General features: G+C 39.7%; 3 protein-coding genes across 3 annotated transcripts in view; 1 reads left to right on the forward strand and 2 right to left on the reverse strand.

Moving 5' to 3' along the window:
- Positions 1-28,471: 28,471 nt before the first annotated feature.
- LOC135476577 (tRNA-queuosine alpha-mannosyltransferase-like) lies at positions 28,472-42,160 on the reverse strand. Its single transcript, XM_064756648.1, has 8 exons — positions 41,930-42,160; positions 41,512-41,679; positions 40,374-40,901; positions 37,775-37,884; positions 36,948-37,092; positions 36,056-36,126; positions 34,728-34,819; positions 28,472-28,969 (listed from the first exon to the last, which is right to left on the reverse strand). The coding sequence occupies exons 1-8, from the start codon at positions 42,115-42,117 to the stop codon at positions 28,877-28,879; spliced, it is 1,395 nt and encodes a 464-aa protein (XP_064612718.1). The 5' UTR covers positions 42,118-42,160; the 3' UTR covers positions 28,472-28,876.
- Positions 42,161-44,297: 2,137 nt separating this feature from the next.
- Positions 44,298-54,974, forward strand: LOC135476648 (repetin-like). The gene is made up of 8 exons (XM_064756747.1): positions 44,298-44,304; positions 45,096-45,167; positions 46,694-46,796; positions 48,546-48,613; positions 48,791-48,860; positions 49,437-49,655; positions 51,185-51,400; positions 53,012-54,974. Coding segments are annotated over exons 2-8 (2,133 nt in total). The 5' UTR covers positions 44,298-44,304; positions 45,096-45,165; the 3' UTR covers positions 54,467-54,974.
- An 11,795-nt stretch (positions 54,975-66,769) lies between these two features.
- The window catches only part of LOC135476482 (carbonic anhydrase 2-like), a 19,961-nt gene continuing 14,641 nt past the window's right edge, over positions 66,770-72,089 (reverse strand). Inside the window, exons 6-8 of the mRNA XM_064756514.1 lie at positions 70,863-70,929; positions 69,887-70,047; positions 66,770-68,453 (exon numbers count right to left, since the gene is read on the reverse strand). Of these exons, the coding sequence (XP_064612584.1) occupies positions 68,256-68,453; positions 69,887-70,047; positions 70,863-70,929 (426 nt within the window). The 3' untranslated portion in view covers positions 66,770-68,255. The remainder of the gene's footprint in view (positions 68,454-69,886; positions 70,048-70,862; positions 70,930-72,089) is intronic.

Here is a 72,089-nt window from a genome sequence, read left to right on the forward strand (position 1 = left end):
TTCCCGGTTTACATACTTCATCATTTTCAAAAACATTCAACCAGATCAAATGAATAAAATGTCAGAAATGCAATCTGCTGTTATTATTGGTTATCAAAACAAATGGATGGTTATAGCTATGTACAAAAAGAAAAAAAAACAACCAAAAAGCGCAAATTTGCAATAGATTGCTCCGATATATGGCAAACATTTTGTGCCACATTGTAGTTAGGTTTTTTTCTTAAATGGATGACCCACGTCAAAGGAGAGAATGAAAAGCAAATTCAGTGACCGACAGACTGCCAGGCACCGTGGCCAAAAGATCTCCAAGGCGCAGTAGGAATAAAATAAGTTGTGGTGTTAAAGCTTTCCTGATCAGTTAATGTTTTCTGAACGCACATGAATGCCTATATGGCGTGTGAAAAACATCCTACAATATGGTTATCATTTCAAGATTCGCAATCATGTGGAGAGAAAAACAACTCCGACCTTACATTGGGGAATATATCACTCCTAAGGTCTGGGTTCAGCCATCGGCCAGTTCGGGATCCGATCACATTGTTTCCGGCGATGTAGATGTCCGCATCCAGTCCGTTGTGACTGTTCCATCGGTCCGTCTCAAACTGGGTGCGGCCACCCTGAGCCAAAATCTGGGGGTAGATCGTTACCGTAGAATGATAGGTTCCATGTGTAACTAATACCGAAAACAAGACGGTGAAAATTGTTGGAATTGCAAACATCTCTGCGACGTGTCTTCACCTCTGACCAAGACTTCCGATGATCGAGTTCATATATCGCCACAAAAACAGGTGAACTCACGTGACAGCGAGTATATAGGTCTCTAAATGTAGATCAAGTGGGGCCTGTATTTAGATCGAGTCCTGGATTATACAAGTCGTCTGGACTCCGCTTAAAGATCTTACCAGAGATAAGATCACTGAAATAATGTACGTTTAAAGTGAAGGATCGCATAAAATACGTATATGGTAATATAATTCGAAACTATATCCAAAATTACATATAAAGAGTCGAAACATCAACTTTTTAGCTACAAATCGTTCAGCTCAAATTCAATTTAAGTCTTGTTATTTTCTGGGAATACGGTAGATAACTCTTCACCGTATTCTTCGTTGATGACTTCGAAATAAACGGGTATCCGACCTCCAGTGTAATTATTAACAGCGTCTACGAGCAACATGAATCATTTCAGCCCCGGCATCCAGGTTGTTGGGAAACACACCACCATGTTGTGAGGTGCCCATCCACTTTGGCCAGAACTGCCCTGCAACGGGATCATCACGTGAAAATGGTGTTGGATATTAGATCAAAGTCATAGTTCCGTGCAACAACACACCGCATGCTACATCTTTAATTTGTTATATTGCACTATTTTCAACATTCCGGATGAATGAATGAATGATTATAACTTAATGCAAATGATAATTCGGAACTATATCCAAAATTACATATAAAGAGTCGAAACATCAGCGTTTCAGCTATAAATCGTTCAGCTCAAATTCAGTTTGTCTTGTTATTTTCTGGGAATATGGTACATAATCTTTTAAAAAATACCTTTCTGTGCACGTGTTACCGTTCAAAATCAATATCAACGTTCGTAAAAGTTCGCTTGAAAGATAAACTTTTGAACTTTAGAATCATTTTAACAGTATAAATGGTGCAGGTACGTGTAGGAGCGTGGTCAACTCCCAGGTTTTATCAACAATGACCTTGTTTACAAACTTAACAACACGTTCGAGAGAACGTGAAAATGTCACAGCTAGACCGTCGTGTACCATTCACAGACATGTTTCAATTTGCGCTCTTTCTCCTGATTGTGTCTGGTTTGCTAGCACAATCCCCAGTGCCGGCTACACAAGTCACCTGTGCAGGTAACGATCTACACACAGATTTTCTCCCAGGGTGGCCGGACCCGGTTTGAGACGGACCGATGGAACAGCCACAACGGACTGGACAAAGAACTTTACCTGACTGGTAATAAAGTTGTTGGATCGAGGTCTGGTCGGTGGATTTTTCCCGATTTTTACAATGGTATATTTGCCAATGTAAGCTTTAAATTAACTTAATGTCTTTATGAAATTTCAAATAATGTACAACGTAATTCAAAGAAAAAGCATCAGCAGGATCCTGCATGTCACAATAATCATACATACTTGATCGTAACTACGATTATAACTATTTATGCCTACAACGCGTGTTGCTGCGGTAGTTACATTCAACTTAGCATACGATAGTTTGTGAAAGAGAAATATAACTTGTCTTTCAGCATAACCGAGCGTTGCCTATACGCATGAGTAATCTCAAGCAGCCGGGAGACTGATGAAATACATATGGTGAAATGGTCGAATATAGTCAAAGATTTTAAAAACTGCAGAAAAATTAAGACTTACGGTGTATCCGATACAGCTAAACAGTTAGTTTTAGAGTAATACTTACCTAAAATGGGTCGGACAAAAAGTGACAAGTATGATCTTGCCAAAAAGATTAAAATTCAACACACTCTTATTTATATTGAAGATATTGTAATTGTTTTAAATTAAATTTATTCATGGGTGTATCTCTCCATGGCGAAAATCATTGTGACTTTGTTCCTGAATCATAACTGCACGGTATACAAACAGGGTTCCTATTTATAAATGTCCAGTGTATAGCGTCACAAGTTTAGAGCTGAGCGCGGAGGAGACCCACGACAATGCGCAAGTTGGTGCCAGTCTTTTTTATTGAAGAATTCATGTCACTAACTAATGAAGACAGTGTTTTGATGTGTGCAACATTATTTCTATCCTTTATCGACGTGTGGCGATTTAATCGGTCACTCCGTTTTCTTCCATCTGTAACGCCCATCCCCACACCTGTCACACCACAACGATCCACGGCCAGTGTTACAGTAATCTTGAGTCGTTCTGACTGATGAGAGTAACTATGGTTGAATTGTACGATTTAGCTGGGACGGTGGGCAATAAAACTACAAGCTCAGTTATGAGGTACCTCTTTTGCGCGCCATGAAGTCTTCGGTCAGAGTGGGACTTATTATTGTTCTCGTCTGATACAGGGTTACAGGTTACCAGTTTGCTTACAAATTGTCATCGCAACGGCACGGTAGAACAATGCGCTACACTGCGTTTTCCCATCATCATTGAAAACTGTTGGCTGTTTCTCTTTGCATGTTTCCGTTTTAACTTTGCACTTTATATACTTTTTTTTAGATCTTTGGTGGATTGGGTTAAACGTCGTTTTGTAAACTGGTGATTATTTCCCAAAAACGTCTACGGTGGTTGAGGGCTGATATATGAATGTCGTTTTAGACGCATAGATAGAAATATATACAACTAATGGCCGAGTTACCTTTCACCAGAAAGGTTTCCCATTTTACTACTAGACATGTAATGGGCCTTTATCAACCAAACATAGGTATAACACATCCACAAAGAATGCAAATTTAGTTTACATTGGCGTTTACATTAACTGCCGGCCAGGTAAAGTTCTTTGTCCAGTCCGTTTTGACTGTTCCATCGGTCCGTCTCAAACCGGGTCCGGCCACCCTGGGCCAAAATCTGTGTGCAGATTGCAAGAAGCGCATACGAAGCTACGAAAAAGAGTAAAACCTGGAACATATCTGAGAATGGGCTCGAATTCGTCTGTGAACTTTCACATACGTCTTGTTTTTTTTAGTACATAAGACTACAGTTGATAAAGACGTATTATGTTAGGGTACCATGTTTAAAATCTTCAGTGCTTGGTGAAGCTGCTAAGTTGGTAAGCGCACACCGCAGCGTAATGACCCAAGAGCCTCTCACCAATGCGGTCGGTGTGAGTTCACGTCCAGGTCCACGACCATCCGCAGGTTGCTAGAAGACTTTCCCACTTGCGATCAGAAAGGAAGCAATGATGAGCTGGACTTGAAATCACCGCGACTGCATTGGTGGGAGCTTCCTAGGTCATTACTCTGCGTTGGCGTGCTAACGAACGTAAATATTATACAACATGCATATAATACACAGTCATTAACCCTTAGTCGTACAAATTAGACTTAGTGGTATTTGGTGAGGTTTGTGACGTCATGGCAAGCGTCTTTTACTCCCAAGCCCGACCGGCTGCGGTGGCGGAGTGAGTAGAACATCTTACTTGTAAACGGTAGATCCGGGGTTCAATCCCGAATTGAATCATATGTGTCAGTATAAAGTGATTCCGTGTGGCGTCGTGTCTGGTGTCCTTTGCAAGGCCTTGCAGTGAGGCAGAACTATAAATATGTAGAAATTGAGTCCAAGGAGACACCGGAAATAATGGTGAAAGCTACTTTAAACCCCAATCAAACAATCAAACTAAGATAAGGAGTTTTATTGTTTGACTGGCATATTGCCATCACATTGTCGGTTTGTCTGTGCGTCAATCTGAGTGGCCGTCTGTTCTCATCGTTGCGATCACCATATCTTTGGAGTTATTAAAAGAAAATATCCGCACCTACCTTTGCTGAGATGATGATTGTATCTCATATATGCGTCTTCCTCTCCGGCCGTAAGTTGAAAGGTCTGCCTGCAACATGCAGATGGTCGTGGGTTTTCCCGGGCTCTACCCGGTTTCCTCCCACCATAATGCTGGCCGCCATCGTATAAGTGAAATATTCTTGAGTACGGCGTAAAATACCAATCAAATTAAGTAAATAAACATATATGTGCCTTTAGACCACTGCAGGTCTATAGATCCTTCCAATAATTTATAAAATAATATAATCCGTTTTATTTTGTATATATAAGCTAGTAATGGAAAGTTGGTTGAGCTTCACAGAAACAATATTCATGAATCTTTGCTTAGATTGTCATCTAAAGCTGCTCATATAATAGGCTTTAAAAGTCGTATTCATCTGTTCTTTTTTGTGATGTGAACACAGCCGTGACATTTCTTATTTCTGTTAAAAGTAATATGTCAATGATATTCCGTCAAACGCCATTGCCCCTTCATGATTAGTTCTATGTTTATTATGTTTATACAATGATTTTGTTTGTGTAAATATGGAGAAAGTATCCAGAATCTCTGCTTCTTTACTGTGTCTAATTTCGTTCAAGCTGGAACTAGGGATCGTATCTTCATTTAGTTAAACAAGGCGACATGTTTGAAATATGAACAGCTGGTGAAACTGAGACAAAGAATTGGATTAGCAACTTACGAACTAACACAGAATATGTATAACCGATTTGAATACTGGTCATTGTGACCGGTCCCGACAGCACAGTTGGTAGAGCGTCCGGGGTAGATCCAGGGCCAATCAGTACCTAAGAGATTCAGGCATTCAGCATTAAGGGGATAACGCAACAACTGGTTGACCTGTGCCAGTATAGCGACTTGGCGGGCAGCTTACTTTACTTCGGTAAGTGGTCTCAGTGAAGCAGCACTATATAAAAGGGCGGTGGAAATCCGTCGTGCAACAAGGAGGCACATTACATACACTCTATGGATTTGTTCATCGTCATATGACTGAAAAATTATTAAGTACGACGTTAAACCCCAAGTACTTACTGACTCACTCTGATCCTTGTGTCCTTCCGTCATCATTGAAAACTGGTGACAGCTTCTCTTTACATGAATAAATCGTAATATCTTACTTCATATGTCTTCTTACTTCTTTAGTGGTTACTGTTGAGCATTGTTTTGAGAACTGGGCTTGTAGTTATTGACCTGGAACGCCCAATTTCGTTGACGGCTAGCTTACCAATGTCTGTTTTGACGCATAGATTTAAGCCGCTTTCCATATTATTTCGGTCATATCACGACATTATCCCACTGACTAGGTTGACGGGCCTTGAACAGGGAATTTGTAGATTTGCCCGCTCTCACTGTTGATAGGGACCTTACTGACAACAACTCGATCGATGTCGCCCGTGTGGCGAACTCCCGTTGACAACCGCTTGTTTCCAACACTGTGTTGTGCATGTATAAATTTATCTGTAGGTAGGGAAGTTTGTCAGTGACTTGCCAAAAGTTCGGTGGATTACCCACGAAACTAGGTTTTCTTCTACCCATGCAAATTAAAATAAAACACCACAATCCCGAAAAGATAAGACTTTATTATGACTCGGTGTGTCGGGATTGTATTTTGCCGTCATCACCTTCCTGATTGTGTACTACGTATGGGCCCAAGGCTTTTCAGTAGTAATTCAGGAGTGTTTGCACCATCGTATGAGAGGAAAATTCGCCAGTATAGCGTTAACAATATGCAGTCAATCAGTCAATCGTAAATATTGCAGAAGTGGCGTTAAACCATAACCATTCATCAATCAGTCAGTCAAATATGTTGTTACCCATGCGGGCGATCAATAATACAACGTTGTCGTATGAATCGCAAGTTGTACTCACAAAAACATTAAACTAAGAAGAAGTTAGTATGTACTTATTTATTTGATAATTTGATTGCTCCTTAATGTCATAGGCTTATTCAAACAATTTTCACTCAATAGATTACGGTCAGTTTGATGGGAGGAGAAAACCAGAGTGCCCGACGTAAATCAACCACCTTGGACAAGTTACTGAAGTGATGAACAAATATGCAGACCATACTGATGGAAGACAAGTGGTCTACAGAACATGACTGCGCAAACGCACGCGAGCATTGTGTCTTTTGGTACAAACGTTTATTGTCACCGAGGCCCCTACGAACAGTGAATGTAAAGGAATCTAGAAATTCCCTGGATGTTTCACTGCGATCGAGATGCAAGCACCATGAACCATTTGACGACGACACGTTTTAAAATCGTTATCTTAACCCAAACCATGTGGTTGGTTCCAGCTGCACTAATCTCCAATCGTTCTACATATATTAAGTAGATTATCTGTAAGCTCTCGGCACTCACATATAGAAATGTTCCAAGAGATGAATGCCGTTCTGTTGCTTGTTACAGCCTTGTCGGCGTTTATCCCTCACAGTACCTCTACCTACACGGTGACGATCTACCCGCAGATTCTGTCCCAGGGTGGTCGGACCCAGTTTGAGACGGACCGATGGAACGGCCACAACGGCCTGGACCCAGAGAACTTCATCTCCAATAACCTCGATGTGGGATCGCGGACTGGCCGATGGCTGAATCCTGACCTGCGCTATGACATTTTTGTCAATGTAAGTTATTTCTGTTTGAGAGGTTCCCGATGTCTGTTTTACATTGTTCAGTTCAAACTGAAAACGTTTTTATTTTTATTTTTTTGACTGGCACTCCAGAAACTTTCACCATATTCTCATTCTTTCAAGTTGTTGCCTAGGTTCAGAAATATATATGAATTGACCGGCCCCGATAACATAGTTGGTAGAGCTCCCGTTTCGGGAGCGGTAGATCCAGGATCAATCCTGGGTCGAGTCACACCTAAGACATTAAAAGAGGAAGTTGTAACTTGGCTTTCAGCATGAATGCGATAGTGCAACGACAGGTTGACCCATACCAGTATAATGGCTCGGTCGGGGCTGCTTACTTGCCTTCGGTAAGGCGTCTCAGTGAAACAGCACTAGATAAAAGAGGGGTGGAAATCCGTCCTGCAACAAGGAGGCACATTGCATGCACTCTAAGAATTCTTTCGTCGTCATATGACTGAAAAATTGTACGACTTCAAACCCCAGGCACTCACTCACTTACTCTATGTATTGTTTTTGGACAATATTGTCGTCAACCAATGCACTCAAGTCTTGGTCTATACAACAGTGTTCAGCACTATCAATTAGAAAAAAGTATTCCAACCACATTTTCTTGGAATCAATGTAGACCTACATAAACATCGTAACTATATATTGCTTAAACCAAGGACTTATTATGGTATAACACGTGTGGCAGGTAACCAAAACCCACAAAGACCATGGGATAGCTGAAGCTATTATCCATGATAACGAACGTCTTTCCGTGGAAAACTCGCTGAAAGTGGCACATTTTAATTATCACAAAATGTCGTTTTACATATTTGTTGGCTACTCAAGTCAACAGAGGACCCAAGCAAAACGAGTTATCCTGATCCGAACAACTTTTATGTCATTATACCATTTAATTGGCTACTTGAGCTAACAGACGACCCACGCAAGACGTGTTATCTTGATCCAAGATACTGCAAAGTGAGCATACATTCAGCCACTAAAGCTGAATTAATCGATAAAGTAGTGTTCAAGAAATGTTAAAAATTATTTTAAAACGTTTACACGCTAATCGACAAAGTAAATAGCAAACAATCAAGGTATGGCTATGGGAAAATACAAGCAAAAATTTCTGATACCTAACCAAAGTGTGTCAGCTGTTTTCCGTGTTCAAAGGGCGATTGTTTCTTTTAGTTTGACGATTAGTCAATTCGATGTTCGTGGACACAAACGTCGCGTTTCAACTGCCCTGCTCGTCTTCGTCTTGCACGTGCGTAAGCATTTAGCCCAGCTGGCTGTACCGATTTAAGGAATTTCCGAACGTAATAAATCTGACTTTGCTAAGGAAAAGTGTTGCAAATTCACAATATTTTTCTTCAAGCAATGACTCTCCCGAGGTGGTTTTCTTGCCTACTCCCCCTGATATCCTGCCCAACATGTACACGTTATGACACGGGCAGCCGTTCTCAGTTCCCTGCTCATAAATGTGTGATTCAAAATGCATTAGTTTCACACTTAAACTAACCGCAATATGCAATTTATTGCATCGATATCTGTCTCTCCACTAGAAGAAACCACACTGACCAACCAGAGTTCATATTTGTTTTGACATGACAGCGCTGGTGATTGGCCAAGCTCATGAGGGCCTTTTCAACATGGCTACTCGCAGTGAATTGTCCGTTGGTGCCATGTCCCCAATGCTGAACATGTTTTTTAAAACTTTACAGAATTTATTTAAGTTGTTTTCTTTGATAACTGTGTTCTATATTATTTTTTCTTTGTATATATAGTGGCAGACTTATGTCGTTTTACCATTTCATTGGTTACTCAAGTCAACAGACGATTAAAGCAAAATGGATTATCCTGACTCGAGGTACATTAATGTCGTTTTATATTTTCATTTGTTACTCAAGTCAACAGAGGATCCAAGCAAAAGGGGTTATCCTGATCCGAGCTACTTTAGCGACCCATCCTTACAAGAGAGGCTTTGCTCAACCTACCTCAACAATCTAGCTGGATATGGAAACAATCGGAACATTGTCATGGAAATAAAAGGTAATAAAAAGTTTTCAAAATTAACATTTTTAAAGACCTTAAAATATTTTACCAAAATTCTGCGAACATCTGAAGGGCCGAAACGTTAGACCCTTGAAATCAAAGAACATGAGTGAAGTTTTAACGCCACTAGGCAATATTGCAGCGATATCGTTGTGAGTGGTATTGTACAGATTCTGGAAATCATATGTTAGTGTGTTGTTCGGATTTTTCCGGGAAGGGGAAGGGGCGGGTTACAGCAGAGCAGCATAAAGCAATGACCCCGGAAATCTGCCAATGGCCATGGATTTTCACCGTGCTCTGCCCGGTTTTTCTCCCACCATAATGCTGGTCGCCACTGTATAAGTGAAATATTCTTGAGTACGGCGTAAACACCAATCAAATAAATAAATAACGGCCTAGGAGCCCCCCACCTAGGCTTATCAGGTGCATGGTTATCTGGATTTTTGTAAGAAATATATCTAATGTATGAGCCAAAACATCATCCAATAAAACTGAACTAATAAGTTACGATAACTTATGATGCACCATTATCTATTTTTCTTTTTAGGTCAGTTCTGGCCCAAATGGATGAACACCTCTTTACATGGCGGCGTGTTTCCCAATAACCTAAATGCTGGAGCTGAAATGATCGCGTTACTCGTAGACGCCGTGTACAACTACACAAAAGGACAAATCCCGGCGTTTTTCGAGGTCATTAACGAGCCAGACACGCTTTACCAATACGTCACGTGGGACACTGTTATCGCGTTCCACAAAATCGTCGCCGAAAAACTTCACACAAAGCACCCGCTTCTCAAAGTCGGTGGACCGACGAAGACAGGGGAAGTTTCCAATTTGGATCAGAAGGATTTCTTTCTCTGGCGACAGATGCGCGATTTCATGAACATGTCGCTGGAACATCTGGATTTCCTGTCCTTCCATCCTTACAATTCGCTAAACTCTACTGGGAAATCACATGAGTTTCATGGCATCAACGAAGCTCGCTTGGTCGCTGTGATAGACATGGTAGAAAGCTACGCCAGTCTTTTGCAAGATGGGAAATCTGTTCCTATCATCACTAGCGAGTACGGTATAGATCGCAGGTTCGTCGATTCGCAAACTCCGACCTCCCTCGTGAGGTGGGCATATGCCTTCATGCACAATTCCTACATGTTCACTTTCCTGAACCATCGAGGAGTGATGGAACAAGCGGTAGCGTTCCTGCTCGCAGACGTGCCTGTCAACGCCACCATTTTTTATCACAACGGTAGCGACACGATCGTAGCAAAGTCTTATCGATTCTGGAAAAATTTCGACGCCAACAACCAATTTCTGAGAGTGGATAGTCAGTACAACGGCGAAGAAAGAACGGTTTCTCCGTTAACTCTGTTCAACTCCCAAACTGGTTCCGTTTATGTTCTGTTGAACAATTACATGCAGAAATGGCAAAACGTCGAATTAAACTTTTACAAGAACTGGGTCATTCCGTCAACTGCGCAGTCTACTTGTTTGTATCTAGGTCCAAACAGAATTCCAATTTACCACGCAAACCAAACCGTTAAACTTTTTGGCAATATCGTGGAAGTACCACCGGAAAGCACGTGCTTCTTTGCCTTATCGACCACCTTTGCATCACGTGACATTGCAATTATTCACGAATCTAGGGTATACTCCAAAGATATGGTTATTTCCTTTGAAAATCATATCGCTCAAGCTAACATCAACTTACGGGTTATCAACGACCTGGTTTACGCTCATCTGCGCTTTGCAGTCAGTACCAGCGACATGTCCGCACCGACTCAACCCACGTCAGTGACCATCAACGGTCATCCGACCCACGACTTGTACGCCATGTATGATCCGGACAGGGTCACAGGTGTTACCCAGTGGGAGGTGTACAACTACCAAGTCTCCACTGCAGTACTAAAGACAGGCAATAACACCATCAGATTTGTGTTTCCCCAGACTGATGGTAGAGTGTCAACCGTAGCTCTTATTTTTGGAAAAATGAACCCTTAGCTCTTAGAGAAAATTGTTTTTGGGTGGGTGATGACATTCAACTACATCCTGTTTGCCTCCTATTATCTCTTTAATGATAAAAATTAAAATAAACTTCTACAAGTACATCACCGATACTTTATGTTTTGTAACCTTGTGTTTATTACAACTGCTTGTTGTAAAAAGGATGAAAAAATTGAGGTAAGAGGCTTCTGAGTCAATGCGCCGTGCTGGCGTGCTAACCACCTCGGCCACGGAGGCCCCAGAGTCCAATACAAAAGACTGCAGCATGGAGGGTAAATCCAGAGCAGCTAAGACAGTGTGGCAGTTGGGAAATAGTCCCACATGATTAGTGAAATACAGCCTCTCGTCAGTATTCACCTTACTTAGGGTTTTACTGTAACTGTTCATGCAAATGCCTAAATAGTAGCAAATTACACGCCACTAATATCACAGCAAAGTAGAATTACGTAAAAAAACATGCATTAATGGTAATTTCAAGTTACTATTTATACATCAGTGAATTCCCAGTGTTTTCTTCACTGATAAAAAATGATATCTCCACTGGTTCGATATCACTTTTGTTATTACATTTTGCAATTCCGCGCAATATATAGTTCACAAAAAAGCAGAAATTCTTTATGTGCTTAATTTAGGTAAATACCTATATTGCGTTAGCATTAAGCACCTTTGTAGAATGTATAAGTACTTACAGACAGTGTTTGTAACTGTAAAAGTTTTATGAGCGTGGACGTGAAGGAAATTGCAGCGCGTATGAATAGAATCAGAAATACGACGAAGATGGCACATTGCTTATTTTTTCACAGACACCAGTTGCTCATGTAGAGGAAATGTCAGGATAGAAATAATGAATAGAATATTACACAGTGAAGGTTGAATACTATATATATTGTTCTCGTGAAAGGTAGAAATGATAACCCCCTTAAAGCTTTGAGTCGAGTGGGTTATCATTTCCACCTCTCACTCCAACAACATTTATGGTATTCAACCTTCGCTGTGCAATAGCCTCTATTTGTTAGACAGTCACTGGTCTAGAATTACTAAAAATGTTGTGTTGCCATTACATTTAACACACAATAACGTTGGGACAATGCAAAGGGAACAGGCGTCGGGAATGCTTTGTTCACTGGGTGTAACCCCGTTTATGTTGGAACGTAATATAAAACACTACAACATACAGAGCAAAACGAGTGGAGCGACGACAGCGTGCTAGTTGATAAATGGTCACATGTATCACTGGTGAAGTCCGGCCAAATGTCAGTTTACTTCAGTTAAGGTACCTAAACTGTGTCAAAAAAGAAACTCAAACCCGCATTTTAGAAATTTTAATATTTAGTTTTAGGACGGCACAACTTTTTTCTTATTGAAGACAGAAGTCAGAAATTTGTCAGAATAATAATCAAGATGGTCATGTTAAAAACTGTAATTTCAAAAGTCATCTCACAGACACCAGTTGCTCACCAGGGGGCGTCTTCCTCAGTATCTCGTATGACCACCACGAGCTGCAATCACTGCACGGCATCTCTTTGGACAAGAACGGATAAGACGCCGGATTCTCTCCTCGGGAATGGCCCTCCACTCCTCCTGTAACGCAACGGCAAGTTGTTGAAGCGTCTGTGGCGGTGGCTGACGTTGACGCACGTGTCGATCCAGAGTATCCCACAGGTGTTCAATAGGGTTGAGGTCTGGTGATTTAGAGGGCCACGGCAAGACATTGACGTTGGAATCCTGCAGAAAGTTCATTGTTGCACGTGCAGTATGAGGCCTGGCGTTGTCCTGTTGAAAAAGCTGTGTCTGTCGGTCAATAATCGGGAGAAGGTGAGGCTGTAACACGTGGCTGATGTAACGTTGGGCTGTCAGGTTCCCTGGAACGATCACCAAGTCTGATTTCTGGTTGTACGAGATGGCTCCCCAAACCATAACACTGCCTCCGCCAAATCTGTCCACCTGCCGGACGCAGATGGGCGCAAAGCGTTCATGACGTCTCCTATACACACACTGTCTTCCGTCGTGACGTGTCAAAAGGAAACGGGATTCATCAGAAAACCAGATGCGCCTCCAGTTTTGTAAAGTCCATATCCTTACGTTGTTGTACCACCTCGTAGTCGTAGGCGTCGATGTAAGGAGCGTAGTACAGGTCCAACAACTGGTCTACAGGCACGCAAACCCGCTTCTTTCAGACGGTTCCTAATCGTTTGAGCCGACACTCTCCTCAAACCTGGTATTTGTGTGGCAGTCACGGTTGGTAGGGCATGCCGATTACGCAGGTGAAGGACCCGGATGTACCGATCTTGAAGTGGGGTCGTGATTCTTGGCCTTCCACTTCTCGGGCGATCGTTGGTCGAATTAAAGTTGTTGTAACGGCCCCAAAGTCGGGATATCGTTGTTTTGTGAACATTTAGGTGTCGTGCAATAGTACCAAAACTTTCTCCTGCTTGAAGACGACCAATGGCGATATTTCGGTCGGCAGCACTCAGTCGCGGCATTTTACCGACTGCCTTTCGTCGACAAATAAATGAATAAAATACGAAAGCACATGGGCTTTTATACACCCCCACATTATAACCATGCGTCCATGCGTTGTGACGTCATAAGCAATAAAATACACTTAGGAGAGAAAAGGCAGTTGTTTGGATGGTAATCTTCACTAAAAACGTGTATAATTTCAATACATTTGGCTAAAATTTAGTTTGGAAGCAATAACTTTATTCGAAAGAATTTTTGATATCCGAGGACAGGGGATGCGTTTCTTTTTTGACAGAGTTTATATTACTGGTGAAATTCGGCCACATGTCACTCTACCTGTTAAGACAACTAAATATTCATGTAAGTCATTTCTGCACCTGTATTTCAGCTGATTTCTTGATTTCCTCGATTTGCGATTCATAGTTGAAAATACAGCAATTTTTATCCTAAAAGAATCTAATGTAAAACTTCGATTTTTCATAAACAACAATTTGCCTTCTCATGGATTGGGTACCTCATTTCAAAATTAAGATAAAAGATGACGATAATCAGTATATGTCGTGTTTTTCCTACTTGCAAAAGAAAGAGGTTTACAGTGGGCACTTTACCACCTGTCTCGGACAACTGGCAAATCTTTAATTATCAGCTTTATTTGGTTATCTTTTTTATTTTGATTGCTGTTAAACGTTGTACTTCAAGATTTTCCAACGAACTTTCCCAAATGTGGTATGCAAACAATCACGTATTCTTGGTGAACGCCAAGAACCTTTCACCGATAACAGTGTGCAAATACGTTTAATCTCAAGAGCGGTGTAGATTTCTTGTCACCGAGTCTTCACAAATAGTGAGGGGAAATCTACAAATTTCCTGTCCAAACCCGGGATTGAACTCGCGCTGTGCATTGCTGAACCCGCACATATTAACACACACACACGCACGTTTTTATCCAAATTAGTCTCGTACTTTGTTCCACATCTCGATTTAAACCTAAATCTTAAAATTACAACAAATTATTAAAGAAGGAAACTTTGAAGACTTTTATTTATGTACAAGCACTGGAAAGGCTTTCAAATGGACTAGATATGGCATCCACTAATGTGTTATTTTATTATCTCTCATATTTCCAACCACAAGAGCCACGGTAGAAACGCGACCTTCAGTCTGATCAAACACAAACCCGATCGTGTTATTACCAGGCTTAAGTACCGTTATAGGAACTTGGTAGTTATACACCTCCCACTTGGTTACACCGGTGACTCTGTCTGGATCGTACAAGGTGTAAAAATCTTGGATCGAATGGTCATTAATGGTCACTGATGTGGGTTGACTTTGGGTGGACATGTCGCTGGTGCTGACAGCGAAACGCAATCGAGCGTAAATAAGGCTGGTAATGCTACTGGGTAAGTTAATGCTGGTTTGGGCCACATTGCTTTCCAACGATATGACGATGTCTCTAGAGTACAGGGTTGATTCGTTAACGAATGTAACGTTATCTAAGGGAAAGTTTGCAAAAAATGTCAGAAAGCAAGTGCTTTGTGGAGGTAAATATAATAGATAGTTTCGGAATGTAACAGTTTGATTGACAAGGATGGGAATTTTGTTCTGATCAAGATACAAACATTTGGCTTCTGCTGTTTTGGTTTTAATCCAATCCTGGTAAAAGTTTAACTCCACACCTGTTGATGTTTGAGCGTAGTTATGCAAAAGAACCGTAACTGTTTTGAATGTGGAGTCTGCAATGGCTAAGGAAGGAACCAGTCTCTCTTGACCATCGTACTGACTTTCCACTCTCAGAAATTGGTCAGTCGTCGTGAAAGTCTTCCACAGCCTATAAGCCTTCGTTACGTATTTTTCCGTCCCGTTATGGTAGAATAGGCTGCTGTTTTTGGAACTATAGGTGTTGTGACTGAGTATGAAAGCCACGGCTTGCTCCATCACCTCACGGTGGTTCAGGTACGTAAACATGTGAGAATTGTGCAAGAAAATGTACGCCCATTCAACCACAGACGCCGGGGTCGCCGGATCGACGTCTACGCCACTTAAACCGTACTCACTGGTGATCAGTGGGACAACCTTCCCTCTCGTTAGAAGAGCGTAGCTTTCAACCATATCGATTACAGCCACAAGGCGAGCTTCGTTGATACCGTTAATCCGATGTTCGTTCTGGCGAGCGTAGAAGCTATTGTAAGGATGGAAGGAAAAGAAGTCCATGTGCTCCAACGACATGTTCATGAAATCTCGTATGGCTTTCCAGATGAGGAAATCTTCCTGATCCAAATCCGCAACGGCCCCAGTGTACGTTGGTCCGCCAACCTTGAGAAGTGGGTATTTGGCGTGAAGCTTCTGGGCCACGATCTTGTGATATTCGATCACCGTATCCCACGTAACATGTTGCCACAAAGTGTCCGGTTCGTTGATGACTTCGAAATAAACGGGTATCCGACCTCCAGTGTAATTATTGACAGCGTCTACGAGTAACAGAACCATTTCAGCTCCGGCATCCAGGTTGTTGGGAAACACACCACCATGTTGTGAGGTGTCCATCCACTTTGGCCAGAACTGCCCTGCAACGGGATCATCAGGTGAAAATGGTGTTGGATATTAGATCAAAGTCATAGTTCCGTGCAACAACACACCGCATGCTACATCTTTAATTTGTTATATTGAACTATTTTCAACATTCCCAATGAATTAATGAATGATTATAGCTTAACGCAACACCGATAAAATTGTAGCCAAATCGCATCATTCCTGAGGATTACGTGGAACGAAACACTGAATGTTGCCTCTTTAATTCGATTTATTGAGCCATTTTCATCATTCCTGAAGAAATGGATTAATGATTGATTACAATTTATAACGCAACGCCAATATTTCGGTCATAGCTCATCATTTCTAAAGATAGTTTAATAAAGCCAAATATATTTGCAGCATGGAGTCTCTGTCGCTTCTCGGAGTTCTTCGTGTAGGATGTATTTGAGCATCAAAATTGAATTGGAAAGATGAATAGAAATTGTTTTTGGTGGTAATGGGTAAAAATGGTTACATCATGTGATATTATCACATGTTTGGATATCGAAAGTTAAGACAAATTCTAAAACTAAGTTCTATCGTTGGAAATGGCTATTGAGTCTAAATAAATCTCACAAGAGAGTAAAGATGTAATCATGATATACAATGACGTAAAATGATGAAAGAGTCCGAATATGGTTTTAGCAAGTAGTTCAAACATTATATCGAAAATTCGTGACAGTGTTAACCAATACTTGTGTGGTAAAATCGATAAAAAATGTTATTGGAAAGTTATACAAACGAATAAACTATTCAGTAAGAACCTTTAACAAATTCAACTATCAATCTTGATTCATTCTTTAACAACTTAAAATACATGTACATTGCTGAATAAAACCATCTGGGCCTCATGAAAACCATTCTATATTAACAAAGTTCATATCACATGTAAAGTGATTTATTTGTTTCTTTGCTTCAGTACCGCCTAAAATAATTAGATTAGTGTTTATACCTTATTAACTTTAATAAATTTTTTATAGTAAAATTGTTTTCAGTACTTTAGTAACGTATGCGACATACCTTTGGTTTCCATGACAATTTTGCGAATGCCTCCATAGCCATCCAGGTCCTGGACATACATGGAACAAAGCGTCTGCTGAATGTCGGGGTTGTTGAAATAGACTGGGTCTGGATATCCTCTCCTGGCTGGATCCTCTGTACACTGGCAAAACAAAAATAGAAAACATTACCGATATGGTGTCATAAGCTGCAACGCATGCGCATTTCCAGAAACAGACACAAAGATGCTCAGGGCAGTTAATAAGAAAGATATATACGAGCATTTTGATGGACGTCATGCATGCCAACAGTATTTTTTAGTGAATTTATGGTGAAATCAATAACAATCTATCAAACTAGGTGGGAGGAAATTTAAACCCGTTTTATGGACATAATGCATTGTGTTAAACAAGGTCCACTTTGAAGATGTATAGGTTGCCTCTGCTCAATTAACTTTTCAAAGATTTCCGCTACTGTGAAAGCGGGAATAATTTTGATCAGGATGCTTTTCCCGGTTTACATACTTCATCATTTTCAAAAACATTTCAACCAGATCAAATGAATAAAATGTCAGAAATGCAATCTGCTGTTATTATTGGTTATAAATGCAAAAAAATGGATGGTTATAGCTATGTACAAAAAGAAAAAAAAACAACCAAAAAGGCGCAAATTTGCAATAGATAGCTGCGACATATGGCAAACATTTTTTGCCACATTGTAGTTAGGTTTTTTTTTTTTAAATGAATGACCCACGTCAAAGGAGAGAATGAAAACAAATTCAGTGACCGACAGACTGCCAGGCACCGTGGCCAAAAGATCTCCACGTCGCAGCAGGAATAAAATAAGTTGAGGAGTTTAAGCTTTCTCGATCAGTTAATGTTTTCTGAACGAACATGAATGCCTATATGGCATGTGAAAAACATCCTAAAATATGGTTATCATTTCAAGATTCGCAATCATGTGGAGAGAAAAACAACTCCGACCTTACATTGGGGAATAGATCATTCCTGACGTCTGGGTTCAGCCATCGGCCAGTTCGGGATCCGATCACATTGTTTCCGGCGATGTAGATGTCTGCATCCAGTCCGTTGTGACTGTTCCATCGGTCCGTCTCAAACTGGGTGCGGCCACCCTGAGCCAAAATCTGGGGGTAGATCGTTACCGTAGACTGACAGGTTCCATGTGTATTTAATACCGAAAACAAGACGGTGAAAATTGTTGGAATTGCAAACATCTCTGTGACGTGTCTTCACCTGTGACCAAGACTTCCGATGATCGAGTTCATATATCGCCACAAAAACAGGTGAACTCACGTGACTGCGAGTATATAGGTCTCTAAATGTAGATCAAGTGGGCCTGTATTTAGATCGAGTCCTGGATTATACAAGTCGTCTGGACTCCGCTTAAAGATCTTATCAGAGATAAGATCACTGAAATAATGTACGTTTAAAGTGAAGGAGTACGCATAAAATACGTATATGGTAAGATAATTCAAAACTATATCCAAAATTGCTTATAAAGAGTCGATAGATCAACGTTTTAGCTACAAATCGTTCAGCCCAAATTCAATTAAAGTTTTGGTATTTTCTGGGAATATAGTACATAATTACCCTGCACAAAATACCCTTCTGTGCACGTGTTACCGTTCAAAATAAATATTAATGTTTGTCAAATTTTGCTTGAAAAAATAACGTTTTCAAACTTTAGAATCATTTTAACAGAATAAATGGTGCAGGTCCGTGTAGGAGCGTGGTGATTACTGAAAGGCCGTAATTTTATTTATTCTTGAGAAAATTCGATTTGATTTTTTTTAGCTAAACTATTCATAAGATGAAGTGTAAGTATAATAGACTTCGATGTAATCGACTTTATATTTGAACAAAATAGTAAAAAAAATGAGCTGTAAATGTTTTCTCACATTCACAAGATAATAAAACAACCGCTTAACCTCGTATATACGCAGGTTGGTGCCAAGTGATTGTCAAAGGGAGGCCATTTCTGTGCATGGCAAACAGTCCAAACCCAGTAGCCTTAAACCCGTGCAAAGTTAAGGCATTCTGCCCATGCATGCTTTGAAGAAGAAAAAAAGATGGTCATTTGAGTTTTACATATGGCCATTGCTGGAATTACTTCGTATTACATGAAAATATCATAACTGACTTTATTTAGTACTCTTGCCCTATAAACGTGGATGGGCGAAACCGATATTACCCACAGTCCTGACTAGAAGCCGCAGCCGAATTAGAAAGAGTGCTGTCTAATTAATCAGAAGTTAAGATATCTGTAAGTCGTTTTCAAGCGCCATTTTCCTTGTTTTCTACTCTTGATCACTGGTCTTTAAGTTGAAAATGCAGGTGAAAAAATTTATTTATTTATATGATTAGAGTTTTACGCTGCACTGAAGAACATTTCACTTATACGATGGCGGCAAGCATTATGGCGGTAAAGGCTTTATAGCTTAAAGTATCAAATGTTGAACACTCTTTATCAGATTTTTCCTCTCCACGGCCATGCGCAAAAGGCATGGTGCAAAGTGTCAAATCTAAGGTGGCCTGTTAGTGCCATTCGAACATTTTTAGCATTTTCTTCTAACTTAACATGATTCAAACAATTTTCTACGTAAATTTATCATTTAAAAAAACCCAAGAATTTAAAGTGTATGTGCAACTGCGAATTAGCACAAACACAAAACACGTTTTAGACAATATTAAATTTATTCATGAACCTCGATAAACACCGAGAAACTTTTCTCCTGGATATTAACCGTTTTCTCCGCGGTGTGAAATTTTTATTACATCGCCGAAAAAAAACGTTTTTCATTGGTTTTTTTTTGGAAGTTTACAACTGAATTTAGCAACTTTTCCCAAATATTTTTGTGTTTGTGTTAATTCCCTTTTTCCACATGCTTTAAATTCTTTGTCCTTAATAATAAGCTTTCAATAGAAAAAACCTTACACAACTGTAAATCCTTAGAAACGTTAAAAGTTTCGAATGGCACTAACAGGCTATCACACGAGCCCGATGATAAGTAAAGATTTTCATCTATCTGCACCCACCTGCCAGGTTTTATCAACAATGACCTCGTTTACAACTTAACAAAAATGTCACAGCTAGACCGTCGTGTACCATTCACAGACATGTTTCAATTTGGGCTCTTTCTCCCGATTGTGTCTTGTTTCCTAGCTCAATCCCAGTGCCGGCTACACAAGTCAGCTGTGCAGGTAACAATCTACCCACAGATTCTGTCCCAGGGTGGCCGGACCCGGTTTGAGACGGACCGATGGAACAGCCACAACGGACTGGACAAAGAACTTTACCTGACTGGTAATAAAGTTGTTGGATCGAGGACTGGTCGGTGGATTTTTCCCGATTTTTACAATGGTATATTTGCAAATGTAAGTTTTAAATTAACATAATGTCTTTATGAAATTTCAAATAATGTACAACGTATTTCAAAGAAAAGCATCAGCAGGATCCTGCATGTCACAATAATCATACATACTTGATCGTAACTACGATTATAACTATTTATGCCTACAACGCGTGTTGCTGCGGTAGTTACATTCAACTTAGCATACGATAGTTTGTAAAACAGAAATATAACTTATCTTTCAGCATGACCCAGCGTTGTCTATATGTATGAGTAATCTTAAGCGGCCGGGAGTAATCTTAAGCAGTCGGGTGAAATACACATGGTGAAATGGTCGAATATAGTCAAAGATGTTAAAAACTGCAAAAGAATTAGCACTTGCGGTGTATCCGTTAGAGGTAAACAGTTAGTTTCAGAGTAATACTTACCTAAAATGGGTCGGACAAAAAGTGACAAGTATGATCTTGCAAAAAAAAAAAATAAATAAAAAAATGAGAAAGAAAGGTTAAAAGTCAACACACTCTTATTTATAGTCAAGATATTGTAATTGTTTTAAATTAAATTCTTTCATGGGTATATCTCTCAATGGCGAAAATCATTGTGGAATTGTTCCCGAATCATAACGGGACGGTATCTAAACAGATTTTCTGTTTATAAATGTCCAATGTATAGCGGAGGAGACCCACGACCATCCGGAAGTTGGTGCCAGTCCTACCCGTGTACGGCCGAAGAGGTAGCAAGGCATGAGCTGGACTTGAACCCACAGCGACCGCATTGGTGGGAAGGCGCTAGATCATTGCGCCAAACTGGCGTGCTAACTCCCTCAGCAACGGAGACCCAACCCCCCTCTCCCGCTCCCCTTCTTGTCATAGTAGTTCCTCTGTTAGAAATCTGGTCGCAGTTCCGACGCATATATTCTGTGCTGCCTCACTGAATGACAAAACAGGAATCTGTCCTATACATCATAGGCGTTTTACTCACCAAGCCTAAAGTTAAAATGAATTATCTAACCGATGACGTATATCTATTATACAGGCTACCGAAGATCCATACAGACCTGGCTATCCTAACCCCAGCTATTTTCACAGTCCAGCAGTTCAACAGAAACTCTCTTCAGAATACGTTATGGATATAAACTTCTATGGGTTTAATCATAGTATAGTCATGGAACCAGGTGGTAAGGAAAATGTCTTTATTATTTTTGGCCAAACCGGAGAAATGCAGCATCTTTCTCAATTTGGCTTTGTTGTGGAGCAAGACAGTTGCAACAGATACGGTGTAAAACAACCTCAAATGTGTCGGAAGCACGTTAAGGAACATTTACTGCTGGTCACACGCGCGTTATAAAACTTCGCTAGCATATAGCGATGTCAGCCGAATGTTCTAACCAAATTAACCAACCTGTTGTGAAACTCGCTGAACCAACAGCTGTCCATGGCAATCCCGTCGGTTCATTAAAACTAATCACATTTACTGAGCGTATACCAAACCAGTTATAGTGTGCCCACCTCCATCGGGCTGCCTTACTAAGACCCCCTTATGTTATGACCTTTGTCAACCTAAATGCGGACAGATGCATGTGTGGCCGAGTCCGTGGATTATCTCCTTGTTGCAGGACGGATTTCCACCGTTCTTTTATCTAGTGCTGCTTCCCTGAGACGCTTTACCGAAGCCAAGTAAGCCGCTCCGCCCGAGCCATTATACTCATACGGATGATTTAGTAGTTGCACTATCCCCTTCGTGCTGAACGCCAAGCCAGGAAGCTGCAACTTTCTCTTTCAAAGTCTTAGGTGTGACTCGACCCAGGACTAACCCTGGATCTCACGCTCCCGAAGCGGACGTTCTAACAAATATGTTAGCAGGGGCCGGTCACGTGAATACGAAAAAGAGATTCAAATGACGCGACCGCAAAAGGTTAGGCCATGAAAATGTCCTTTTTTGTCAGTTTGTGCTATCATTTATAAATATCATGGACCATTTTTTGGTTAGGCTAATCTAAGAACGGGTTGGTTAATGTGGAGGGACATGCTGGTGATCTCGATTTATGCCTGGGTAAATGTTCCTTACCTTAAATCCGACACATTTGAGGCTGTTTTACACCGTAAATCTCGCAACTGCGTTGCTCGATGAGAGTTACCTCTCTCCGCAACTAAATTTAACTCAGAATTTTATTCTAGCTGTTCATGTAAATGTTTAAATAGTAACACTCCTTTCACCATAACCCAAAACAAATTATGAATGGGAGGCGAAAATATTTTTTTAATCTCGTGAGGTGATTCAAAGTGCAGGACTTTGAATCACTATTACGTCTAGAATGGATTGCAAAGTAACGTCTACACCGCTACAGTGTATCAGTTTCTGTCGTAATGTCGCACTGTCTTTGATGTGACGTCATCATGATGAACTGGGAAAGAAACATTTGACGTCAGTAAAATGACGTCAAGGTCCTGCAACTAAGCGTTTGACAGTTCATCTCTCAGTTTCCCAGTATGACATTTAATAACGGTAACGTTCACAGCTCATATACCATGTACACTTCATGTCAGTTACCAAATGGAATGGTTAAAATGCCAACCTTTCTCTGTACAAATATGGTAGATTTTCTCCCTCAAATGTAGCCTAAACTTTCACTCTACCAGATTCAAACTTATATATCTCTTCAGATATCTCTTCACCAAACTGGACACTTTCATTCAACAAATGTGGCGATCACTTTAGTCAAATAAAACAAATGACAGCCCAACCGTAACAAATTTTCTTACAATCAAAAAAGTCATCATTGACTCTGCCGTCAATGGTATCTGGCATTCTAGTGTATAGCCCTCGAAATTACTAAGTTAACACTGCCTGCTTCTTCCAGGGAGCTAACTACTGTTCTGCTCATTTGCGTTTATAACAAATCATAATACCAAAATATTCCAACAATGAAAGCGAACATAAAACACATGTGTTGTATGAACACAAACTTGTGCTCTTTGCAACAAAAGTCTTGTGTAATATTTGAACAGTTACTATGTTGTGTTGGAATTAAAAGAAGGCCTTGTTTGTGTTTTATTATTTTGTAGCACAAACATGTGTACTTCATATTTACACATGTATGTGTTCTTTGTGTTGGGGTAACACATTTTTGTGTTGGGGTAACACATTTTTACGTTGAACGAAACAACATAAATTTCAACACAGGAGTGTTTTTGTGTGAGAAATATACTTCAGCCACTGTCTTCCTGAGACTGACTCTCCGGAATGGGATTTCTTTGTTTCGCGGTATGTTATAATTTATGTAATGATATAATTAAAGGCTTAGAGCACAGACAGAAAAACCCGAGCAGCGACGACAGTTACCAAGTTAGAGGTTTATCGGTATTCCAACTGTACACATAAGTTCTCATATCTGAGCCAATTATAGGCCCACTACCACTGTGGCTATGACATTTTTTGCAGGAAAGTTTTGGCCCAAGTGGATGAACACCTCACAACATGGCGGCGTGTTTCCCAACAACCTGGATGCTGGTGCCGACATGATGGTTCTAATGGTAGACGCTGCTTATAACTACACTGGAGGACAGATCCCGGAGTTGTTCGAAGTCATGAACGAGCCCGATAGCCTGTGGCCGTACATTGTTTGGGATACCGTGATTCAATTCCACCAGATGGTCGCCCAAAAGCTTCATGCCAAATATCCTCGACTAAAAGTCGGTGGTCCGACGAAGACGGGGGCCATTGAAAATCTGGATCAAACAAATTTCAAACTCTGGTACCAGATGCGGGATTTTATGAACATGTCCTTGACCCACATGGACTTTTTGTCCTTTCATCCTTACAATTCATTGTACTCTGAAGTAAACACCCACCATTTTACTGGGATAAACGAAGCCCGGCTCGTTGCAGTGATTGATATGTTAGAAAGTTATTCGCACCTCTTAAAAGGCAAGTCCGTTCCGCTTGTCATCAGCGAGTATGGTTTAGGTCCTATTTATTTGGATGACGATACCCCCTCGTCTCTGATACAATGGGCGTATATCTATCTTCACAACGCTCATAGATTCACATATCTCCACCATCGAGGAGTCATTGAAGACGGTATAGCGTTCCTACTGAGCCGCGACAATGGTCGCTTCAAAAACGCCAGTATTTTCAACCTGAACGGCACACAGTCTCATGTTGCCAAGGCATATTTATTCTGGAAAAACTTCAACAGCGCTGACCAATTCCTTAGAGTAGACAGTCAGTACAATGCTCAAACGAGAATGGTGTCCCCGTCTGCGGTTGTTGATTTTGGTTCCAGCACACTTAAGGTTCTTTTGCATAATTACGAAGTGGTGTCAGTCCCTGTTAAGATAAACTTTGACCAGAACATGGTCATTTCATCAACAGCCAAATCAACCTGTATCTATTTAGATTCAAATAAATCTCCAGTCCTTTCAGTGAATCAAACGGTCCAGTTCATCGGAAATACTGTAATTTTACCACCAGAAAGTTCCTGTTTCTTTGCATTCCGCACGACTTTTCCTCAAAGAAGTATCGTAGTTGTCGAAGAAAAGACGATTTATTCACGGGATCTGGTTATCCCTGTTACAAATAATATCGCCCAAACTCGCATAAACTTGCCCAATGTTAAGAATTTGGTTTACGCCAAGCTGCGCTTCGCGGTGAGCTTGACTGATAAAACTGCCCAGACGAAACCGAGTGCGGTGAGTGTTAATGGCTATATCACTAACAGTCTATACTCTCTGTACGATGCTAACAGGAACGTAAGTACTACATTATGGGACGTATACATCTACCCAATCCCTGTAACTGCTCTAAAATCTGGCTTCAATGCAATTAACTTGAATTTTCCGCAAAATGGTGGTCACGTGACTACAGTGGCATTGCTTGTCGGGAGTTGAAAGTGTCAACATTATTTGGTGAATAAAAGCATTTCACAACCCGTTTTCTCTGTACGACATTCGTTTTTCACTGTCAACTGACAACGATGGGAACTAAAAATTTGTACCTGATTGGCAACCTTTCTATGATTGTAATAAAACTTCATTTTCAAACTTTTTTATAGTTCTTTTTTTTTAAAATTTAAATTATTGTTTCAAGAGAAGTATACAGCACTTATCTTGAAAAAAACTTGGAGATAGAGGTATATCGTGTGCTTCATACTGGGCTTTTGAATTCTATATTATACTTTAAATAACCGAATTATTGAAAAGCAGCATGCCGGACGACAGATTGTGCAAATCGCTTCAGACCGGCCCGGATAGCACAGTTGAACGTCCGCTTCTGGAGGGGTAGATCCAAGCTCAATCCTAGGTGGAGTCACACCTAATACTTTAAAAGTTATATCTTCCTCGCTTAGTGTTCAGCATGAAGGGGATAGTGCAACGACAGGATGGGTAGGGCGGGGCCCCTTACTTGCCTTCAGTAAGTCGTCTCAGTGAAGCAGCACTAGATAAAAGAGCGGTGGAAATCCGTCCTGCAACAAGGAGGTACATTACATACATCCTAAGGATTCCATCGTAGTCATACGGCTGAAAAGTTGTTGAGTACGACATTAAACCCCAAGCACTCGCACTAACAAATCGCTTCAGTCACATCCAAGGTACGCAGGATACGTCAGGGAATCAGACTGCCCGGATCTTTCATTCCATGCGTCAACTAAACTGGCACCTAGTCAAAACCCGTGATGCTTATGAGGTGAAAATCCTTCTGTTGCATGTAGTTGTTCAATGTAACATTTGACCAACTTAACGTGACAGGTCCCATTGGGCAGCAGCAGTTTGCTATCTTTACACTGACACCCTAGTGCAGGGCACTTTTATATTAATAGTCACAGTGGCACTCCCAAGTCTTTAAGGTTTCAGTGGTACTGTGCCACTTACAAGGCACCAGACGTAGAGTTTAACGCTGCGTTCGTAGCTTAAGTCTCAAATTTAAAATTTGCGCAAAAAACTGGCGTGGCATATTGTCTATAAATGAATCTATACTACAGCAACATTGCTGCCAAGCTCATTGCATGGTGCATTTAGGTCACCGTTTTATTTATTGGCCTAAAAGCTACGGAATCACGGAAGGGACATACATGTAGTTTCTTTAAATCTTTTTTTATTGACCATTACAGAAAAAGAGAATAAAAAATAAAATGATGACATTTGAAATACTATCTTTTCATTAGCCAGTCGGGGGAAATTAACAGGATTTACATTAATCATTCTTTTTTGTCTCCTGTATTAGAAGAATAGTTTTATTCTTTATTATAATGACAAATAAATATCAATAAAGAAAAATTAGGCAACTATGTCCCTTCCGCGGTTGCGCAATTCACTGGTACCATGTCTACGAATGCGATGATGATCACAAATATAATGTTTGTCATTTATTCACATGTAGTCTATTTAACAAGGCGATCTATTGGTTTCAGCGTCCGCCTCGAAGTCGGGAGACCCCTCAATCAAACCAGAGACTTCATAAATGGTACATGCTGCTGCCTCACTTGGTGCGCACCGCTAAGAGTTTAGATTAAGGAAACGACTGGCTGGCTCGGTGTCAATATTTGACTGAGGTGGGTGTCATGTCTGGTGTCAGTGGCGGCAGCTGTGACTGCCACAGTACATGCACGGCTAAGTAAGACGTTAAACCCCAGGCATACGTACATATATGTTTTATTTAACAGTGACCAATATCGGCGAGGGAACCAAGCACGTGGCATTTATAATGTATGGGTTTACATATTTAGGTTAGTGGTACTTGTGTCCTAGCGAGCACTGAATTGGTTCGACCCGATTCTGTGGGATATTTCTTTTGAACTTTGTAAACCAGCGTGCCATATCTGACTCGTGCAAAAGCTACTTCAATAAAAGGACAATTTATTGACTGACTGATGCTTAAGGGCAGGTCTTCCAGCAACCTGCGGATGGCCGTGTATTTTCCCCGGGCTTTGCCCGTTTTCCCCCCACCATAACGCTGGGCGCTTTCGTATAAGTGAAATATTCTTGAGTACGGCGTAAAACACCAATGAAAAAAATCAATTAAATAAGTAAGACTGGTGCTTAACGGCGTACTCAACAATTTTTCGCTCATATGACGGAGGTCAGGTTTATGAGTGGGGTGGAGGAAACCGGTGTGCCTAGAGAAGATCTACACCAGGTATACCTTTACCTGACAACACTCCTCAAACTCCTTAAAGCAAAAGCCAAAACAGAAACAGCTGGAATACTGAATAAAAAAAAGAAAGAAAACTTCATTTGTACGCTTTTATGGCAGAGGTACATCTCCTTGACATGTTAAAATGTAATAACAAGTGGGTGTGGATCGAAATAGGGTGTTTCCACAGTCAACCATGGAAAAAAAAGAACAAGGAAAAAATACATTGAATAAAAAAAAAACCAAAAAAAAACATAAGAAGAATCTAGTTTATTTGACACTTCAGATGATTATTTCATCAAACTACGAGTCGATTCGATTTGATTACAAAGACCGCAGAAAATGAAATGAGCATCAAAAGAGGGCCATCATCTCGAAAACTATGCACTCTCCAAATGTTTTTAGTTATGAACCATACCATTGCTAGTGTCAAGGTACGTGTACACTGACGTCACGTCACAATTTTATATTCACTTATTCAGGTGAAGCCTTACTTTATTATCTTCCATTCATTTTAACGCCGCACAAAGGAATATTTCACTTCCACGACAACAGTAGGTTTCATACGGCTGAAGGAAACCGCCAAAAGAAACATACAACTTTTTACACATCTCAGTATTTGTCTACGAACATCCAACCGTAGTTTTTTTTAACCCATACATGTAATAAGGTGAAAGTTATGACACGTATGAGGAATTTATGTGACCACATCAGTTTATTTATTTATTTATTTGACGGGTGTTTTACGCCATACTCAACAATATTTCACTTTTAGGATTATGGTGGGAGGAAACCATAAGTCCTGGGGAAACCCACGATCATTGCGACCACATCAGTTAACCTTCTTTGGCCTTTTGTTGTTAATATACTACTTCGGCGCCTTACTGGTTTTGTTTGTTTGATTGTTGTTTTACGCGGTACTCAACGGTATTGCAATTATACGACGGCGGACAGCATTATGGAGGGAAAAAAACCCGGGGAAAACCATTCGCTGGCTGCTGGCACAACCACGTTTTCAGTAAAATATCTCGACCACTTAATATGTGGGACACGCCACTGTTCTGGTGCTGCACAGAAAGAGGTTTAAGCACCCTCTATGTAGTTACACTTGAAATACACGGATCATTGCCATCCATGAAAATCCGTGATACGTCACAATGTACCAGTCAAAGTACGTTCACCAGTCACGTGACATCTGTCGTGCCGTCAACATCTAGGAGATGTTTGTACTTTGGGCCAAGTGTTTCCCAGGAGAACCTATCCAAGTCTAAGGCATTCTGGAAAAGGAAAAAAGGCATACTTTCAAATCTTTCCATGTACTCTAACATTTATGACTTCTTTAAAATAGTTTCACAAGACACACGCCATTTTATGGAGGGTTATATTAGAGTAACAATTACAGTTACAACGAAAAATATCATTTCATAAAATACATTAATAAAATACATTAATAAAATACATTAACAAAATACACTTTCCAGCATTTTATAAATGGACGAAGATGAGGAGCAACAGCACAAGCGCCCTCAACACTAGTGTTCTCGCGCGGCTCATTTTAGTCAGCATTTATGAATTGTTTCAGGCGTTGGTTAGAATCATCTTGCGCATACTCTATAGGTAAAGAGAACGTAAGTGTATAAAGTATTAACAGCACCAAAGGCTGTGGGTGAGTGAGTGCTTGGGGTTTAACGTCGTACTTTACGATTTTTCAGTCATATGACGAGGAAGGAATCCTTACAGTGCATGTAATGTGTCTCCTTGGCGCAGGGCGGATTTCCACCGTTCTTTTATCTAGTGCTGCTTTACTGAGACGGCTTACCGAAGCCAAGTAAGCAGCCCGCCCGAGCCATCATGCTGATAAAAGTCAACTAGTCGTTGCACTATGCCCTTATGTTGAACGCCAAGCGAGGACTTACGGTCTTAGGTGTGACTCGACCCAGGATTGACCCTGGATCTATGGATCCCGAAGCGGACGCTCTACCAACTGTGCTATAGGGGCCGGGTTCGTATAATGCGAACGCTGGAGAGCGAAATTAATGTTTTTTCTTTATAATGTTTTTATAAACATCACGGTCACTGGGCCGTCTTAATTTGCCCACCTAGAACAAGATAAGTTTATTGACATCGCTTCAAATTGCGACTTCAGTCAGTACAGGTTTGCGGGATCTGTCCCAAATCACGTGACCAGTATGACGACAGTCTTCAATGTGCAATGTTTAACATTAACAATCATGTTTGTCAAATCCTTTCAGACACATCATGCAGCAGTGTTTACAAAGCTGTTATATACAGTGAAACATTCATTACGATTGACGTCTTTATCGGCATAGATTATCACGGTAAAGCGTTCACTCCACTATGTTCGTGTTTTATAGTTAATAGCACACCGTACCTTCATAACACATGTTAACGGTTCTCTTTCGCTTCGCTGCAGTAGAGCTCTTGGCTGAATTGAACACTGCAGACAGTTCGACCTATAGTGACAGGTTTATCTTCCATATTACATGTGACGACTTTACAGCGTTTTGTGTATTTCTAGACCAGATCTATGCAGTTTTTCTCAACCTAATTCTACTTAAGTCATGGTGCTTTGTCTTGAATGATACATGTTAAGAATGAATGAATGAATGAATGAATGATTACGGCCTAACGACACTTATAGCTTATGACGGTAATACTATAGCCATATTGTGGCGAGCGAACAGCCGAGAAACAAAGATGAGCGGCTTTGTGAAAACTGTGTTGTAGCCTGCCATTACATGTTGTAGCTTGCCACTAAATGTTTGTAGTAACTTGCCACTAAACGTTTGCTGCGGATTGCCACTAGAAGTTTGTTGTAGCTTGCCACTAAACGTTTGTAGTAACTTGCCACTAAACGTTTGCTGCGGATTGCCACTAGAAGTTTGTTGTAGCTTGCCACTAAACGTTTGCTGCGGATTGCCACTAAAAGTTTGTTGTAGCTTGCAACTAAATGTTTGCTGCGGATTGCCACTAAAAGTTTGTTGTAGCTTGCCACTAAACGTTTGCTGCAGACTGCCATTAACAATTTGCTGTAGCTTGCTACAAGGTTTGATGTAGCTTGTCACTAAATGTTTGTTGCAACCTGCCACTAAAGTTTGTTGCAGCCTGCCAATAACACTGTGTTGTAGCTTGCCAATTGAAGTGCGTCGTAGTGTGTCAATGAAATCATACTGTAGCCTGACAATACAACTTTGTGTAGCCAATAAAATTTTGCTTTTGCTTGTTAATAACATACTCTGGTTGCACTTTTGAACGACATAAAGAGAACAATTTTATGAAAGCCGATATACTCTCGATGTATTGAAATATTGTTACAATACATGTGGGTTATTATGTTGGCCATCGTCATGTAATACCTAGACGGAATAAAAATTATTTACCATCCACAAAGGATCATCATCTTCCAGATGCAACAATGCAATGGACAGTCACAGAATATGAAATCGAATGTGAATAAAATTCCCCAGTATCATGCAGAACTGTTATCACTTTCTGAATCTCGAACGTAACATGGTGCACGAAGTAAATCGCAATAGATTATATCACATTTTTCATCTATCCCAACAAACCTATAAGGAAACTACAAATCTTTACAATCTCATTGTTTCGAATGTATTCATGTACTCAACAATCACTTTGTCGATAAGTTTAATCAACAACCACAGCGCATTTTAATGCTTCTTTTCATCTTGTTAAAGCCGTCCCTGAGAACTTTACTGGGTGCAGCGCACATGCCATGGAGACAGACCACGGTGAAAAACACGATGGACACTGTTCTATTTTGCCAGGATACAACAACGTCACAGAAAACACTTAGATGCATAAGGACGATGATACCGCTATGGGATAATGTATACAGTATCGACAATATCCAACTCACGCATCCCTTCAAGAAAAGTTTTCGGTCATATAGTACACCAGATGGCGTCTCTCCTTCTTTGAAGGAGTCTATCTGGCGGCGTGTTGCCAAGGATATGTGCGCCACACGGGTCATGAAACCATACGCCCCTAAGGAAGCTGGGAAGATAATTCCGAAATCCACGAAATACACCACTGCTCTTGGGATAGAGCTGAACGTGCATTGATAAGGTAGTCTCACGGACAACTCGCGAGAAGAAGGGCCAAAAGAGCAGCCGAGAATTATTACAATATCTGCTAACCAGATCCCAACGAAAACAAGTACGGCACTTTGGATCGAGACAGAGGATTGCAGAAAAGGTTTCTCTACGACCAGCCACGCCAAAAATGCTTGACAGAACACAGCTACATAAAAGCTTGAAATCGCGATGAACTGAACAACTTGTACCGCCAAGCACGAGAAGTAGTCGTACTGCCCAAAGAAAGGCTGAATGGTCACCAGGTACAGAGCTATTCCTGATACAAATTCTGAGACGAACAAATTCGTGGTCATAACCTTTAAGAGTTGACACAGTTCCGAGTGCAGGTAAGCTCCGATAAGAATTGGGTTAGTGGCCAACAGCGTGGTGGCGATAAGCACGGCAAAGACTGTCACTATGTAATCAGCCACTGTTGGCAATAAGAGATCCTCTGTTGGTGAAATAGCTGTGGTCAAGTTTGCGATTCCAACCAGGGAAAGACTTGAGTTTTTCAAAGCACCGCTGTCTCCAGAGTTTTTCAGCTGAAGCATGTCAAACAGGGAAATGTACTGGCGTATAACAAGTCTGTTCAAACGGTCTACTAACGGTGTTCCTTTCTATTGTATAATTGCGCTCATGATGTGTTGGCAGGAAAAGTTGAGCGATCACATTCCAAGAACCTTTCAATGTAAACTCTTCCCAAAATAAAACGGTGTATGGCCAAAATTATCTTGAAAACCAATAATGAGAATTCATATTGTCCTATAATCCTTCGAATTTTAAAAAGAACTGAAAGATATTTTCAAACTTTCATGAAAACAAATTTTCAAGTTGGTGATGTGTTTGCCATTAATTAGGGCGTACACATTTAACGTCTCTGACAAATGAACTGTCAATCAAGAACACACATCTCACCAATCATAAGGAAAACTGTTGCAAATATGTTAACCAGTTGTTGCGCGCACAAATTACTTGCCAATGTTCACTCACTGTGTGGCCATGGCGTCAAAATTGCTCTCAACCAGAATGTGATGAAAATTAACGCTTTCGCTAGAAAGGGTGGAAGGCCGACGGGCGTGTCGGATTCATGCATCCCAAGACGATATTGCCCAGTCGTCATCAATAAAGAAAGACACCACTCAGTATTTCGTAACCATATATCCTGGCTGCCAAGTTAAAAACGGCAATAACACCATGGGGATGGGAGAGATCAGAAAGGCTCTGCATATCTTCTCCAGACTAACTTAACATGGTGCACGAAGTAAATCGCAATAGATTATATCACATTTTTCATCTATCCCAACAAACCTATAAGGTTCTGCTAATGATAAATTCTACATTTTACATTTCGAGCGTTAAATAAGCCAGTTTCAAATTGAAGTAGACGATGTGTGCACTAGCACCAACCAGTGTACAATGAGTTTTGACTGGAACCAATTATGCATGCACATTAACACACTGCGGCAACATACATAAACAAACATCATAGCCATTAATCGCTGTGGATACGGTTATTGGGTATTGACACAGCTCTACAAAGCATCTCTACTATAAAGGGATGTAACCCGAATAGATGATGTCATAGCGAAAGTATTGGTATCAATACTGTAAGATGGCTTTCGTCTAAACTATCCCTGACACTCAACACTGGGCCATGGAGCTCGATTGGTTTAACAGTAACGTCGACTTGATTGGTCAGTTTACCGACAGTTGTTGCCATGGGACCCGGCAATTTAGTTTCTGAAAATTCACCTACTTAACTGAAAGACAACAGGGAAATGACGTACAGAAAGTCATCAAAATCTTTCGGTTTTACCTGGCTTTCGAGCAATTCCTCTAGGCTTTTCGGAGGAAAATTAATTCTTAAAGCATTCCTTGAAAGTGTGAGAGATTTTTTGAAGTTTATACTTTCATTTCATTAATCGCCAAGAATTTCTATGATCTCTCCTCTATCTCTTTCGCGGATGGACCGGCCCGGATAGCACAGTTGGTAGAGCGTCCGCTTCGGGACCGGTAGATCCAGGATCAATCCTTGACCGAGTCACACCTAAGACTTTAAAAGAGGAAGTTGTAACTTCCTCGCTTGGCGTTCAGCATGAAGGGAATAGTGCAACGACTGGTTGACCCGTATCAGTATAATGGCTCGGGCGGGGCGGCTTACTTGCCTTCGGTAAGTCGTCTCAGTGATGCAGCACTAAATAAAAGAGTGGTGGAAATCCGTCCTGCAACAAGGAGGCACATTACACGTGCATGCACCCTAATGATTCCTTCGTCGTCATATGACTGAAAAATTGTTGAGTACGACGTTAAACCCCAAGCACTCACTCACTCACTCTTTCGCGGATGGTGAACATTAGCTGTGCCCAGACAATCTGCCATTTTGTAAAATGCTGTGTGAAACATTGACGTGATAGGATTGGCAAATGTCTATTAACTGATAGCTTTGCAGCGATGTCATAGCCGCTCTGAGCCACTCATTTGATCATAAGCACACTCCTTAGTTACGTGATTAACTAAGTACTATTTAATGCAGGTAAGATGGGCACTGAAGACGATTTTAGCATAAAAAATATAGCTTTCAGGTAAGAAATTCTTGAAGGAAAAGTAATCAAAATGTATCTAGCCTTCAGCCATGATAGTTTCAGAGCCCAAAGGTAATAAACTTGAAAATCGGCAAAAATCAGTATTTGTCCCATTTAGCTCCATGTTATTTTTCACCTCCTAGTCCTTGCGAGGTACCCAAGTGCTCTAAACACTGCAGAACGGTCTGCAGAACGCCTGCATGTTTATAGGCTATCCTTAGACAATTTCATAGTAAATTCAAGCAAAAATTCTGCATATAAACGTATACACGATATTGCATGATATGGATAATATTTAAATGTACCACAGAACAAATTAGCTATGTAATACTTACTTTCACGGGACTTGATCGGGCTAAGTGTGGGCGTCTACACAACTCTCTCAGTCTCTTGTACAGCTGCTGGCTGGTGTTGTACAGACATTCCTCTGCAAACAAGATTCATAGCTGCCATTTAGAAAGCAGTTTCACTACATGTAGTTCTAGAAAGTACTTGCCTAGTGATCTCATTGGCCAAGCTCAATATCACTATAAATGTCAGATTTAGTAGCTGTTGCTCTTTACACTGACTTGCTGCTTTAGCGAGTGAGTGCTTGGGGATTAACGTTGTATTTAACAATTTTTCAGTCATCTGACCACAAAGGAATCGTTAGAGTGGATGTAATGTGCCTCCTTGTTGCAGGACCGATTTCCACTACTCTTTTATCTAGTGCTGCCATGCTTCATTACTCACCGAAGACAAGTAAGCCGCCCCGCCCAAGCCATTATACTGATACGGGTCAACCAGTCGTTGCACTATTCCCTTAATGCTGTTCTGCATTAGTGGATCTGAACTCTAAACACATTCCCATCTAGTTTCTTATTTGTCCTATAGATGTCTTGCTTTCACATTTTGTGTAGTAATGTCGGCTATTTTGATTGGCTGCATAAATCTTTATATTTTAGGTACTTCACTTTGAAGAACTGACACGATATATGTTAGTGGAAAGAACGCAAGAAGCAATATTCAAATCTACCGTTCAGAAGAAAACTTAGACATGGTGTGAAAAGAGGGACTGTTGATGTATTATAAGTTATCCACATGTTGGGAAGGGTATAGTATTTTGCCAATTCATCTCGCACCCTGGAACACAAAGCGATCTTAGACTTAAAGTTAAAATATCTGTCAAAAAATTTGGTGTGTTCCTTTTCGTTATTATAGCTGTACAATTTCTTGTACAATATCTTACCCAGAATTTATGTTATCAAGCCAAATTTTCACCTTATTACATAAGAAATAATAATTAAGTCATTTGAAATTTTGACTTAAGTCTAAGATAGCTCTTGTGATAAGGGGGCCTGACTGCCGTCATATATCAGTGATATACTTTTGAGCATGGTCTCCATCCACCAGTGAATAAAAGAGTTATTACAGGTAAAACCATGTGAGTTGACATGGTGAAAATCTTATACACGTACCTTCAGTTAATACCAATGACACAACACAACAAAATATATCTGTCTCCATGACCTCATAATCTAGCACAGCTCTAAGGTATTAAAATTCATATTACAATTCAGACTGGAACAATTTTCGCTCAAGTCAAGTCTTTGTTGAGCTTCGAAGACAAACACAACATGAAAAATTCATTAAAAATTCTGAATATAAACAGAATCTAACATACTTGGGAATATTTCGGGGTACACCAATCTGTTTGGGCACAGAGGGTAACACCCCAGATGGACAGCTTCTAACCTAGATTATAAAAAGAACAAAAACATTATCAGGTTTAACATATTCGAAGTCAAGCTTCTTCAAAGCAAAAAAAAAAAAAACCAAAAAAAAAAAACTAGGGTTGTATTTGTTGTTTTTTTAGTTGTTTTTTATTTTTTTATTATTATTATTTTGTGGCATGAAATATAATATTTCTTTGAAAACAAGGTGAGGTGTCATGTAGCTACAAGTTATCTTTAGGAGTTCCTGTTGTTAAATTGGCACACATGAGAGGAAGTAATGGGATTTTGAAAAAAAAAAAAGAAGAAAAAAAAAAAAAACTCTCCGGCCATACGTGGGAAGGTCTTCCAGCAATCTGTGGATGGTCGTGGGTTTCCCCCCGGGTTCTGCCCAGTTTCCACCCACCATAATGCTGGTCGCCGTTGTATGAGTGAAATATTCTTGAGCATGGCGTAAAACACCAATTAAAAAAATAAATAAATAAATTGAAAAAAAAGCTTCATCTTTCAAAGTTACCAAAAGAAATCTTTTAGAAGCAAAAGGTATGTCTTCCCACATATAAAAGAAGAGCTATAATGTGATCTGTTTCTAAGCAGATTAATTTTGGCACAGCCTTTCTGGAGATGTCAGACAGACAAGCCCGAAATGAAAGTCAAAATTGTGATGTGTCTACAAACACCAACGACCAAACCCCTAAATTTGTACAGTCAACTCCCTTGTCGTTATGAAACTGCAAAATAAATTCCACTACATTTTACCCAGTAGTTTCAGAGACACACAGACGTTATCAGCTGCTGTGAATGATCAGATAGACATAACAATGAAGATATACATGTGCCTACATAGCTACACCAAAGAACTCATGTAGAGCGGTTGATACAGCAACATCTGCCTTTAGGAGAACCCTGTAGTAGTCTCCCTTGTTGCCCTGGTAACCCCATGCGGATATGTGATTGGACAGTTTCTCTTTGGCCTCTTGAAAAACATCTGAAATCATGAAAGAAGCACGTTAAATGTTTTCAAAGAGGTATATTGCAAAGACCATATTATATTTTGGGATGGTATAAATGCAACCTTATTTTTATATTTATATATGTTTTATTCCTCCATGGCTCAGTTGGTTAGTGCGCTAGCGCAGCATTTGACCCAGGAGCCTCTCACCCATTCGGTCCCTGTGAGTTCAAGTCCAGCTCATACTGACTTCCTCTCCAATGTAAGTAGGAAGGTCTTCCACCAACCTTCGGATGGTCGTGGGTTTCCCCCTGGCTCTGCTTGATTTCCTTCCACCATAATGCTGGCCGCCATCGTATAAGCGAAATATTCTTGAGTACAGCACAAAACATCAACCAAAGAAAGAAAAAAAAGTCATACTATAGACTTGAAAAATGGTACTTATTGCTGCCTCACTTGGCACTCAACACTGGGTGGTTAGAAAATGGAAACAGAACTGGTTGGCCAAGTGTCAGTATCATGTGACTGGGTGGGGTGTCATGTCTGGTGACTTCAGCTTGATGCTTCAGTGGCGGCAGTATTTGGCGGCACGAACGCAACCTTCCACAAGAGGACACATTACATACACACCTAACCACTCTTCCTCGTCATACGACTTAAAAATTAAGTCTGACTAGCATTTATGTACATATTAGTGATTAACAACTAATTCACCTACCTGGAACATCTAAGAACTGTTCTCCCATCACAGACAAGGTAAAACTTAACCCCTCTGATGAAAGTTTGTACAAGACCTGGAAAAATGTCTGGGGATCTTTGTCGTGTTCCCTGTGAAAGATGTAAATACATACACGTTTGTTACACTTAACTGTTTATTATATAGAAGGGAAGTGTCAGGATTTTCTTCGTCGACAAAGGCGTTATATCACATGTTAAATACCACTTCAATCTCTCATTACACTTTGATATTTCATATAGACGCCATGATATTAAAAAACTTATTTTTTTTTTTATGACATTCCAATCTCAGCGCAGCAATATGATGTCAAAATAAACGTTCAGTCAACTTTAACATTCTCTACATCACGTAACAAGGTAATTTCATGCTATATACATGTCCATGAAGGCTTACAGCTAAAAAAAAAACATCTAACCTACAAACATTCAAATACACATTCTAAAAAAATCATCACATTGTAAAAATATAAAAAGTAGATAGAATATTACAGTGTTATTAATGGTATTCAACTTTCACTGTCCAATAGACTGTATTTACCCTGAATAATCTAAAAATTCAACCAGTAAAAAGTATTTTCTGAAGCAAAATCAATTTCATGAGATATTACTTCTGGTGCAAAAATTTACATTTCCCCAGTAGGATATCATCCTACCTTCCAAACACATCTGAAAGCACTTTTCCAAAATCAATAAAACTCCCAGCAACTAGAAAAATGACCAACTTAGTCATGGATAAAGTTTGGGTCATTTAGGGTATTTGATTGTTGTTAAATGCAGTATTTATTTATTTATTTATTTGATTGGTGTTTTACGCCGTACTCAAGAATATTTCACTTATACGACGGCGGCCAGCATTATGGTGGGTGGAAACCGGGCACAGCCCGGGGGAACCCACAACCATCCGCAGGTTAAATACAGTACCTTTTCACTTAGGTGAATATGATGGCAGACAGGATTACTGACTTTGTCAACCTTCTCTAAATACCTGACAACCCCCCAACCCAGTTCCATCATTTACATGTACATGTTGTTTAACGCCATAATTAAGAATTTTTCACTTATACAATGGTTTTAGTTTCACTGGTGGGGGGAAGCAAGTGCTGGGAGTAAACAGTTGACCTCTGACAAGATTCTGATGAACTTTCATGTGTAATGTGCAGACATTCACACCATAATATTGAAGACAAGCGGTCTTTAAGAAATGTTACACTATGCAGACATACAAGTATTATTTTGTGAACCACTTTATAATGTCATCAAGGCCTCATGATCTGTGAGGGTTCTAAGAGAATGATAAACGCACACACAGTTGTTACATTGCCAATGGTTATCTCCCTTGAGTGCTGCCATTGTACTGCTGGGACTAATCTTATCTGGTACTGAAGTACTTTGTAACATGTCAAACTCATATTAAACAGGGGTCAAAATATTTTTTTCTGCCTGTCGCAAGTAAGAGATAATTTTTTTATACAGTACCTGTACACATATTGGTCGTGGGTTTCCCCGGGCTATGCCCGCTTTCCTCCCAGCACAATGCTGGCTGACATCGCATAACTGACATACCCTTGAGTACGGTGTAAAACACCAATCAAATAAATAAATACACTTGTATAAAATTTAGCATATCTGTCTCAGGGGGTAAGTGCCATAGCATTTTCAGACAAATACAAAACTGCAGACAATTAAGTTAAAAGACAACTATTAACATGTTAATATGCTGAATTTTGAACCCAAAAATTGTTTTGAGTGAGTGAGTGCTTGGGGTTTAACGTCGTACTCAACAATTTTTCAGTCATATGGACGACGAAGGAATCCTTAGGGTGCATGTACGTGTAACGTGCCTCCTTGTTGCAGGACGGATTTCCACCGCTCTTTTATTTAGTGCTGCATCACTGAGACGACTTACCGAAGGCAAGTAAGCTGCCCCGCCCGAGCCATTATACTGATACGGGTCAACCAGTCGTTGCACTATCCCCTTCATGCTGAACGCCAAGCGAGGAAGTTACAACTTCCTCTTTTAAAGTCTTAGGTGTGACTCGATCAAGGATTGATCCTCTATCTACCGGTCCCGAAGCGGACGCTAAAATTGTTTTGAAATTTATGTGAATAATTAATGTGCTGGAAGGAAAGCTTATCAGGGGCAAGGGGACACCAAATTATTTCAACAACTGTTATGCCGGCATAACATCAAGTAAAGTAGCATTTCTAACTCATAACACAAAAGAGAGTTCAACATCGCTGACCTTCAGAAAGCAAAGCACTTTCTGCGTCTGTAAATGATGCTTCAGAGAATGAAAAATTCAGCAGTTTAATTAGTATGCATCTTAGAAAGTTATAAATGATTACATGCAAGTGAACATTTGTACACACAAAGCAAGTTGACAAGAAAATGAATCTGACGGTTTCTTCCATTTCCATTAGAGTTTTCATTTAGCCGTCAAAACTGGCAGGCTTTACAGAAAGATCTAGACAATGGACATCTGCAAACATAATCACCAATTTGCCACAACAGATATGCATGTACATGCAAGTATATAGATATAATTCATGAATTTTACACCTAATTCCATTACACTTACCATCTATGAGACCACACAATGTGCAAAGGTTTCTGTACACCGATACCGTCTTCCACAGATTTCGTTTGATTTCCACATGATTTTGCCTGAAAATTTGCAGCTTTCTTTTTTTTTCTGTCTAAATTCTCATGATAAACATCACAAGTCACTGATTCTGATATCGCAGAATTGTTGCTGCACTGGTTGTCATGGAATCCTTTGGTAATAGTCATTTTATCACCATGGCAACCATATGTTGTTGTTGTTGGCTCACAATCTGACATACTGATACACGTTTTCTGCGAAGTGACTTTTTCACCATTTTTACCATCCACATCCAAATCATCATTAACAAGTTCAGAAAGAGAGCCTTCTTTTGCGATGTGAGATAAATTAAGAGGAAAGTATAAAACTAACGACTTGGGTCGTATCTGTTCTTCTAGTTGTAAGGACTTCTGGTCAGGTATGATGTTTAGAAAAGTCTTGATAGAGCCGAGGAAGGAGTCGCGATTGTACTGGGAGTTGAATACAACAACATCAGCTACCAAACTGAAAAAATAAAGGGAATTAATATCACTAGATATTAACAAAACATAGGCAAAAGTTAACATAACCCAATATGTCATCACATTTCCATAACTATAATTACCCAGTGAAGCATTAAACTAGGTGTAGATATGAAAGCAATTAGGCTGCAGCTGATAATTAAGTTTTCAATTCTTGAGACTATAACTCATGTAACTTTTTTAGGCATATATATGCATGTATAAACTAAATTACAGATCACTACAGTGGACATGTATTAATATAATTTTCATTGACCTTGATTATGCTCGAGTCGAGTTTAAAGTCGAGTTTACAAAACAAATATTACATTTTTTTTATTATTTTTTAAAAATATTTTGTTAGTCATAAGAAATAAGCAATCAATGAAAATTGGCTTCACTAACCAATCATTTATTTATTTATTTTATTTATTTGATTGGTGTTTTATGCCGTACTCAAGAATATTTCACTTATACGACAGCGGCAAGCATTATGATGGCAGGAAACTGGGCAGAGCCCAGGGGAAAGACATAACCATCTGCAGGTTGACCAATCATTTAAACATATTGCTTAGTTCTAAATTGTATGTACATTTATATTACACAGAGCTTACCTAGATAGAATCTGATTATATCCATACTGAAAGTCTCTGTCCTGTTGTTTGCGGACTGGATAGACTAACTGATTTTCATGAAAGTAGAGGATCTTCTTCAAATGCCCCAAGTCTGGACGCAATGCCACTAACTCAGCTAGATTAAGCACAGAGCTACAAAACAGTACTCTGAAACAAACAGAAATTATGGGAACTGAAAAAAATATGTGCTAGTAATCATCTCAGTGCCTGTAGCTCTGGTAGAAAAATTCTAAATCCACAAAGGAACTGTTAAAATTATGGAAATTATGTCAACGATGATCTGGGATAAGCTTAGCGCCCTCAATTGGAACTAAAAAGCCCATGTACGTGTACAACGGCTATGGACAACTGTCAATGGCTGATCAGCCATGCTTAAAGCAGCTTTTTAGGTCCTTACCTGTAATTGGAATTAGATGGAATCACCTGGCTAAAGTGTAATGCTGATGTCCTCGCTCTCCAGTGCCACTTCTTGGAGGGCATCGTGAAGAGGGCGTGGTCACCAGTCTCCATGGTTATAAGATCCAGCAACTGTTTATGTGAGCCCCCGTAAAAGGGCTCTACAACAACAACCATTGGACTGGACATTAATACGTTAACTTAAATCTCACTCAACCTCAATCATTTTTCTGCAAAGGAGCAAATGGTCAAGTAAAAAAAATCATGCTTGTCCTTCCTCCTTTGAGAAACCTGTCAGTCTTTAGTGCCCAATAAAATCTGAAAAAGAAGATGACGAAGTAAATAAGATGAGCTTAGTTTAAATGAATTTTGAACATCTGTGCAAAATGCAATGCAATTTGAGGAATTAATTTTAGATTCCTACAGTTGCTGAGTTAATTGGAGTTTCAACACATCATTTGCATTTTGAATCCTTACAAAAAAGCAAAAGAAAAACTAAAATCCGAAATGTTAAACAGTCTTAAACATCAACCTGGATTTAACTAGGAGACCTATGTCTACTAGTAGGCCTACAAATGAACTATTTAGCTGAATTGAATAAACAACTGAACAATTTAGCTGAATTGAATGAACAACTGAACAATTTAGCTGAATTAAAGGAAAAGACCTCTAAAAATCAAAGTAGGCATCACTAAATAGACCACTTAAAACTATGTGCATATATACTTTCATTTATTTTTTTCAGATTTTTGTGAAAAGAGTTTATCCAACATTAATGACGACACTGAAAGATAGAATAACTCTTTTTACCTGTGAGTAAATGATTACTGAAATAATGTTCCCAAAAATCCCTACCTTCTGGTAAACATCAGGAAAAAAAAAAGGTGAAGTGATATCTAAGTTTCTAAATACCATCAGTATGGCTGATAAAGCCCATCATAATATTCAAATATTTAAATGTCTTTCAACACTCTTAAAAAATCTAAAAAAGTAAATGAAAGTATTTTTACGCAAAGTTTCCAGTTGTCTGTATGTTGAATCTTACTTCATATCTTAGCTTTCTTTTACTTTAATGAGTTATGGCATGAACATAAAGTATAACTATGCTAGCTGATCGCGACAGGCTATTCAATGATTTCTTTATAGTTAATGTGCCGCTAACTCAACAACACATTTTATTCAAAATCGTATGCATGAATCATAAATATAGGTCAATATATATGCTTTCAAACTACATGCATCCGAAGTTGTATTTTACTGGTCAAATTTGATGAGGATTTGTGGGTATTATAACGTCACTATATACATGTACTTTCGAAAAACAAAAGTATATCCCAACATTGGAATGTTTTAATATGTTATTCCGGTCTTTACTGATTCGGTCAGCTCGTCATTTAGGTAGCTACAGCCGAATCAGGCTGACAGGCCTCCACCGTCCTGGCTACACTCGTTACGCGTCAGTAATCCTCGTTTCTGTCGATTGATCACGCTGGCATTACGTCAACGGACGTCTAATTATGGCCTTATCTATTTAAAATGAGTATAGCATTTTCAGGTTGCCTATGACGTAATCCACAAAACTTTTAAAACAGTTTGGTTTGTTGACATGTCGTTCTTCGTCTGTCGTGTGTTTTGCCGGAAGCACGTGGGCACTATCAGTCGCATTTCCGCCAAGGGAGATAAAGGATGGAATGTGTAAAAAAAATCTCTGCTGTCAAAACATGGTCCTTTTTTTATCGAAATCTCAAAAGTGTTCGATATTTTTTAATTTTTCAAATAGAATTTTTTTTTCGTTTGTTACATTTTTTCCCCAAGTTATGTAGATTTGCACAACTCCCCTACGTGTCCAAAGAAAGCTTACAAGTTTTAAAATAGTCTATAGTTTACTAAGCGGCACTGGATGGAGATTGGCGAAAGCAGACGACGAAGGAACATCAGGCTTCAGACTCCCATTAATTTTCCATACGGGACTATGTTCACGTTTAGCTCTATACCAGTTTGGTGCATACCTGGGCCAGCCTGTGAGAAAGCAGTCGTAAAAATCTTGACATTGGTTGACCGTAAAAATCTGACCCTTTTATGCCTGCAGCTGGGAGAGGTGGTTAACAACGCCAAGGGGACGTCACTCGCAGCCTCATCACCAACTGTGTACGTGTGTCCTCTCGCCCAGAATTTCAAACTTTCATCATTAAATTTCATACCTGCCTAAAGCTTAGACATTTTTTATCATTTTGATACCAAGCATGCACCTGTACACCCAAAATGGTAGGCTGGCAGCGAAAAAAGACTTTACATCCTAAAATACACAGAATTACATTCGAGAGAAACGGAAGTGCTAATAGTGTCATCAGTGATGGCTACTACATTGGAGGAAAGGTGCGGTGGGAACTAAAAGCTTAAAGCATTCTGTTACCTAACATAGGCTGTGATTAGATTAATTAATTCACAGTCTTAGCAGTTTTGCGTAACAGCAGTCTTAAGCTCATTGGAAATTACAATACTCTTTGGACTGTCTTAATTTAAAATCCTAAAATGGTTCTGGAAGGAAGCGTGCCAATTTCACAAAGTAGTGACGAGTAGACACGGTAGAGACGAAGCTTTCAGTCCACGTGTCTGTCCATGGTAAACAGATTAAGAAAGAGTAGACCTAGAGGTGGATCGACTTTCATTGTTCGAAACAGTGTGCCCTTAACACGCTCTTACATGATTGTTTTCAGCTTTAAAATGGCCAGATTTTTAAGAGAATGTTATTCTCTGCATACACATCATTTATTTGTATAGGCCTATGGCACGAGTATCCTTCATCTTTTTTGCAAAATTCTCCATCCTTTAACATCCAGTTCAAAAGGATCTGCATGGTCCAAAAAGCAGGACCTCAGAGGGTTGCCACACCAGCGTGGGGTAATGACCCAGCTAGGAGCCTACTAGCAATGAGGTGTCTGTGAGTTCAAGTCCATCCCATGCTGGCTCCCTCTCCAACCATGCGTGGGATGGGTCGTGGGTTTCCTGCAGGCTCTGCCTGGTTCCCTCCCACCATATGGCAGGCTGCCATCATATATGTGAAATATTCTTGAGTACTTCATAAATATAATAAGATAGAAACAGTTCAGAGAGTAATTATGTTCCATTAAAACATTTATTTTAAGCCTGTAATTATTTGATTGCAGTGTGTTGGGAGAAGAGTTAGAAGTGCTGGAGTCAATCTATATACATGAGCTGACCGTGGACAGAGATGATATGTAAGTAGAATTCCTAGATCAGGGTCACGTTCCTTAAGTCAGAATTTAAAATACAATCTTTAAGCTTATTGTAGGGCTTTAGAAATATTGTCCACGTCTTAAGGGTTATCTGTAGGCAGATGTGTCCAAATTTCAACATAAGGTACCAAAACATAATAATGTTAATAAAGCTCTGAAACTTTGACAGAAGTCAGAAATGCTTTGAGGAGTCATCCTCTTTGGCCTTAATTGTTCCACAGAGATATTGTTAGCTAAGTTGATTCTCAACAGGGGCCTCCGTGGCTCAGTCGGTTAGCACGCTAGCGCAGCGTAATGACCCGGAAGCCTCTCACCAATGTGGTCGCTGTGAGTTCAAGTCCAGCTCATGCTGGCTTCCTCTCCGGCCGTAAGTGGGAAGGTCTGCCAGCAACCTGCGGATGGTCGTGGGTTCCCCCAGGCTGTGCCCGGTTTCCTCCTACCATAATGCTGGCCGCCATCGTATTAGTGAAATATTCTTGAGTATGGCGTAAAACACCAATCAAATAAATAAATAAATAAATGATTCTCAACAACCTTGACCAATCACATGTTCTCAAGGATACATGAAACGCTTTGGTTTTATTTCTTATTGTGCAGATTGTCTTGTGTAATAACATGTAACAGTACAAACAAATTGTTCAACTTTCACTTTGAGGGGTAAAAATGGCTTCAAACTACAGTTTCTTAAGGCCCCTGCCGTCAGTCCTGAAATTAAGTAGCTAGCAGCGATGACGTCTAAGATGATCCCTATTGTGGGGGACAGACCGATCGGGTTTGACTGAATGGAGGCGGGGGTTTGGGAACAGACTGAATGCGGGCAGGTGGAGGGGCGAGGCGGGGACACAAAGCGGGGGCAGATAATCCATGTAGTATCTATGTTCTTGCCACCTTGCCCATACTTTAGCGACACGGTTCACCGGGCTCGGGGCACTGTGGGGTGTTCACTGAGTTCCGAGCAAGATTAGCGATGATGTAATTTCAGAAAACATCTGACCGTTGATCGGAAATATGCAAAACATAGAGGGGTCTTTAACAGATATAAAAAAAGTTTTTATCAAAAATTCTGGGGCAAAATTTTCTTTATTTGGCATAGAAAACATAATCTTTGTTTTAAAGCACCTTTTCATATATTCTTTAAGCATGTGTTGACATGCTACAAGCAATCCATTCAACCTATGAGCATTTTGTAAAACATTCTGTCTCAGGGCACTCTGGCAGGAGTCCTGTCCTACAAAACGCAGACAGAAAACTCACTGGGCTTTCAGAAGAAAGTAAATCAGTAAATACAAGCCATCGTTAGACTGAATAGGAACCGAGGCCCTTGAAAATGTATGAGAATCGAAATATTCAACATTGAGGTGCCCTTCACCGGTGGTTCCACCCCCTGCCCTTCAGAGGCCAGATTAGGCCCTGTTTCTTGCAGAAATGGCAGTTAAAAGTGTAACCCAGTGATAATATTTTCCCATGCACATGATTTAAATTGTGATGCTAGAGGACTTCTTTTTAAGGGGTCGACCGACACTGATCAGCCTTGACCTTCACCCTGCCACTGGGGATGACCTTGAGAAGCAGTATGTCTGCATGACCTTGAACATCATTCCAGGTTGTAAAGTAAGTACCAATAGAGTAATATCGAATGAAATGAGGCGAGGCCGAAGGCTGAGCCAAGCGAAGCAAAGGTAACATGTAAGTTAAATTCATTTACCTGTCGTATTTGTGAGACACGGTAAATATGTGCACCAAACTTCGGGTTTTTATTATAGCTGCCACGTTGAAAGAATTATGGGAAAAATAGCAAGAAAGGTTCATCTGCACCAGAATTTTAAAATTATCAGCACTGCACGCTTACGATTTTCACTACCGTATGACAACCAGTCACCATTGGTCTTTTAAAGAGCGTTTTCTTTTGAGGTCTTATTCAGCTGATGTTGGCATAATGTTGGAGGAAAAGGCACAGAAAAGTTCAGCATGCAGGCCTCCTAGCAGTCATGTGCAAATCAGCAATCAATTCAGTCTGTGTATAGGTGCAGTAGACTTTTAGTTTTATGACTCAGTTGAAAGTAAATTGATGTTTTTGGTATGGAAAGTTTTACTACATATTTTACCCAGTATTTGTCAGTCACAAACTAACTGCTCTTTTTATTTATTTATTTTTTTGTTTAGGTAAACACAGTACACACCATAACTTACAACATAAGGCCTACATAGCCCTCTCATCTCATTATGGTTCAAAAATCGAATTGTTTAGTTACTTTTACTATGTCATGTTGTCAGTGACCTTATATTTCATTAGTAATTTTTTTCAACTACATTACACACGATTGGTAAAATGAGTGAACAGTTATCCGAAAGAAGTAGAGACATTAATACATGCAGGCCTACAACTAATAATGGATGGTGTAGCAAGTGGAGTGTAAATGACATCTGATAATATAAGAATATTTCACTTATACAACGGCGACCAGCATTATGGTGGAAGGAAACTGAGTCAAGCCCGTAGGAAACCCATGACCATCTGCAAATTGCTGGCAGACATTCCCACAGCGACCGCATTGGTGAGAGGCTCCTGGATCATTACGCTGTGCTAGCTCTAACCAACTATGTCACAGAGGCCCTCTATATTTATGGAAAAATCTGTCTCCATATTTGTATACATGTAGGTGTGGTGAAGGTTTTAATTGCCAAATTAGGGACATATAATATGTGTAATTGGAGTGCAACATTGCTCATACAGGTACTGTACCTGTAAAAAGTGTGAAATTCTAAGTAGCTGATGGTAGAACCCTAGAGAATTGACGTGGCGTTACAGGTTCAAATTCTAACGTTACCCACAGAGTAAACCCTTTAGCCATTATATACTTACGTCAAGTCCCTTAAATCAAGGCAGCTGCTCCAGTCTTCATGTACACTTACCTCAGAACAGTGATGCAATTGAAACTATCTCATTTCAGGTTTCTTTTAACTTCTGACTATGAACATCTTCTTTAAAAAAATATTTTGTTATAAATATAGGAAATATATTTTCAAAAGTTTCTTTTGTAAATATTTACACATTCACACCGGTACCCTGATACCTCAACCTTTTTGCATATGGACATGATTGAAGAGCAACTTTCAGTTTATGCACATTTTTATTTTGATTTTGGAGACAAAATTACATTGGTTTGGTCTGCCAATTTCAAGGCTTCACAAAAGGGATAATTTTACCAGTCTACACAGGCTAATGCCTTCAGAATATGCTTGAATAAACAACTTGCAAGCATGCGAAAAGGTTGAAGAATTACAGTGATGCCAATGGTTTTGGTTGCCATGGGATATATGGTGTATGGCATAATCTAGAGAATTTCAAAATTTTTGCAGTACCCTGACGAGCCTCCAGACATAGAGATTAGGAATCCCCGAGGAATCGGGGAGGAGGATGTACAGAGGTAAGAACATGCTTACAGGAGCTCGTTTTACAGTTTAAAGATTGAATTTAGGATTTCATTGTAATTGTGTGACTAATTTAGGGTTGTTTAAAAGAACATAAGAGTAACAAATATTAAAAATTGCATGCCAGTGTTTAATATACTGAAGTTCATGTTTCTGCTACATACACATTTCAGGGTCACAGAGAGCATGCAGCAGTTGGCTTTGGAGAGGAAGGGAAATCCAATGTTGTATGAACTTACAGAGGTGAGCCTGTGTTAGCTTGCATGTACCTTCTGCTATTTTCATCTGAATTTGCAATTGTTGTGCTTGTCATAGGAAGAAAAAAAAAACTGAAGAATTAATTCTCAGCATGGCTGAACAATTTTTTTACTGTCCCAGAGTTATTCCCCTTAGTCTGCCGGAGTTACATATATGCAGACTGTTATTTTTATGTCCTATTTATATGCCGGTCATTAAATGCAAAATGGATGGTATTATGGTGTTCTCTGCCTAGTCATCTAAGAACTTCTCAGAGTTAACAATAACACTGTGTTTACCTAAAAGCTTTTTAAACTCCAGATGCTTATGGCCCAGGGCCCAGTTGTTCATAACTGTTGTGAGGCCTAATGGCAGACTTTCGAGAGTTATGCCACGTGGTGTGATATCTTTGTCCTTCATGTCATTAAAACTCTATCTAGAGAACTGCTTCACTAAAAGCTTTTGAGCCTGAGGTGCTTATGTACCTACCACTTCACTAGAGAAGGAAATGTGCATATCTTGAGGTTGAATGTGTGATTGGTTTCTTTCCTTAATGCACAGCATTCTTTTTTAAAATTTCAGCTTGCTAAGGAATGTTTGACTGAGGGTAACATGCCCCACGGTCCGTGCACAATATGCCTGGAGCACTTCACAGAGGGAGAGCCATTCACTAAGACAGACTGCTACCACTATTACCATCAGTACTGTTTGGCCAGGTACATCCGTCATGTGCTGGCTACACAGGAGGAAGAGGAACGGGAAGCAGCGCCATCTGCAGGGGAGAAGGACGAGGAAAAAGAGGTAAAGGCAGTGAATCTTGCCAGTTTTTTTTTTCTGTGTTGGTACCAGTTAAATGTTGTTGATTTTCTCCAACCAAAAACTGATTTTATGAAATGTGCATATATACAGTACATCTCAGGCTAGAAGTCAGTTGTTTACCGCTCGCTCCGAGGTACTAAACAACACTCCACTGGCTCGTGAGAGACCCTCTACTGGGCATGTATTGTTAAGCATCAATTGGATTGGAATGGGTTCCGTGAAGGCATTTTGTAGTAACAGAGTCAGAAAATATTTAAGGTACACATTGCTCGGTAAGCAAAAAAAGTGTATTGATGCAAATGAGAAGTTATAATTTGTTTTTCTGTGACAAAAGCCTTTGGAACTAATAATTTTTTTTTTTCCTTCATACATTTACTATTTGGGTGCTTGTCCTACATGGTTCCCATACACACTACAAATTCTCAACAGCCCTAAGACAAAATTTAACTTGTCCTCTATTGTGTTTTCATTTTTTACCACTTCTGTACATTAAATTCATATTGTAATCCCGCATTGTTGTTGTTGCATAGCAGATCAGTGTCAAAGTGTCAGTTTGGTTTTCTAAATCACTGAGTGGCAGATATTTTTTTCACTGGCAAATGATTCCCACAACAAGGAAACCTTCTATGGAAGAAACGAAAGACATTTGACCATCTATTAACTTGCCAATTAGTTTGGTTTTCTAAATCACTGAGTAGCAGATAATTTTTTCAATGGCAAATGACTCCCACGACAAGGAAACCTTCTACGGAAGAAACAAAAGACATTTGTCCATCTATTAACTTGCCAACTAGTTAGGTTTTCTGAATCACTAAGTAGCAGATAATTTTTTCAATGGCAAATGACTCCCACGACAAGGAAACCTTCTATGGAAGAAACAAAAGACATTTGTCCATCTATTAACTGGCCAACTAGTTAGGTTTTCTAAATCACTGAGTAGCAGATAATTTTTTCAATGGCAAATGACTCCCACGACAAGGAAACCTTCTACGGAAGAAATGAAAGACATTTGACCATCTATTAACTTGCCAACTAGCTACATGTAGTTTTATTGTTTACGTGTAGTCGTGTTGATCCATTACAAATCTTGCATGGTCTCACTCATAAATCACTACTTAAAGGAAGATTGCCACTTTGCGATCAACAACACACACATCAGATATTTTACTTCGGTTTCAGGTATTGTCTTGGTGTTTCAAAAATCTTTTAAATCAGTCTAACAAAGAACTATATTTTCTCTCGTCAACTTCCCACAGCCAGCGCATAGGCCTACCAATACTCAGCCACATGTGTGTGATCAGTGACAGTGGACGGATCAATGACACTGCAGGTGACTGTCTGTCTACAGGCTATCTACAAGCTCTATTCAAAACCTTTAGGATTGCACTAATCTCCAGTCTGGTTTTGACTTTTAGCCTGAGCTGTAGAAGCAAACAACAATAAAAAAATGTAAGTTTCTAGAAGTGTTTGCAAGCGACGAATAGAATTTTTTCTGTGATTAATTTTGACAGGAGGGAGTGGTGTGCCCTGTATGCAGGTTACCCATCAGCTATGATTTGGCATCTCTGGAGGAGGCTACAGAGCCCAGTTCAGGGAACACAGTCTACACACTGACACAGAAGGAGAAGGCCTTCCAGCAAAAGATGGCTGAAATGTATCAGAGACAGAAGGACAAGGGAGGCATCATAGACCTGGAGGCAGAGAGAAACAAGTATCTTGTCCCAGCGGTGAGTAAGATACTTGGCATGCATGTACAATCATGTACTACACCTTAAATACAAAACTGGGGGCCTCTGTGGCTCAGTTGGTTAGCACGCCAGCGCAGCGTAATGACCATGGAGCCTCTCACCAAAGCAGCCGCTGTGAGTTCAGGTCCAGCTCATGCTGGCTTCCTCTCCGGCCATACATGGGAAGGTCTTTCAGCAACCTGTGGATGGTTTTGGGTTTTCCCCGGGCTCTGCCCAGTTTTCCCCACCATAATGCTGGCTGTCGTCGTATATATGTTATGAAATATTTTTGACGTAAAACACCAATCAAATAAAATAAATAAATACAAATATTGGGTTAAAAAGAAAGACGAAAAGGTAACAATTTGGTACATAATCCTGAACACTTTAGAGATATTTTAGAGCACTTAAAGCCGCTATATCGCTGTCTCGGAGAGTACGGCGTAAAACACTAATCAAATAAATCAAATACAAAGCATCTCTGGTCGTACTTGGGAAGCTTCGACACCAACCTGTGAATGCTCTGTGCATTTTCCTCCCACCATAACACTGACTGCCGACGTACAATGAAAATACATGTGCTTTAGAGTGCAGCATAAAAAAAACTGATCAAGTAAACATATTAAATGCAAAAAACAAGTACCTAACTATATGTCAAAGTCAGATGAGGGATTGATTGTTGACGATAGTTTAATGGTTAATGAAAAACATTTTACTCGTATGATGGAGGTGACTTTCATGAATGGAAGAGTCCCTGATGTAAACCACTATAGCCTTTGGTAAGAGACAGACCAGCTTTCTCACACGACTTCCCTATTTTCTCTGAAAACCAAGCTCAAAAGGTATTCCATATTGTAGAAGGCAAGAGACATGCAACAAACTTCATGTATGACAAAATTTAAGAAATGTTGCTTAGTTTTCAGTGGTGAAAGTTGAAATTTTGACACATTTGATTAATATTGATCGGGAGTGGTAGATCCAGGATCAATCCTGGGTCAAGTCACACCTAAGACTTTAAAAAAGGAAGATATAACTTCCTCGCTTGGCGTTCAGCATGAAGGGGATAGTGCAATGGCTGGTTGACCCGTATCAGTGTAATGGCTCTCACTCACTGTTAATATTGATGCTGGCTCGGTTAGCGCGCTAGGGCAGCATAATGACCAGTTCAAGTCCAGCTCATGCTGGCTTCCTCTCCGGCCATATATGGGAAGGTCTTCCAGCAACCTGCGGATGGTCGTGGGTTTACCCTGGGTTCAGCTCGGTTTCCTCCCATCATAATGCTGGTCACCGGCGTATAAGTGAAATATTCTTGAATACAGCGTAAAACACCAATCAAATAGATGAATAAATAAAACTTCATGTATGGCCGATTCCACATGGCCATTTATAACTTCAGATCAAAATTTAAGACAACAATTATGCTTAGTTTTCAGTATTGAATGTTGAAATTTGGAAACATTTGTCTTAATATGGATGTGGTGGTCATTAGACAGCATGTCTGGAAAGTATGTCATTGACCTCTTAGGTCGTTTTTCATCCCTCTGCCTATATAATTTGGGTTATTTTATCTGATGTCTTTTCTCTTAAGTCCGTATAGTTTTTCTGTTTCAGAACCTGTTGATATCACTAGATAAGGGCCAAGAGCTCAATGATGTGGACATTGGAGAAGGGAAATTTTCCAGACCTGAAACAAGTGATAGCAGAGAATCTGTAAGAAACTCACAAAAGTCCAGGGAGCAGGCAGAGAAACGAGGGTACACCCACAGAGACCACCACAACAGGCACTACCGCTCTCACCCTCAGGATAGGCAACACCGACAGAGGTACTGGGGTGGGAGAGAGGATGGCCGGAGTCATGGTAGATATGTAGAGGAAAGAGTGGAAAAATCAGCCCATAGGTATGGGCATAGACAGACAAATAAGGATGTACGCTGTGGTACCAGTGATCAAGAGGATAAGCAGGTTGGGCGGAGAGCCCACAGGGATCAGCACTTCGTGACCAGTTCCCAAGGGACTGACGAAGAAGCTGGAAGACATCTGAGAGGAGAGAAAGTTGAGGAGTCAGCATCAGAACCTGACAGTAAGCAGTCCGAGAAAGGTAAATGTTTTGAGACAAAGTCAGAGGGAGCGAAGGGAAGAAATCTTGTAGAGAAAAGAGAGGATGGAAGAAGACCAAAGGAAAACAAGATGGAAAACTCAGCTTCGAGGTCAGGAAATAGGGCTAAACAGCATGGCTCAAGTTTACCCATGGATAGGAAAGATCGGAAAAGTGGAGAAAACAAAGAGTCTAAGGATACACGTGGGTACAGGAGAGACAAGAGGAATCGTCCTTCTCCAATGGAGTCCAAAGACAAGAGCATTAAACCGGAAGAAGGGGAGAGTTCTGTAGAAGACACGAAGGGAGTTGATAACTGTGATAACTTCAAGACGGAAGAGGTTGATTGCAAGGGGAGTAACTCTTTCCAAAAATCAGAAGAGATTGACGAACGGTTGAGTGAAGGTAGTGGTAGGAATGATGCAGATACTAATTGTGATCATGATGCAGGGAAATATTCACTGAATGAAAGAAGTAGGGAACATGGTAGAGAGATGAATCCACAGAGAATATCTAGGGCTAGGAATGATAGAGGATGGAAAGATAAGCGTAATTGGAGAAGTAAAACTACAAACTTTGAAAGAGATAGACAGCACAGAAACTGGCATGATACTGAAAGTGAAAATTTTGAGGAAAAAATATCCAGCGAATTTCCTTTAAGTCATCATGATCGCCAAAACCAAGAAAGCTCCAAACCAGATGAGGTTTGTAAGCCAAGGTTTGGCAGTGGAAACAGGTATAGGGGAAACAGTGGTGTTAGGGGCAGAGAAAGGCAGTCTTATGTACGGCACCAGCATGGAGACGGTCGTTATCGTGATGATTTCAGGAAACATGGTGGAAGGCAAGTGGGAAGTTCAGAGTACAGTCGGAGGGGTGGGAGGGGTGGAAGGGGTCGTGGACATAGGAACAACGACACAACGAACATTTCCACAACCATCTCTGATGCACAACATCAAGGTGCTTGCAAGTGATATCAACCTTAGGGCTGAAAAAGATTGTTCAAAGGCACACCGAACTGCAACTGGTGTTAGCAATAACCATAAGGAATTGTATTATTATCAAGTTGCTTCCAAGCATTATTAGCTGGAAGGGCCATGGAAAAAGGCACAAGGAATTACAACTGGTACATCTTCCATTGCCTTCGATACAAACCGTTAAATTTCGTGATATCAACCGTATTGCGTTGAAGGAGCCGTGGACAGGTTCTTCTCCAGTGTATAGGACGTTGGACGTCAAACCACATCTTTTGATCTCGGATATTGTGATACACGTTACTTTGGAACTGGACTATATTTACAATGTGAGTCCATGTGTTTAGTTGTGTATATAATTTACAGTGTCTTTCTCGGACATAAAGACTTCTTGCCTGAGGATGAAGTATTTTGTTATAAACCAAGAAGGAAACATCACAGCAGGAGTCATTTTTGACTTCAATATTGAGATGGTAGATCTGCGATCTGTGATTTGCGTTTGGACTGAAAAAAAAATGACACAAAGATCATCGGCGTCGACAATGGCTCCACAACACGCAACCAATACAAAATCTGGTCCATAGACTGTTTCTATCGTTACAAACTGTATTGCTGTCAACACCGTCAGTTTCGCGGCTGGGTCATCAACAGCTGTTTGATTATTACATCAGCACCAAGTGTTTTGCTGTTGAGTCATCACTAACTGTCTCACTGTTGGTCAATCACCAAGTGTTTTGATGTTGAGTCATCACTAAGGGTCTCGCTGTTGGGCCATCATCAAGTGTTTTGCTGTTGAGTCATCACTAAGGGTCTCGCTGTTGGGCCATCACCAAGTGTTTTGCTGTTGAGTCACCACTGACTGTTCCGTTCTTCAGCCAAGTCCTTCACTGTTGAGACATCTCCACACGCTTCGTTGTTGAGTCATCATCAACTGTTTCACAACTGAGTCATCGCTGACTTTCGCCGTTGGAATAGTCACCAAAGGGAATTGTGTTCTCAGTCACGTATATACAACATATTCTACAGTAAATATAAGAAGTAAAGGACACATTTTGTCGAACAACTCAGAAAGCAAAATCTCCAACCGAAAAACTTTGAAGCGCTTTTTTTTCTTACATAATGATTAGCTCATTTCCTGTCCACCATTAGAATTTCAAGTTTGAGGGGATTTTTTTGTTAGCACAGTTTAACGTTCGTTGAAGACCACTTGCCTATATCGGTTTTCCTATACGTCACTTACTTGCTTATACGTCACATGCGTGCGAGAGAAAGGTCGTCAGTAACTTGCCAGAGGTGAGAAGTACATCCCACCGGCACTCTGATTTCCCCACACCGACAAGACTGCCCGCCATCGTGTAAGTGAAAAATTCTAGAGAATGTCCTAAAACAGCAATCAAATAAATAAAGTAAATAATAATAGACTGGAATGTCCGACTGTAAAGAATTTTTGGATAAAAAAATGAAGAATGGATAAACGATAGTTCCAAACAAACCGTTATCTTAACAGGAGAAAAATATATTTTAGGATGGGGAAAGGGTCAATCTGTCCTTAATATATGAACTATACTGGCAAAGAAATTTATTTTTAATTGTAGAAAAATAAACTGGGCCCTACAAATCACTGGCTTTCTAAATAAATTGCGAGAATACTAAAAAGTACAAAAATATATTACAAAAATCTCAGTTTAAGGACGAGACCCAGTTTAAGGACGAATGGAAAATAGTAAATTATAAACGATCATTAGTTTACACCAGTTGTGTTGTAACAAGTTACCCTTACGATTTGCTGTGTTTTCACAGATTTGTTTGTTAGTACAAATGAGAAATGAAAATGCGTTTCATACTTTCACGCTTTACGTGTGTCCATAGTTTTGCAGTGATGTCATAGCTGCTCTAACCCAATCATCAGCAGACTCTTTCGTCACATGACAAGAGTACTGGAGGTGAAAGCAAAGCGAATTTATTCCAGGTGAGTTGAACCCAGAAGAAGATTTTAGCATTTAAAAAAGGAGAAAAAAAACCAACAGCTTTTAGGTAAGAAATTCTGGTCTGGAAAAGTTTCAATGTCCTGTAGTACTTCAAACGTTAGCATTAGAAAAAAATCAGCATTTCACCAATGTAGCTCCATTTATTATCTGCTCCTTGCGAGGAACCCAGGTGCTCGAAACTGTGAATGGAAGTTTTTGGTATGTGACAAAGTGTTGATTGGTTCGATCCGAGCACTTGTGGTCATGTTATTTATTGCATTCCGTGCTTCAGAAATTGCCTTCAAGTCTTTTCATTTTGCTGTGATGCATGTTTGGATCTCTCAATATATCCATTGGTTCATTGGAAATGTTGACATTTTGTTATTGCGTATACGCCATGTTTCGTGTTTTTTTTTTCATGTGAAATACCGGCATTTGATAATGAGATAAAAATCAGGTATGAAATTAATCAAGATTACGTTCCACCAGGATAGTCTTCTAACACATTCTGAACAGGAACGGAACCAACACGTAATATTAAATTCAGGACTGCATTCATTGCTGAAAGAAAAATCTCAGCTTGTATTAACGGTAAATTTAATTGCATTTGCTTTTGTTGTGAATACAACACTTATCTCCTGACACAATTCTGTGGCATTGTTTACTGGTACACCATACCATGGAAGGCTGACTGTGGCATGACGGCATGTTTTGATACAAGTTTTCAGTAATGAATTACTCAGCACTGCCAATTTAAGCGACATTATTTAATTATTTATTTTTACCGTCAGTAGAATCCTGTTAAATTTCCACAAGAGGCCTTGAAACGCTCTGCTAGCTGCAGAATCATTGGGATAGAACGAGACTGATTAAACGTTGGTCATCGCTCTCAAGTCGTGTGCCAATTGGGCCCTACACAACTGAGATTCCGTTTTACACATCCAACTGTCGGAACGTTGCTTTCAAAAATTTATTTTGTGAGTGTGCGTCTATGGCACATTTTCCTGTTACATACGTCTTCATGCACACGAGGTGCGGTTTCAAACCCTGTGTCGAGCAAGGAATTTGTAGATTCACTCAATCTCACGGGCCCTTGGTGACAAACGGTCAGCAACGCTCGTCCATGTCTTCCACCATTATGCAGTGCTTATTTGTACATGTGAGAAAGTTGGTGAGTAACTGACCCAAGGTCGGTGGTTTAAACAGGGCACTTAGTTTTCCTCCACACAAGATACTAGCCACCATCGTATTAAAGAAAAGTTCTTGCATATGGCTTTAAAGGACAATCGAATAAATGAAGAAATATACAAACATATATGTTGTCTTAGACGTCACGACGGGCAAAGGTTAGGATTTGTGGGTAAAATTCGTCACATTTCACATAATGCGTGGCGCCCAATGGGTTGAGTAGTTTTTTCACCAGCTTTGTGTATTGACGATTTCAGACAAGATTTATGATTTTGTTAAAAATTAAGGTTTGCGCCATTGCAAGCCTGAATTGTTAAATGTTTTTGTTTATGAAATCAGTGAAGAACTACGTGTTAAATTAATAGCGGTAATGCTTGTGTTTTTGTTTTGTTTTTCATGAAGAACTTGAACCGCCATTATGTTAATGTGATAATACCAGTGTATTAGGTATGGTTTTTTGTTTGGTGTTTGTACACTTTCTTTGAATTTAAAAATAAATTTTTTGAACGTGTTACACTCATGTGATCTTCCTATAACTAAGACGTAAAATAATCGGCACTCCCTAAATGATATTATCTTTCTGTTCAAGCTGTCGAGGTTGGTTGTTTTTTTTATTTTCGAAGTCGCGATGACCTGGGGTCAAACCCGTGTCGGGCCGAACCAGGCTTAAATAGTGGTACTTGTTGCTGCCTCGCTGGGCGCTCAGCAGTCAGAGATTAGAGCAAGGAAACAACTGGTTGCGACTGGGTGGGGCCACCGTGTGTAGTGTCTTGTGGCGACCGTGCGGCAAGAAGGCACTGTAACTTAAACACACACAATGACATTGATATTTGAGAAGTCTGTTTTGGCTGGTGAGACTCTTCGAGCGTACATGAACTCGCGAGGCGCTAAGCGTTCTGCATGTACCTCACGCGACTTATTTTACCAAGCTAATATTTTCTTAATGATTTAACGTGCGCACTTCTCCTCCTTGTGACCGTTTGGTTTTTCTCACCAGTTATTCCCGTCAAACATGACTGATTGGGCCATTTATGTACAGAGACACCGAGATTGGTACATGTATATATCATTTGTAGTTCTATAATAGTCATATAGAAGCGCAATGTTTGCCAGTATTGCTAATTGTAAAGAGCTCTTTCACAATTTTTTTTTCAAAATTTTACCCTTATTCTATGCCCTAGACTTATTATAATGCAATTAACGTTTGTGCTATGTGTCACACGTAGGTATACATACATACATACATACGCCCGTTGATGCTGCCATATACAGCTATAAGCCTGAACACACTTAAGTGGCCAGCACTCAGTACAGCTTGGACTGAAAGGTTCTTGAGCTGGTTGGAGTCGTAATGACCTCCACACACGTTGACAGTCCTTTAATCAGACCCACTTGAACTATATCCTATGCAAAAAGTAGGGTATATTTTAAGTAAGTGAACCACATCTATAGTAGTATTCCACATCTTGCATTAGATTAGCAGTATCCAGATTTAAAACGCCTTCACGGTATATCAGCGATGTGTTTTGATCGTTATAATGACCCGTCACGGACAGCTTATAAGTAATTCTTATTCGTTCTTGCCTATTTTCCCTATGCTTTCTTTTTGAATTGAACAGTAGCCGCGGAAACATTTCAGAGCTGTGTTTCATACCCCCTTATGGGAAGGGGGGGGGGGGGTATGAAATTATGCGAGGGGTTGAAACGTCATCTTTGAAGAAACTGTACATCTAGAAGGCGGAAGAGATAATGGCGTGGCCCATGTTATGTACCTGTTGCAAGCTCCATGTAAAACACAAAGGAGTTCTTGTTGTTTACCACACACAGGGAAACACTGAAAAAAAATCGGTGGGATGGTGTCAACAAAAAGGGGGATATTTTGCTTAGTATGGCCCGATACATTTGTCGTCGTGTTAGCAATGGTACCCGGAAAAGAGGAAGAAAATTTAAGAAAAAAAAAACCGTCCAACTTCTGCTTGCTTCACGTTTTATTATTTTTACCATAAAGCGGAAATGAATCGTAAGTTAAACTGAATGAATCACATTATATAGTTATTACATAGAAACTTTTAAACATAACGCAACCATTGCCTGTACCCTGTATAGTAGTTTTGAAGATGGAGTAATGTGGAATCCAGGGGAAATTAGTACTAATGGTATACAGTCGAGTGCTTTGAAGTACTACGGTTAAGAAATTTTGTTCCTCACACTAAAAATAAGTGTTAAATAATCACCTTTCTCTTTCATGGTTCCTGGTGTTCATTCATAAACCTTTTGTTTAGTTATTACAGACATGTTTGTTACAGTAAACGTGTGAGATGTTTTCATAGTAACCCTTTTAACGCTTGCTACACTTGATAAACACACGGATATGTTTACTGGACTACAGTACTAGTGTTTATTGAAAACATCCAACGCGTAACCAGGTCACATGTTTACTATAATAATCAAATCTTTTATATAGCTGAAAAGGGTATTCATATTTAAACACCAGAATTAAAGCGTTTATTAAGTGTCACAGAAATGTGCTTATTTATCCATTGACAAACTAAACATTTCTTTTTAGCGTGTGAATGTCTTCACAGCAACGCTTCAAAACGACGAGAAACTGTGAATAACATATGACACATGGACTCGACGAAGTGGCGTCAAAGGACAGTATTATCTATTTAATGTACAAAATAAACGTTTTCCCAAATATTTCACATTTTAATGTCCTATTGTCCTCGACACATACAACATGGAGGTCTACACTTGTGGACAAACAGCAATAATTCGTTGTCCGTAGCATATATCCACGCTCTCTTTTTGTGCAGCCCCTGCCTTTGTCGAAGTTCGACCACTGAACAAAGATACCACCAGGTCCATCCGACACTCATTATGTGACGCTCTGTGCGTTTCGTATTTCTTTTCGTATTTTCAATCGTTTGATATAGAATGAGGTGCGAAGTTGACCAAAAGCTTTTAAATCGTTTGCTTGCCCAATTCGAGAATGTATATTTACTTTGGACGAAGCAGGTCATTTTTTGTGTCCTATATACAGGTAATTATATATATTTTATCTAGATATATAATTATATCTAGTGAGAACACATGCACTGATCTATACCCACAAAAAGGATGAGTTACCATATAGTCGTGCGCACGGCAGAAATCTGTATCTTAAATGCTTTCTTTTAAAGATTTTTTGATGAAATAGAATTAAAGAGGGTACGCGAATCAAATTAAATATATGAAAAAAGAAAACAAACACGTTGATATATCAACAGTAACACATTATTACCTCTCTAAATATCAGTATCGTACTATTTATCGTGCTGAAATGATTTTTAAGTTTAAAATATCCGCTTTGTAAACATTATTACCAATTTTGAACGCTAACACCTGCGCAGACGAGGTTGACATTGGGAGGTATATTATTTTGTTCAATTCTAAAACAATAGAGAATACTGGACTGGACATCCGCTGATCAATTTTTTGGGCCAAAATCTCCGAGACAGCGATAATGCGGCTTTAAGTGCTTTAAAATATTTCTAAAGTGTTTAGGATTATGTACCAAATTACTACCTTTTCGTTTTTCTTTTTAACCCAGTTTTTGTATTTATTTATTTATTTGATTGGTGTTTTACGCCGTGCTCAAGAATATTTCACTTATACGACGGCGGCCAGCATTATGGTGGGTGGAAACCGGGCACAGCCCGGGGGAATCCCAAAACCATCCGCAGGTTGTTGGCAGAATTTCCCACTTACGGTCGGAGAGGAAGCCAACATTAGCTGGATTTGAACTCACAGCGACCACATTGGTGAGAGGCTCTTGGGTCATTACGCTGAGCTAGCGCGGTAACCAACTGAGCCATGGAAGAAGTATTTGTATATTGAATTGCTGTTTATAAATAATACATGCGGTACATAATGCACTTCGCACAAATATGAGCCATAAAGCCCGTCTTTGAATTTTAATATTTATTTGCATTTGTTCCTGTTCAAGAAAGTTAAAAGATAAGAAATGGTTTTCAGCGGTGTGCCTGATGATGATGACTTCTCGCTTTTGTTGACTTTTATTTAGGCTGTATAACAATCTAAAACAAGACGTCTTAGATGTTATAGCCAGATGCTCGACGACAGTGATAATTGGTAAATGGTCACAAGTAACTCGAGAAATATTTGTAAGGCTTATGTAGATGTATACAGATATACAATATGGAAAGACTGAAATCGTCGCTAGTCAAATACGACTTTTATATCCTCAACAGGCTCGACACCCGTTAATACCGAAACGTTTCAAATTCTGATTTCGTTTAAATGAACACTGTATGATCTTCGACATGGACCTACCTTAACCTAGTGTTATATATTAAATGTTTTTATGTACTATCTCGAAATTGTTCCACATCAGAACCGAATACATCGTCGGTACAATTATCAAAGCATTCCACCTATTAGCCTATGTAAATACACCATTGTGAATGAATGAATGAATGAACGTAGTGCAAAGAAAGCATACTGCATATGTCTGTACACTGGACTCCAGCTGAGTGGAATATTGTATGCATTTGTTCTTGTGTACTTTATGACCATTGTATAACTTACAAGACCTGTTTAACCTGGTGAGATATATATATATATATATATATATATATATATATATATATATATATATATATATATATATATATATTTGCATGTATGTAAGCTAGGGGTTTAGGGGTTTAACTAAAGTATCATGCCAAAGATACCAGACATGACACCCTACCCAGTAACATTATGCTGACACTATCCTCTCAGTGCTGAGCGCCAAGTGAAGTAGCAACATGTACCACTGGTATGATCCAAACTCGGGTGATATACCAGGTCCACCGACATTCTGCGCCTCATAATGAAAAAGGATATTGTATTCTTCGACTTCAAATGTCATTTTTAAAGTCAAAGGTTTGAGCCCAGTTCAAATTTTGTAGCGGTCGCTCTGACCGCGCCTCATAATGAAGTTCTCCAAAATTATAAAGTCCTTTTATTTAATATACTCTTTTTGCATACCCTTGACTCTTTTTTCCTGGCTGGTATGTCTTACGTTTTTGTTTTCTCTCTGAAGACTTCAGGACTAATTCTAAGGCAAAATGGAGTCACCCACAGCGGATTTTGGCGCTGACTGTATTCATAATTTATCAACTTGAGGTACATGTTAGAATTTTTTATGGCATGCACCTGCAAGGAAATGCATACTCTTTTCAATGGTATTTGTTTGATATTTACATTTTCTTCTCCTTAAAAAAGGGGTATAAAAGGGTAAAGTACATTGATCACTTGCCACTCAATAACTATTTGAAACATTCGTAAGCATTACGTTAAATCTAACGAAAATCAAATAAATAAGTAAGATTTATGAAGAAATAACGTTGCATTCTACATGTATACACCGGCCCCGAAAGCACCGTAGTGCGTCCGCTACCTGAGCGGTAGAAATAGAAAATTGTAACTTCCTCACTTGGCGTTCAGCATGAAGGGGATAGTGCAACGACTGGTTGACCCGTATCAGTATAATGACTCGGGCGGGGCGACTAACTTGCCTTCCGTGGAAGAGCGGTGGAAATTCGTCCTGCAGCAAGGGATAGTTATTATATATTATGACAAAATAACAATCGGGAACATGAGATATTTCCATGCGTTTTAAGGGGTCCATCAAAGGCTCCAATTCCCGCTACAGGTTTCTGTGTAACCCCTATTAACGATAATACTGCTATTCATTCCACTTTCTAAAATGACATCTGTACCTGTCTGATATATTCACCTATGGGAGTGACGTCATTTGTGATCGTCAGAGGGGTAATGCATGTTCGCTGTAAAGTCTACCGGTCAGCTACCTTCTGTTTTTGTGGAAGGCCTGTTGGTCGAGTGGTCTAGACGGTTGACATGTATTGCTGGCGATTCGGTGCCTGACTCTGAGGTCGCTGGTCCGCAACCCACAGTGGTCTCAGCCAAATTTCAGCACCAGAATCTGTGCTTCCCTGTTAACGATAATACTGTGACAGGATTCTTCTATAGTCCATATTGTTTCACGCAATGCGTGGGATTGCCACCATGTGCCTTGTGACAAAGGAAACCAACACCCCATCATGTGCACCTCCTAACATGCGACCTCAGCTTATTCAAATCAATTCATCAGTGAATGATCACTAGCCTCTCTGGCGCTCTCCATGACTGTGTCCAGTTCCGATTATCTTGGTGCTAAAGGCTGTATATTCATCGTGTTGAATTTGATCGCCACGTTGAATATATGAACAGATGGACTCAAAGCGCAAGTGAGATACATGCTTTATTATCGACAACTTATATAATTGTAGTGGCATGGTGCATGATTAAAATATTGATTTCCCTAATTCGACTAGAACATGCATGTACCGTGTGTTTTTCCAGCATTACTGAAAACTGGGAACTGCTCCTCTTTGCATGATTCTGCCCTAATTTCTTACTTTATATACTTTCTTGGTGCTGGTTTTGGTTGTAGTTTGTGTTAAACGTCGTCTTGGGAATAGGCCTTGCGATTATTGACCTCGAACCTCCATCTTGGTTGACGGCTGATATATGAATGTCTCTTTCAACGAATAGATTCTAAAATATCACGTTCACATTGTTATCGAGTTGCCTTTGCTTTGCTGCAGCAGGACCCTTGACCCAGTAACATATCACATGTTGTTCCAATAGAAATCAAGTTTGACCCAAATGATCGTGTGACGTCAAGTGTGCCGTGCACACATCAGACGCATACACCGATTGGTCACAAACCTCCTTCGCTCTAGCACTTCATTGGTTGAACGTGCTACATGTATTTGAACTACTCAAATTATATACCAAAGGCGCCAGAAGAAATGTAACCCCTACTATATCTAGAATGGCACTGAATAGCATAGATTTAAGCTGTTAAGGAAAAAACAGACAGCAAAACTTGGTTTATCAAAATATAAGATTTTATTCAAAGGATGAAAATGAACACATAGAAATTTTTCAAAAAGCAAAAAGGGAGTTGTATTGCCTGAGACATACAGAGAGTTGCACATCATCACACGCAGACGTTGTATAATACATTAATACTGCATCTGCATCGAGCATGGCGCCACCTGGCGGCACTCTACCAGATGACATCACTCAGCATGACCAATCGAAGTAACAAACCGTGTTAATTTTAGTGGCCATCTTGATAACATTTGTTTCAGGACATTTTTCAAGCGTTTGAAATTATAAACAAGGATGACATTTGCTTTATAGACCCAGTCAAATAGACTGACTGTACACAAAGAAACTTTGTTTACGAACGTACTAAGAAAAAAGACATCCAAAATGTCAGAAAATCTCCACAACTGGATCGACCTTTAGAAGGCAGTTGGAATTTGAATGCAAGATGGTTCGGACCAACCCTGAATGTGGAAACAAGTTGGCTGAGTGAAATCAAAAGATTTGCCTGTTGAAAATAGACATTATAGTGTCGTTCCTATTTGAGGATGGCGGCAGTTATGCATAACAGCTATACATCAAAATACGGTGAAATATCAATCAAAAACACAAATCAAATAAATCAAAATACGCCATGTTCCAGCTCAACACTAACCAAGTAACGCGCGCTAAATAGCTTATTCTCTATAGACATAGATCATTGCACACTGTTTGCAGACCATCAACACTATAAATGTATAATGTATCATTGATCGTAATCACTATATGATGGAATAATAGTTTTTTCATCATGTAAGTTAACGCAAACGTTTAGCTTCTATATCAATACAATATAATTAAGACGTACATCATGAGGAGAAAAACCAGAGCAGCGACGACAGTGTGATAGCTGGCAAATGGTTACACGTAACCGGTGAAATAGTCTGTTGTCAGTTTACCTCCGTTATGATTTTATTCTGACTGTTCATGTAAAAGCATAAGTAGTAGGAAATTACACGCCCCTAGCACCATGACTTAAGCAGAATTAGGTAAGAAAAATGCAGTAATATTAATTGTAATTTATTAGACGTCACTGGTCTAGAATTACTCAAAATGATGTGGTGTCATCACATTTAACATAGATAAACATTGGACAAAGGACGAGGCTCTCATCACAATAATTATGTCCTATATATATGTGTACAAAATCTAGACTAATAACGCTACTGATGACATTATACATATAGAATATACATGAGTATTCAGTATTTGTTGCTGAAAACGAGATTTCCTAATAGCGGCCAAAAATGCCTCGAAATTTACAAATATGCTGTTAACCACAACAACAATTCCTAAACTCTGGAAAATTCAGCTGGTTTAACTTTATAAAGTTTGGAAACAAAAGAAACAATCATCGTGGAAGGAAAAGGTACAAAGTCAAGGTCAAACGAGGCTTCACGACGGCACCAGATCGACATATTATTATGTCTACTCACATGACCTTGAAGATATCATATGACTGTGCTTTGGCGCTGGAGCCTTCAAAAATGTGCAACAAAATGTTGTCCGTGTGATGGTAACCTATATTTCGAACGACTTGACATCGAGATTTGTAAATGTTGACCGTGTACGCTGGGCTTAGGATTAACAATATATTTTAAGGGCACGGTAAGCCTAAAGAATGAAAGACAAACACGAGAACGCCATCCATGTCACTTACACTTGTACTGATGGGTTTTGTGTCCTTTTTCTTGTATCACTCCCATATAAGAATACATACCACGTCAACAAGTGTACCAGCAGTAGCTAGAGGTACTTCTATTTTGGCTCAATGGGTAGAGTGCAGGATTTCGAATCAGGAGTTCAGAGTTTAAATTTTGATGCGACCCAGAAAGAAAAATCCACCAATCATTACAATCAAGACACGGGAGACACGATGACGTCACAATGACGGTTTCGCTAATCGCAGCAATGAAGGCTATGGATACATATAAGGAAATGATACATAAACCGACTATCGCTATTCTACTTGTAATTAAAGACTGTGTCGTCAGCTGTGCATGGCTGAGAATACGATGTCAGCGGCTAGAGAGAAAACAATGTCGTTGATCAGACTGATTATTCAATACATACCTTGGTATTATTTTATATAATATTTGATTGGTCTTTTTGGGGATTGTGTTTTTCTTTGGTTTTTCTTTGTTGTTTTTTTTTTTTGTTTTTTTTTTTTTTTCTTTTTTTCTATTGTTATCAGACCTTACCTCAGGATTTTGATTTTGAGTCATATTATACATTTTTTATGTGTAACTTCATATTTGGTATGGGACTCTTAAACTTATTGGAATTTTAAACTTGAAATTAGAAAAGAAAAGTAAAATGAGACTTCATCGACAATAATGTGGAAATCTTTTCCGATCTATGACAATGTTATGTATAAATCTTAAAAGTAAGTTTTAATTTGTGGGAATGGGCAAACTCGCCATTAAGAATAACGGTGAATTCCAATGGACAATAGGGAAATCCATCATAGAGAATAACGGTGAATTCCAATGGACAATACGAAAATCCATCATAGGGAATAACGGTGAGTTCCAATGGACAATACGGAAATCCATCATAGAGAATAACGGTGAATTTCAACGGACAATTGGGAAATTCCCCAGAGAGAATAACGGTGAATTCCAGTAGAGAAGGCCTAAATCCATCATAGAGAATAACGGTGAATTCCAATGGACAATAGGGAAATCCACCATAGAGAATAACGGTGAATTCCAATGGATAATAGGGAAATTCACCATAGAGAATAACGGTGAATTCCAGTAGACAAGGCCCAAGGTCCACCATAGAGAATAACGGCGATTTCCAGTAGACAATGCCAAAATCCACCATAGAGAATAACGGTGAATTCCAATGGACATTAGGAAAATCCACCACAGAGAATAACGGTGAATTCCACTGGAAATACATTGGAAATACATCAAATTCTAATTGGAACGTTTAATTTTATTCTGTATGTACAGTAACAAACAGCACAAAATCCCCCAAAGTGGCATACACAGTCAAGGCTGAGGGTGTTTCGCTTACTTAAGAATATGTATGCGTTTCTGCCCTTTGTCCCAAGGTGAAATATTAAGATATCCTGAATATAAAAAAGTATTATTATATACTTATTATCACGATCGTTATTATATATTCGTGTTATTATTGCATGTATGGGTATATACAGAATGTTGACACACCCGTTATTCCACCACTAGATTAGTCGAGTAATATAAATAATAAATACTGAATGCTCAATCAAGTGCTAACACCATAAACATAATTTACGTTGAAGATGAACTAGGTATAGTTTTTTCACCTGTCCAAAAGGCAATGTTTCTTTGATTCAGTTTTCATTGTGCAATATTCTTTAGATGTGTTTAGGGCTGCACAATGACAATGTGTGTAGGGCTATACTATGGTAATCTAGGTACTGTGGCAATGTACGAGACTAATGCGAGGCACCAGTGCTTGTCCCATCAGTATGTTATAATCGGTTAGTATCACGTGGAGTCGAATTCAAAGAGAAAAAGCCATTGAACGCTAGCATTTCACTGGAGAATATTTTGTTATCAAGGTATGGGCCCGTTTGTTCGACTAGTTGATCAAGATCGTGTATGGAGTATTCAAACAAATCTCAACATTTGAGCCAAAAAAAAGACATTAAGAGTTTAGAAGATCTTGTACTTCATCGAGAAAATCACAGACAAAACGCAGGCAGTGACAACACTGTAGGTAACAGATTGCACATGACCGGAACTAGTGTAGACCTCCCGACTGCCCAACGATTGAAGAGGTCGAAAATTGCCGGCCATTGTGACATTACTTAAACCTTCAATGTTTTGGAACACTCTTCGAAAAGCTGCCATCTGAAAAAGAAAAACAAAGTTATTTTGTAGTGATTCTTGAAATCGTCAGAACACATGAGGTACGGGATCAAATCCAGCGTTGGACAGCGAATTTGTAAATTTCCTCGCCCTTATTAGCCGTGACGCTTTGGTGACAACAAGTCGTGGACGTTGCTCGTATGGTCATTTGCAAAGTGTAATGTTCATTAAAGACCACTTTTTCTATTTATTTGCTTGTTGCTTATTGCAACAGTTTCCACTGATACGGTCAGTTTTGTGGAGGGAGGAAAAACCATCAGCCTTTGGAAAGTTAGTGAGGAACATTTCCACTTACAGATATGCACGCCAGATTGGCGTAAGACTAGTGGCCTTCAAAGAACGTTAGGCTGCACAATCGGCCACATAAGCATCTTCGATCATGTATTGTCCCCATGCCCCCCCCCCCCCCCACCACCCCACCCCAACATTGAGAACGGGGGAATCTACAAATTTCCTGTCCAACTGACACCTCCTGTATCCTAGTCATTGAAGGGCAAACGTCCCTAACCACAAGACCACACGCTCTCCACAGTGCCGGAATTCTGCACGTAACAGGGAAGTAAATACACGTTTCATCATTTATCAAATGTTCTGAACTCAAATAATGCTCCCACCACCCGTTTTCGTTACGTTTCATTCCATTCTCCGTAAAAACAATTAAGTCATCGAAACACTGAACATTCGTAATCAATTTTTGGGACATTCGGTTCAACAATTTACATGGTCTTGCGTTCTTGTGTTCTTAAGGTCTGTTCCTTACTGTGTGATATGCATGTAGACTTGTTTTCACTTCAAGGCTGAATTGTTTTTAAAATACTGTCATACACAGTCTAAGCTAATACATGTAGATCGTTCCTTCATGGTGGTCCCATTTTAGACTAAAGCCGCCCCAAATAAGGGACATAACTCTTGAATAATACAAAAGGCCAAACTGCCCAAAATTTTATCAAAATGACTTGTAAATATCCTCAAGCGAGTTTTTGGTGTGCCTATGTACGAATGGAAAGAATACTAAAATGAGCACTTTCAATGCCGAAAAGGGATATTGATCTAATCTCTCAGTGCTGAGCGCCAAGCACGGCAGCAACAAGTACCATTTGTTAGGACATGTTTAAATAACATGGAAGTCAATACAAAAAGTCTACTACATTGAGACATAAATCAAAAAAGTTTATCAAAATTACCCAAAATTTTTTCAAAATAACTTGTAAATATCCTCGTGCCTATGTACCGTAAAAAGAGTACTAAAGTAAGCACTTCCAAGGGCGACAACTCACCTGTCCAGCTGATATTTATGTACGATGGAAAGAATACTACAATTAGCACTCCCAAGAGAGACAACTCACCTGTCCAGCCGATATTTATGTACGATGGAAGGAGTACTAAAATAAGCATTTGCAAGGGCGACAACTCACCTGTCCAGCTGATATTTTAATCGTTTGTTTGAAGACCGTCCACGTGACGACCTCATTGCAGGTGGGCGTGGTTAGACTTCCGCTGTAACGGTAATACACCTGCTTATCTGACGGAAGTAGGGAGTCAAGGTTGAAGTTTGTAGGCAAGGAAACGTTAGTGTCTGAAAGAGAAAACACCGTGATTAAATAGGATATATAAATAGGATTATATTTATATTTATGCCGAAGACACCGGACATTTCTCTAAACTCTGAGTGCTGAGCGCCAAGCAAGGCAGCAACAAGCACCATTTTTAAAGCCTTTGGTATGATCCCAGATCTTTAAATGGGATCTATTGGCCTACATATACAGCGTATTTGTGTCAATGAAGTCTCTATTCGAGCATTAACGCCACGCACATCCTGGCACTTGCCGCTTTACTCTCTCTTTCATGCTGTACCTGCGCAGACACGGCGATGACAATTTTGTATAAATAACATGGAAGTTAATACAAAAGTCCACTACATGGAAACATAAATTCAAAACTGTACATTATTGTCGATTACAAAATACGTACACTTTCGGTTATTAACAGGCATAGAATATCTTTCTGTGCTAATTTTCTTTTACTTCACTGTCTGAAGGCCACTGCCGGTGGCGAAAGAACAGCTCGGAAGTGCGCATCCCACCAAAATGATGGCCGCCTTCGTACGAGTGAAACATTCTTGAGTAAGGTATAAAACACCAATCAAATAAAAAGTAAATAAATAAATCAGTCATTGTAATCACTAAGCTAGTATATATATACAGGCTTTACAATGAGTTGCCGATTATATCAGATATATTAAACAAGTGGTGTCATTTTCAAACAAACTCGGAACAAACGAAAATAACATCACGAGTTCTGATAAATCTGGTATAATGTGTTGACACCTGCGTAAAACACAAATCAAATAAAAAAGTATATAAATTGAGTAAGACGGACACAAAAACCTACCTGCATATCTGACGTTGTCCAGTAGGTTTACTATGGGATTCCAGTTGGTGTTGTCAGCACTTCCTATCTGAATGGCAAAAAGAAACTTGCTGTACTCGTTGCTGCTTTCAACAATTTGCTATATGAACAATCAGGATACCGCATACGTTTACCACGAGGTATAGTATTAGAAATGACGTTGGGGAACAATTTCTTTAAAGTCCTAAGGAAACCACTCCACTTCGCTTGGAATTTTGCGAACTCTTGGGGTAAAGGTCTACCCAGATTAACGGGAGTTGGATTTGAACCTGCGCCACTGCAGATCTGTTATTAGTCAAAAGAACTGTGAAAGAAGCTATGACGGAGGACCATGCTGTGAATGTCGGCGATTTGATACTACAGTATATTAAAGAAGTAATCACCGTGAGTTTTATATATATGCAAAGGACCGTGGCATATCTCTAGATTAAGCTCTATGTGTGCTGAATGTATTTATTTATTTCATTATTATTTAATACAGCGATATATTCAAGAAATTTTCACTTATGAAAACGAGAAAATGGCTGAAACTTTTTATTTGATGAAACCGGAGTGCCCGGGGAAAACCAGTGACCTCTTGCAAGTTACCGACGAACTTTCATGAGTGTGGCGTGCAAATATGCTGACTATAATAGCTGACAACAGTTCTTGGTTCAAAGAACACAAGACTGTGCAAACGATGAGATGAGCATTGTCGTCAGCATACTGTAACCAAGGCCCCTCGGACAATGAGAGAGACTTTGGGTTGGGTTGGGTTGGGGGGGGGGGGGGGTAGGACTGGGGTGTGGGGGCGGGGGGGTAAACAGTTTGAATCAATATTTCAGATGAAGCTGAACTATATATGACAGAGATCTACATCATCCATATATCATGTCAAAGTAAAAATAGAAATACAAAGCATGGATTTTATGATCGCGGTTCAGCATGCGGCTCTATAACATCAAAAGAATTCTCATTCCGATCGAATATCTGTGTACGCTAAGGTAAAGTAGCGTACACAGATATACACTTAACGTGGTAATTAAGACTGGTTAGACATGGTACAGGTAAGTAGTCGTGAGTTTTCATGTTAATGTCAGGACAAACATTGATATTTCATTGATGAAATACCGGTGGTATTTTTGCTTTGTATTGTTCATCAGTAATACCCATTTCTGGCATAAAAACAGATGCATTCCCAGCTAACCTGACTTATTTTACGCTGTTACA

This window comes from Liolophura sinensis, chromosome 10 (genome assembly GCF_032854445.1).
Source record: "Liolophura sinensis isolate JHLJ2023 chromosome 10, CUHK_Ljap_v2, whole genome shotgun sequence".
Lineage (NCBI taxonomy): Eukaryota > Metazoa > Mollusca > Polyplacophora > Chitonida > Chitonidae > Liolophura > Liolophura sinensis.

Bases quoted from the DNA above. Each gene is read 5' to 3' on its own strand.
- LOC135476577 (XM_064756648.1), bottom strand. From the start codon at position 42,117: ATGTCCAGTCCAATGGTTGTTGTTGTAGAGCCCTTTTACGGGGGCTCA. The intron at 40,902-41,511 runs GTAAGCTCTGTG...TTATTTTTTCAG, and splicing joins TATAATCAGATTCTATCTAG to TTTGGTAGCTGATGTTGTTG. The intron at 37,093-37,774 runs GTAGGTGAATTA...TCATGATTTCAG, and splicing joins ACAGTTCTTAGATGTTCCAG to ATGTTTTTCAAGAGGCCAAA.
- LOC135476648 (XM_064756747.1), top strand. The intron at 48,861-49,436 runs GTGAGCCTGTGT...TTAAAATTTCAG, and splicing joins TGTTGTATGAACTTACAGAG to CTTGCTAAGGAATGTTTGAC. The intron at 51,401-53,011 runs GTGAGTAAGATA...TTTCTGTTTCAG, and splicing joins ACAAGTATCTTGTCCCAGCG to AACCTGTTGATATCACTAGA.